At 47.4% G+C, this 72,089-nt stretch overlaps 1 protein-coding gene across 1 annotated transcript; it reads left to right on the forward strand.

Annotated features, from left to right (window-relative positions):
* The first annotated feature begins 23,111 nt into the window (after positions 1–23,111).
* On the forward strand, positions 23,112–27,946 carry LOC137345756 (probable G-protein coupled receptor 139). Its single transcript, XM_068009013.1, has 3 exons — positions 23,112–23,218; positions 26,293–26,309; positions 26,468–27,946. Exons 1-3 carry the CDS (start codon positions 23,112–23,114, stop codon positions 27,376–27,378), a joined length of 1,035 nt encoding a protein of 344 aa, XP_067865114.1. The 3' UTR covers positions 27,379–27,946.
* Positions 27,947–72,089: the final 44,143 nt, after the last annotated feature.

Consider the following 72,089-nt stretch of genomic DNA (forward strand, 5'->3'; position numbering starts at 1 on the left):
ATTGAAAGATTCTTGTAGTGAACAGTATCTCAGGAAGCTGGAGAGAGAAGTTGAATCATCATCACACTAACTGGGACTGGAGAAAGGTCTCTGGGTTCACAGAGCAGATCTGGTGGCTCCAAGACCCTCAGTATTGAGGATGGGATGAAACAGCAGCTTCAATGATTGTAAAGGTGAGGAACTTTACTGAGATTCCCATCAGTCCAGGATTTTGCCGAGGTGACCATCTAACCATGAGGCTGGGACCTTGATGTAACAAGTTGACTGTATCTTAACCCATATGTAAAGTGAGCCTATATCTCACCTGGGAGGACCTGACACTGGCATGTCGAGGGATTTTTAATCTGTCTGCTTACCGTGCTGTACCTGAGCTGGTGTCAAAGAGTTTGTACACTGTGTTTAACACAGGCTGTAACTGAGTTGGCTGTGCTTGGTGAACCAATTCAGAGAGAGTTTTCTCTGTACCTAACTTGGGCTGTACCTGCCCTGGGAGTGTTTTCTGTGACTGTGTAGAGGGAGATTTACTCTTTATCGAACTGAGACTGACTGACTGCCTTCATTGACCATTTCATTCAAATACCAGTGTAAGATCACTCCTGGACAGTGGGCTCCAAAGGGAGCTCCTCACTGTGCACGTCCATCCATGGCCATTTGCTGCCATCTGCTGCTCTTCTTCCCCCTAAATCCTCTCTTCTGCTGTTGAAGTTCCCCTGATTCTAACAATTGGTGCATTAAAACCCAAACTTCACCATTGGTCGCGATGCCTTCAGTTGCGGAGGCCCCAAGCTCTGGAATACCCTCCCTACACCTCTCCGCCTCTCCACCTCACTTTCCTCCATTAAGGCACTCATTAAAACTTACCTCTTTAACCAAGCTTTTGGTCATCTGACCTAATATTTCCTTTTGTGGCTCGGTGTCATGCTTTATTTTATAATGTTCCTATGAAGTGCCTTGAGATGTTTTATTGCATGAAAGGCACTAAATAAATATAGTTGTTGTACCCAGGACTGGCCTGAAATCAGACACATTCTGCACACTCACAGAGATCAGCTCAAGAGCACGAAACATTTCATTCACAGGAGCTGCCCCTGGGATGGTGCAGCACTCACTCTACAGGTACATTAGAAACCTCGAGAGATGAGCCCTTGTCCACTCCCATTCTACTTTATCCTTTTCTGCTGGTTACAGTGGGAATATTGTGTGTGTGTGTGACATCCAGCCGAAGGAATTTCCCAACTTCGATCTCTTCAATTCTTTGAGTTCAGCTCATCATTGAAGAGCAGGACTGTCCTTCAGATGTCCTACATTTCCTGACAGTGCATTTCCAGGACTGTCCAAGGGACAAGAGAGTGACGTCAAAGAGGTAGGACATGTGCAGTCAGGAGTGTGATGGAATACTCTCCACTTACCTGGATCAGTGCAGCTGCAACAACACTCAAGAAGCTCGACACCATACAGGGCAAAGCACCCTGCTTGATTGGCTCCTCATGCATAAACATTAACTCCCTCCACCACTGACGCACAGTGGCAGCATCTATAAGATGCTCTGCAGCAATGCACCAAGGCTCCTTAGACAGCACCTTCCAAACCCGTGACGTCTACCACCTGGGGCAGCAGATGCATGGGAACACCACCACCTGCAAATTTCCCTCCCAGCCACAAACCATCCTGACTTGGAACTATATCGCCATTCCTTCACTGCCACTGGGTCAAAATCCTGGAACTCCCTTCCCAACAGCACTGTGAGTTTCCCAATCCCACATGGACTGCAGCGGTTCAAGGTGGCAGCTCACCACCACCTTCTCAAGGGCAATTAAGGATGGGCAATAAATGCTGGCTTAGCCAGTGACGCCTACATCCCATGAATGAATAAAAAAAAATAGTGATTGCCTGGGACTTGTCTGGTTCGATTGTTACTTGCTAGTTATTAGCTCAAACCTGAATGTTGTCCAGGACTTGTTACATGTGGGCATGGACTGCTTCATTATCTGAAAAATTGTGAATGGAACTGAACACAGTGCAATCCTCAGTGAACATCCCCACTTTTCAGCTGGTGATGGAGGGAAGGACATCGAAGCAGCTGAAGATGATTGGGCTGAAGACATTGCCCTGAGGAACTGCTGCACTGACATTCTGGAGTTGAGATGATTGGCCTCCTCTAATAACCAGCTTCCTTTGTGCTCAGTATGACTCCAGCCAGTGGAGAGTTTCCCCGCCTCCCCACCAATTCCCATTGACTCCTTGATGCCACATTCAGTCAAATTCTGCATTGATGTCGAGAGCAGGCATTCTGAGCTCACCTCTAGGTGTTTTGTCCATCTTTGGTCCAGTCTGTAATGAGGTCTTGTGCTGAGGGAAGGCGCTGGCGTAGTGGTATTGTCACTGGACTAGTAACCCAGAGATGCAGAGTATTGCTCTGGGGACTTGAGTTCAAATCCCACCACAGCAGAAGGTGGAATTTGAATTCAATTAATAAATCTGCAATTAAAAAAATAGTCTAATGATCATCTAATGATGGCCATTGTCGATTGTTGTAAAAACCCATTTGTTTCACTAATGTCCTTGAGGGAAGTAAATCTGCTGTCCATACCTGGTCTGGCCTACATGTGACTCCAGACCCACAGCAATGTGGTTACCTCTTACATGCCTGCCCTCTGAGATGGCCTAGCAAGCCACTCAGTTGTATCTAACCGCGATGAAGTCCAAATGGACTGCAGTGCTTCAAGGGCAATTAGGGATGGGCAATAAATGCTGGCCTAGCCAGCGACGCCCAAATCCCATGAATGAATAAAAAATTTTTTTTAAATCTTCTCAGATTCCAATTTAACCCTCAGTGAGCAGATTATTGGTGAGTAAACGGAAAATGATAGCATTGTCGACAACACCATCCATCATTTTGCTAATGATTGAGAGCAGGCTGATGGGGCAGTAACTGACTGGATTGGATTTGTTCTGCTTTTTGTGGACAAGACATACCTGTCCAGTCGATGCCAGTTTTGTAGTTGTACTGGAACAGCTTGGCTAGAGATGGAGTTAGTTCTGAAGTACTGGCCTTCAGCTTTACTGCTGAGATGTTATAGGGACAATAGCCTTTGCTCTATCCAGTGCATTTCTTAATATCATGTAGATTGAACTGAATTGGCTGAAGACTGACATCTGTGATGGTGGGGACCTCAGAAGGAGGCTGAGATGGATCATCAACCCTACACTTCTGTTTGAAGATTGGGGTGAATGCTACAGTTTTGTCTTTTACACTCACTCGCTGGTCTCTGCTATCGTTGAGGATGAGGATGTTCATGGAGCCTCCACCTACTGTTAGTTGTTCAATTGTTCACCAGCAGTCATGACTGGATGTCACCAGACTACAGAGCTGTGTTCTGATCCATTGATTAGGGAATCGCTGACCTCTGTCTATAGTTTGCTGCTTCTGTCATTTAGCACACATACAGTCCTGTGTTGTAGCTTCAAAAGGTTGGTGCCTCATTTTCAGGTCTTCCTGGTGCTGCTCCTGGTCGGTTCTCCTTCACTCCTCCTTGAAATCAGTTGGTGACTTGGGTTGAGGATAATGGTGGACTGAGCGATCTGCTGGGAGATGAGGTAACAGATTGTGATGGATTATAATTCTGCTGCTGCTGTAATGTTTACACCAGGCTGTAGGGGGATTAAACAATGGTAATATTTTTAATTCTTTCATGGGATGTGGGCGCCACTGGCATTGCCAGAATTTCTTGCCCATCCTTGAGATGGTGGTGGTGAGTCAATGTCTTGAACTGCTGCAGTGCATCTGGTGTGGGTACACCCACAATGCTGTGAGGGAGGGAGTACCAGGATTTTGATCCAGTGACAGTGAAGGAACGCCGATATAGTTCCAAGTCAGGGTGGTGTGTGACTTCGAGGGCAATTTGCAGGTGGTCATATTCCCATGTGTCTGCTGCCCTTGTCCTTCTCAGTGGTAGAGGTTGCAGGTTTGGAATGTGCTGTCAAAGAAGCCTTGGTGAGTTGCTGCAGTGCATCTTGTATATGGTACGCACTGCTGCCACTGAGTGTCGGGTGTGGTGGGAGTGAATGTTGAAGGTGGTGGATGGGGTGCCAATCAAGTGGGCTGTTTTGTCCTTGTGGGTGTTGAGCTTCTTGAGTGTTGTTGGAGCTGCATCTATCCAGGCAAGTGGAGAGTATTCCTTCAAACTCCTGACTTGTGCCTTGTAGATGGTGGACAGGCTTTGGGAGTCAGGAGATGAGTCATTCGCCACAGAATTCTAAGCCTCTGACCTGCTATTGCAGTCACAGTATTTATGTGGCTGGTCCAGTTAAGTTTCTGGTCAATGGTAACCCCCATGATGTTGATAGTGGGGGATTCGGTGATTGTAATGCCATTGAATGTCAAGAGGAGATGATTAGATTCTCTCTTGTTGGAGATGGTTATTGCCTGGCACTTGTGTGACATAACAGTTATTTGTCACTTCTCAGCCCAAGCCTGAATGTTGCACAGGACCTACTGCTTGTGAACATGAACAGCTTCAGTATCTGAGGAGTCACGAATGGTTCTGAACATCGTACAATCATCAGCGAACATCCCAATTCTGACCTTTTGTTTGAAGGAAGGTCATTGATGAAGCAGTTGAAGATGGTTACGCCTAGTACACTACCCTGAGGAACACCTGCAGTGATGTCTTGGGACTGAGATGATTGGCCTCCAATAACCACAACCAGTTTTCTTTGTGCTGTGCACGACTCCAACCAGCGGAGAGTTTTCCCCCGATTCCCATTGACTCCAGTTTTACTTGGTCTCTTGATACCACTCAGTCAAATGCTGCCACAGTGTCAAGGGCAGTCACTGTCACCTCACATCCTGAGTTCTGATTATTTGTCCATGATTGGACCAAGGCTGTAATGAGGTCAGGAGCAGAGTGGCCATGGTGGAACCCAAACTGAGCATCAGTGAGAAAGTTATTGCTGATTGATAGCACTGTTGACAACACCTTCCATCACTTTACTGATGATTGAGAGTAGATGGATGGGATGGTAATTGGTTGGGTTGTATTTGTCCTGCTTTCTGTGTGCACGACATATCTGGTCAATTTTCCACATTGACGGGTAGATGCCAGTGTTGCCACTGCACTGGAACAGCTTGGCTCTGGGTATGGCTAGTTGTGGAGCACAAGTCTTCAGTACTCTAGCCGGAATGTTGTCAGGGCCCATAGCCTTTATGGGATCCAGTGCATTCAGTCGTTTTTTTGATATCACGTGGAGTGAATCGAATTGGCTGAAGACTGGTGTCTGTGATGCTGGGGATCACAAGACGAGGCCAAGATGGATCAGCCACTCGATACTTCTGGCTGAAGATGGTCGGAAATGCTTCATTCTTGTCTTTTGCATTGATGTGCTGGGCTCCCCCATCATTGAGGATGGGATATTTGTGGAGCTTTCCTGCTATTTTCCGGATTCAATTTAATCCAACAAGGGTGACTTGTCCGTGACTATAATAAATCACGAGGGGTACAGATATATTTTCATTATACATATCACAGATTTATTAAGTATTTTGCATCCAGTCCAAAGACAACAGTCACAGTCTGTCCCTCAGAACCTCAGCGCTAGCCCTCTGAGTGACTGTGGCGCGGTCTCTCTTTTTCTTGCTGTATTCTGTTGACTGGAGATTCTCTTCTTTCTTTCTCTGGGTTTTCGTGCTGCTTCTCATGTTCAATAGCTGTTCTTTCATATCCTTTTTCTCTTTTGAGCCTACGTGGTAACTAACAATCACCTGGGCTATCTCACTCATTCTGTTTCATCATAATTTTTAAAAACTTTTAACATTAAATTTTATGCTAATCTTCTGGTATCACTTTGTTCCATCTTCTTATTCTTTATGTATAAACTTCATACAAACAGTTGTTACATGAGTTACAGCAATATCTTTTACTCCAGTGATAACAGATCTTCAAAGCTTTAAACCTTGTTTTAATTGTAATTAATTAATGTTCTGTTTTTTATTATCTTTTAGTTTCAAACATCCCACGACATTCTTTTCATATTTAACTCAATCTTTGTTTTTCACTGCCAGCTTGTTTTTAAACATAACTTTGGCTGAACATCACAGAATCACTGAATCATTACAATGCAGAAGGTGGCCATTCAGCCCATCGTGTCCTCACCGGCTCTCTGAAAGAACAACTTCCTCAGTTTCATTCCCCTGCCTTCTCCCCATAACCCGGCACATTCTTCCTTTTCACATAACTGTCTAATTCCCTTTTGAATACTTCAGTTGAACCTGCCTCCACCATGTTCTCAGGCAGCACATTCCTGACCTTAACCACTCGCTGCGTGAAAAAGTTTTTCCTCATGTCACTTTTGTTTCTCTTACCAAATACTTTAAATCTGTGTCCTCTCGTTCTCCATCCTTTCACAAGGCATCCTTCATCAGGCTTTGCTTTTCAGCCTCAGACCATGTTTCACTGAGTTTACACATATCGTTACTTTAACAATATTTTAAAGCATTATTACTTAACATAATCACTTTTCATCAAGCTTATACATTTTAAAACATTACACTAAGCAGTGAACTATCTTACAATATCCCCACCTTGAGGGCAAGGCATTTATGCCAAACCCTCAAATTAAATTCTTGTGTATTTCGAACTTCCATATTTATTCATTTCCAAGAGATTTTGTGCTGTGATCATGTTTAATTGTGATCTTGTCTGGCACACCAGGTGCTTCAAGTAGCAAGTGCAGAACAGTAAGTATATTATCACCAATAACTGAGTTATAACCAATATGTGTGAAATTATTCTGATCCGGGGGGAATTTCCAAGTTTAATCCTATTTTATGTTGAATCCTCTACCCCTGGCATTTTCTTAGCTGTAGTTTTATTTCTTTGATCCAGTGTGTAATAATAATCTTTGGGAGGCATTAACTTGACTTATTAATGTTATAAGGTAGTTCAAGGATGTCATTCCCAAATTTTGTGACATAATCCTTTAGGTTTATGTTCAAGCCATCTTTTACGCGTACGACCTGTTGGTCAGGTGCAGCAATAGCGAGGAGGGTTTTTCCTCCTATCAGTGTGGTTTTGGTAGGTGTCGTACTGTAAGTCCCAGGTTTGATTGAACATTTCAGTGACCCGTGATGATAATAGTCTTCTCAGGTGGTAAAACAGTAATTCCCTGATTGTACATTGGTCATTCTCGTTCTCACATCTGATAGTCCTGTAACTTCCATTGTACAGTTCAGCCCCTTCTCATTCCAGTTAAATCCACATGTCACTTGAATGATCATATAGATCATATGGGCAATTAAGAACATCATTAATTGTTCTGCATCTCTGTAGGTTTTGTTCTATCCAAATTATTTCTTCCAGCCGGATCAACCATTAGGGTGCTTTCAGGAATTGACTAATGACACTTTCCCTCACAACCCCTATGTTTTCTACTCTAAACAGAGGATTAGGCATGGGTCAATTCGTAAGACTGGGGATCTGTACTACTAGTCTCAATAGCTTCTTGTTCCCCACATGGTGGCTTGACTGGGCGAATTTCAATCAAACTCCTAGTTTTACATAATTCTACATCGTCCTGATAACAGGATATTCCTGACAAATGTCTATTTGTTAGCCAAGTGGGAAGACACCTTCATTGATAACTTCTAGGTTGTCTCTGAACCAATTCCAGTACATGATGCGTACATTGTTATGAGCCTCCTGGTCAGAAGCCTTTCTGGCCTCTCAGATAAGGTCATTAATCTTTATCACCTGATTTTCTATCTCATGTACAATGTCTTGTCGGTGCACGGCCATTATCTGATCCTCTCCCAGCTCTTCATGTTCTATGCTATTCTCTTTACTGAGTATATTTTTCAATTTCTCCCCTATCATTCGTAACTATATCTGTGAAGCTACCAAATCCATCGAGTTAACCATTGAGTTGCTGTATTAACACCACTGAATCCATCAGTTATCAAGCCTAACTTTCACCTATTTCTTGTTTGACTCATTTCATTTCTAATATTGTTCTCATGGAGGAATGTATTCTGTACATCCTCTACACTATGGACAAGGCAGTCTTTTCCCAATACTGGTTGAAAACCTGCTGTATCATCCCTTGAGTTAACTGTATTGTTATGTTGGGACACCATTCGAGCAATACTGAATTGGTTAAGTTTAAAATGACAGGGACCACTTCTGGTATTACCTGGTGATATACTGCTTAGTGGGTAGGGATAATTACAAGGCCATTTCTGGGTTGTAGCCGGATGGCTAACCGCTAAGCATCTGCAAAGCATGAAGGGAAAAATCACCAACTTTACACAAGGACAAGGACTGTGAAACAGCTGCAGTTGCAGCTTAACAAACCCAACCTGCTGAATAGGCAGTGTGTGATAAGATGTATTTTGTTTTCCGAATGAGACTATGAGAATATGAGACTGCTGCAGTTACATAGTCTGCTAGACAAGGACAGATAGGGAGAACAAGGCCAGCAGATGTATTTTGTTTTGCTTTGCAACTAGCACTAAGCAAACGATGGCTCCAAGTCCTGGGTGTACATGACTAAGAACATTCTCGATGCTGGAAACAACTGGATAAAAAGGGGAGGCAAAGAACCTCCGAAGCGAAGACCTGCAGGAACAACCATCGCGGAAGGGAACCCTGAGTCCAGGATTCAGTGAAGAGAACCCACCACTGGAGGGAGACTGATCACCTCACCTCACAACGGGTGAGTCGTGTGATTCCAAGCTGTGAGTCTTGTGATTTATTGTTAACAAGTAGTTTAACAAGGGAAATAACGAGTAGCTTAATAAGTGATTTAAGTATCAATAAAGGTGTTTATATGAAGTATCTCGTGTAGGTGTCTTTTGTCCGCCACGTCAGTTGGCACACTAGTTTGAGGGTCAACAGGGTCCTGCCTTTAATTGAGGACATTACCCTGCTTGTCCCTGATCCCAAGCATCTGAGCTATCCTCCTTCTCATTGGTATGAGCATAACACTGTCGAGGTACCTGTCGGTATTTGTACATCCGGTTATTGCATCCTCAAATCTTATCAGAGTCATAGAGTTATACAGCATAGAAACAGGCCCTTCGGCCCATCATGTCTGTGCCGGCCATACAGCACCCAACTATTCTAATCCCATATTCCTGCACTTGGCCCATAGCCCTGTATGCTATGGCATTTCAAGTTCTCATCTAAATACTTCTTAAATGTTGTGAGGGTTCCTGCCTCCACCACCTCTTCAGGCAGTGCGTTCCAGATTCCAACCACCCTCTGGGTTAAAAAAAGTTTCCTCAAATCTCCCCTAAAACTCCTGCCCCTTACCCTAAATCTATGCCCCCTGGTTCTTGACCCCTCCGCTAAGGGAAAAAGTTTCCTCCTATCTAACCTATCAATGCCCCTCATAATCTTGTACACCTCAGTCATGTCCCCCTCAGCCTTCTCTGCTCCAAGGAAAACGACCCTAGCCTTTCAGTCTCGCTTCATAGCTGAAATGCTCCAGCCCAGGCAACATCCTGGTGAATCTCCTCTGCACCCTCTCCAGTGCAATCACATCTTTCCTATAGTGCGGTAACCAGAACTGTACACAGTACTTGACTCGGCCTATCACCCCCCCCAGCCCCCATCACCTAAAAGTTACTGAAAGACGTCTGTCATCCCAATTTCAATTATTAGACCTAAGACAAGCATATTGCCCTTCCTGTCACTTCCACCATTGAGGCCAACACAATTGGATTTCTCCTTCGCTCTCTGATTCCACTGGGCCTTGTTTTAATTCTTTTACTTGCTCCTAATTCCCATTATTCTTTAGCAGAAAGTTCCACATGTTCAGGCCTCCCCTGTCTTTTACCTTGCACATAATACACACTCTTCCCGGGAGAGCACCACCTAAAAGGGTGTATGCTGTCATTACACTATCTCTTTTATTATTTCTTATCCAAACTGGGAGATCCACCTCATATGTTTTGTCTGAGTCATTGTGGCTCATTGACCTTTTGTGTGCACCAAGAATCTGAAGCTCTGATCCATAAATTGTAAGTGGGCCACATTCACCTCCTTTGTCCAGAATAATGGTGTCCTGAATGTTATTGTTGTGTTTATTGTGTTCACCATCCTTCCAAGTATCAATTCAAGCATGCAGGTCCACATTCTCACCTGTAGTAGAGCAAATGTAACATCTTAATCCTTAACAGTTTCCATCTGATTAATATGGAATCACCATAACTTTGGTTCTTTTTTTGGACCGTGTGGCACATTCAATGGTATACAGCTGGGTTTAATTTGTCAGTTATGGTCTGGGGACCGACGCATTTCACATCAAAAGAGTGTTTTTTAGGGGAGAAATGTTGTAACTTTACTTGATCTGCAACGCCATATTCGAATGGTTTGACCTTCTTGTCAAAACATTGTTTAACTTGATTTTGTGACCTTCCCAGGTTTTCTGCCACCAGTCTGTTTGCTTATTCCACATGGTCTATCATCGTCTGCAACCACTGCTGACTACACAGCTGTAGTTTTAATGGTGTTCTATTCCCCAGAGTTACGTGTCCCGGTATCTTCATTTGTCTCCCAGTCACAGCCTCATATGGACTTATCCTTGTTGCCTTGTGAGGGCTGAAACGTATTGTCATCAAACATAGAGGCTTCATGTCAGCCCATTGAGTGGGGTGTTCTGTATACAATTTTCTTAACATGGTTTTCAAAGTACGATTACTCCTTTCCACAATCCCTGATGATTGCGGGTGGTGCGTAATGTGCAATTTCTGCTTTATTTGGAGCACGTCCTGCAGGGCAGTAAAAATGTCCCCTGCAAAGTGTGGATCCTGATCGCTATCCACCTGTCTTGGTATTCCCTACCTACAGAACACTTCACGCAAAAGGAATCGTGTGGCCGTATGTGCTTTATTTTTCCTGGTTGGGAAGGCATCTATCCATTTTGTAAATTGGTCCACCACCTCAAGAGCATACTCATAATTTTCCTGAGACTTTGTAAAGGGACCAATGAAATCAATCTGTAAGTGTATCCATGGGCCATTAGGAGGAGGTTGTGACTGGAGTAGGACACGATTAGAACAGGAAGGAGGATTAACTTGTAAACACGGTCGACATCTATTGACATATTGTTCTACATGCTGTTCCATTTCTGGCCACCGACAGGCCCAGGTTAGCTTTTGTGATGTAGTCTCGGCTGAGTAATGTCCAGTTGTGAGGTGAGAATGAAAGAGGTCTAACATTTCCTCTTTAAGTTGGGGAGGAATGTAAACTACCAAAGAATCATCCTTATTTGTTATTATTAACAGGGAGGGGCTTTTTTTATCATGGTGTTGAATCACTGTGAAGTTTGCCCACCAGGGGGGCTGTGGTACTGGATACCCCTGTTTGTGCCATTCTATAACCTGAGCAAATGGAGTGAACAAAGTTTGGAGTTCTGTCAAATTGATGGTTTTTGTTTTCATAACAACAGGTGCCTGGGATCTGGATTTATCCATCACCTACCCTGGGACTGGGAATCCATTCTCTGCGGATTCCTTAGCAAGTCAGTCGGCTGTATTGTTACCCTGGGTGTTTGGTGATGAATCTTTCATCTGTCTGATTATCATTTCCCATATTAATACCTTTCTCTCTTTCCTTGATTTACCACATCTTCCCAAATTTTATCCCTTGTCCCAACTATTTCCAATGGTCTGTTACCTTTCCTAATGACAGGGGACGACTCATTCCCGGAGCACTTCCCATAGCTTACAGAGGAGACCAGAATGTAATAAAGGTTTACCATCTGATTAACAACAATCATTTTTATGGTACAGGGGCAAGACCATAACTGCATTGCAGACGTAACTACAATCAGACCCAATATTAGTTGCTTCCGATGCTGTATAGTGGACGGTGAGGATGACAGCTATCAGCTCTGATTGCTGAGGTGAATGGACAGGAACATGGAATCCTATTGTCCAATCAGGAGTGTCCATGTCAACTATGACGCACCCAGTTTTGGGATGGCCATCAGTGTAGTAGGACAAGCTGTACAAGTACACATTTCGGGCCTCCGGAATGGCGCAGGCTTTTACCGGGTTTAATTCCATCTCCAACACAGGTAACAGACACTGGTGTGGACTTCACTCGTACACAAGCATAAGGGAAAAAGAGTTGTTCATGTTGGGGTGATGTCCAAGTCTCGCTGCAGCAACTCAAGTGTCTATTTGCAGATCTGTTGGCAAGACACCTTCGTATCACTTGGTTTTAATAGAAGATTAAGGAGCGTGTGCAGTGAATGTAAAATCACTTTCTCTGGTCCGGTGATGTAAGTAAAGTGATTGACTGCCCAGAAGGTCGCTAGTAGGTGACGTTCACAGGCTGAGTACGTATTCTCTGCCCCTCTCAAAATACAAGGGACGCATGCGATAGGACACAACGTGCATCTATCTGCTGTTCCTGACTTAAAACTGCTGTCAGACTGGAAGGGGTGGAACCAACTTCCAGATAGAAAGGCCTGCTGGAGTCTGGGGTGATAAGGGCAGTAGTCTGCATTGTTGTCTGTTTTCAGACATTCACTGATTCTGTGTGACTATCACCCCCATGCTGGCTGAATATCTTCCTCATCACCTTTCAATAATTCATACAGTGGCTCGGTCAAATCTGCAAAGTTCGGGATAAAACTTCTCTGATATCCTACCAACCCCAAAAAGGATGGCAATGCCATCTTCGATACAGACAATGGGAGTCTCTGAATAACTTTGACCTTATACTGATCCGGACTGAGTCCTGGAGCAGAGATTTTTACCCCCAAGGACGTGACTTCACTCTGCACCAACTAAGTCTTTTTCAGATTCACCTTCAATCCCACTTTCTGTAACAGATCGAAAAGTTCATTGAAAAACAACAAATGCTCTTTGACAGTTTCTGTAACAAGGAGGAGGTCGTCTACATATTGGAGAAGAACCGATGGTTTTGAAAATGCCTTCACAGCTTGTGCCATATGCTGGTGGATATTGACTGTGAGTTATGGAAGCCTTGTGGTAGGCATGTAAAAGAATACCCTTGGCCCTCGAATGTAAAAGTGAATTTATATTGGTCTGTCTGAGCAACTGGGATACTCCAAACATGTTTAGACTCAGCAAAAGCTGCAACATGATCAGTGATTAAAGCATTACCAGCAGCAGTGAGTGAGTTGGTAAAGCAATGGGTTCGGGCTGTTTAATGGCAAATACCGAGTGAGCGTCTGAAATTTGTACAACGTCCCCTGATCCTGAACTAACCCATAAACAGTTTTGATTGTAATCCACAATAACTGTCAGTGTGTGGAGAGTATCACTACCCAAAATTCCCTTTTCAATGGTCATACACATATACACGGGTTCAACAATCTGTACTGGGATCATGCCCAAAGTAAAACTGATTCTATCTCCTGGATAAACTGAAACTTTAGTGCCTGTAACACCAGTGATGGTGATGCACCTTTTCCCTGACACAAGATGGTGTGCAGGGTGTGGGGTGTGTACAATTGTGATGGGTAATCCAGTGTCTATAAACATGCTTTGCTGTTGGCCCACAGGCAGCAAAACAGAAACAACCGGTCGGCCGTGACCGTCCCGTCTGAACCCCACCTCAGACCAGGCCGGCGGGGCCACACCCCGTCAGTCAGGGTTTCCAGTTCCATTTGAAGTAGATGAAGGTGCACTGCTGGTTTACACCACGGGACGTCCTGATGCCTGGGTGGTTACCAAGGCCTGTATAATAGCAGAATTTATTCCAAATTAGAGGCCAACGTGTGTGTTTCAGTTTCTAAAGTGCCGGGTGGTCGTGAGGCATAAGGTGGTAGGTTTAGGAGTTGATAATTATTAAATCTCCCTGCCCCAGGTCCTGACCGTTTACTGCTCCAGCAGTCATTGGCATGATGCCCTGACTTGCCACAATAATCGCACACTCCTGACTGTTTAAGGGGTCTTTCAGCTATTTGCAAGGGTTTCCCTTTCTGGGAATCCTTGCTCTGGCTTATAGCAAACGTCCTCCTATGCGAAATGAAGACTGTGTGATCAGTCCAGGGTGAGTTGTGGCTGACAATATGGCCCAGAGCTGTTTGTAATGAAGGCCGTATATTTTTCAGATATACCTTTTGAAAAGCAGCTTCATCTTTTCCATTTGGAGCATTAACATTGGGGTTCCCTGCATCATTTTGTAAATAGTGTATCGTCGCTCACTGGGGCTTCATGAGGGTCCTGTTTAATTTGATATATCTTTTCCCTTTGTCAATGCTATCTATTCCCAAAGTAGTGATCAAACTATTCAGGACAGTATCCTGGTTAAAAACAATAAAAGAGAGACTATCTCACAAGTCTGAGCTAAGGGTGGACAAGATAACATTCTTTATATTGTACTGAGATTGGGGTGGTAATTCTGAAACACCTGCACATACTGTCTTCGGTCTATGGGACATGTTTGTGGGTTGATTGGTCCTAATTGTTAAATACATACCTGCTGTTCACAATCGTGTAAGGGTTGGGATCATTCACATGTACCTGTCAACAGGACTTCAAGCAGAATTGCTCCTTGCCCTTCATTCCCATTTCCTGGTGGTGGATTTTGTGGATTTGCCCCCAGTCCTGCAGCTGGGATATTAGAAACCACTTGAGTTCTAATTAGGACACTAACTGGGTTTTCTGTATTTGGGAAATCAAACGGAGTTTTATCTTCACAGGAGATTTTCAGAACTTCCTTTTTGTTACTATTAAAATCGAGTGGAGGACCTCACTTAGAAAGAGCGGGTAGGGGAGGATATACATTTTCACTAAATTATTCAAATTCTAGGACATTATCTGGGTAAGGGTCCCCATGTTTACTGCTGCTGTTGTATGATTGCCTCTAAGAATGATGCCCCTTTAAGATCTTAGTATGCGAATGAGCTAAGTGCCAAGATGTAGTCATGTGACTACATGCTAGTCTCACTGCTGCTGTAACAAGTAGAGGCAAGTTCTGTTAATAGTGAGTTCTGTACTGTACAATACGTTAGCAGTAATAAGCTGATGAAAGGTCACAGACCTGAAACGTTAACTCAGCACCTCTCTCCACAGATGCTGCCTGCTAAGTATTTCCAGCAATTTGTTTCTTATTTCAGATTTCCAGCATCTGCAGTATTTAGCTTCCATTATATAGCGTAATAAAGCGAGTGGAGATCTTCAACAACCTGGACTCCACGCATCTCATTAAATTTGCATCAGACAACATAAACATAACTCATTACAGGCAGCACTGAGGGAGTGTCAGTGGGTCACTACTGAGGGAGAGCAGCACTGTCAGCGGGTCACTACTGAGGGACCGCTGCCCTGTCGGAGGGTCAGTACTGAGGGAGTGCTGCACTGTTGGAGGATCAGTACTGAGGGAGCGCTGCACTGTCGGAGGGTCAGTAGCGAGGGAGCGCTGCACTGCCAGAGGGTCAGTTTTGAGGGAGCACTGCACTTTTGGAGGGTCAGTAGTGAGGGAGCACTGCACTGTTGGAGAGTCAGTACTGAGGGAGAGCTGAACTGTCGGAGGGTCAGTACTGAGGGAGCGCTGCACTGTCGGAGGGTCAGTACTGAGGGAGAGCTGCACTGTCGGAGGGTCAGTACTGAGGGAGAGCTGCACTGTCGTAGGGTCAGTTGTGAGGGAGAGCTGCACCATTGGAGGTGTCGCTCTTTCATGAGCTGTTATTCCGTGGTCCCATTTATCCTCTCTGGAGGTAAAAGATTCCACAGCCCCTCCTTCCCGCTGAGAGAATCTCTGTCACTTTAAAACTCTCATCTGTTCCCTAATGTCTTGCCCCCCCGCCCCCCCCCACCCCACTCAGCTTCCATCAAAAGATGGAACAGCTTTGAGGGCTGGATGTACTAACTTCTGTTCCTCCGATATGGGCTTGAGGGGCTGAATGGCCTTCTCCTTTTCATGTGTAAGAGGCTGAATGGGTAAACTCCTGTTCCTGTGTTTACTCTGGTCAAACATGGTGTGGGGCAGTTAATCTCTCTCTTTCTGGTTAACCCTGTCCTTGTCCTGTGTCTCCTCCTCACTCTCCCCTCCCCAGGAACAGCTGAAGACTCTTGCCAGTGAGATGGTGAAGGACTCCCCAGAGTTTCACTACCTGCAGTCCCAGTTCTCCGTGCTTGACAATGAGAGCCTGCAGCTCAAGGCCCAGATGGACAATCTGCTCTTCACCACCCGAACCACAGTCGAGTGAAGGACATCACTGAAACAACATGAGATCTAGAGATGGGACTGATGGTGTTTGAAAGAACAACCTCATTGCTGGGAGAATACAGCTTCAAATTTTCATTAGTTAATTAATGTGATCAGAATTGTCCAGTCTTTAGCGCTTTCCAATTCCATCTCAAAAATAAGTATCTTCTATCACAACACAGACTGAACTCAATGTCGTAATCTGTTTGTTCAATTAAAAAAAAAAATTAAACAATGTGGCAACCTCAATATCCCCGGGGAGATCCCACAGGGTATAAATTACAGGTTCTGGAAATGTGTCATCTCAGAGTTTAATACAGAGAGATTGCCTGCAGCACGAAGAGACACATCACTTCACACAGAAAATAATGGAAATATTTAATAGTATCAAGAAAATTTATTACACATTCCTCACTGTCATTGGTGTTCCTGGTAAGTGACTATAACCATTGAAGTTATGTAAATGTGTGTGTGAGCTGGTCTCTGGTTTTACTCTGTGACTGATAATGTTAAATGCTGATCTAGTGGTCACTGTTATACAGACACCCGATCAGTGATATCATTTCCTTATGTCAAATATCCTGAATTATCTCTGCAGTTTTATTCCATTGTCTCAGCTGATAATAAACCTCTGTTTGTAACTGACAGGCTCTCTGAATTATCAAGTTATTGTATTTGTGGAATATTGTGTAATGCTGAATTAGACCTCAGTGAAGGCAACTCTCTGAGTGAAGATATTAGTGGAAACATCAGTCAGTGTAAAATCAAACTGAGTGTGGGTCACTAACTGGAGTGAAACACCTGATCCCAATGACCATGTATTACTGGGAGTATCTGTCACTGTGGAATTGTACTGAGTGTGGGTCACTAACCGGAGTGGAATACCTGATCCCAGTGACCATGTATTACTGGGAGTATCTGTCACTGTGGAATTGTACTGAGTACATTTGTACAACCCTGTTCTATTTTGAAATCATTGTTTCAGGTATCTGATCTCTCCATTCCATGAAGCTGCCTCTGTGTTTTAACAATGTAATTGATTGCAAAGTGATTTTGCTGATGTTTGGTAATAAGTGTATAAAGTGAAATATATTGATATTGCTCTGTCTCCGCTTGAACTGCTCCAACAGAAACAGATGTTAACTACTTACTGACAGTTAAACAGTAGGACAGCACTGTTACAACATTCAAATCCACTGAGGAATGGAATTTCTTACTTTGAGTATCGTTACTGTAACCACTTAAATTATTAAAGTGATGATTAATCCCCTTCCCCCAACATTGTTCTGAGAATCTGTGGGTCATTAGCGTAAAAATTTATTTTCTGTCAATTCAGGATGATACTGCGCTGTGTTTAGTGGATCATTCACTTCTGTAACTGATTATGGTTTGACGGATCAATTCTTATCTATGATTCAAAGTATGAACACATGTAACCTGTACCAATCTCTGCCCTTAGCTCAGTGAGGTGTGTGCCTGTGAGGAGAGAAACCTATAACTGTGGAACAGACAGACTGAGGTTTCATAATACAGAGATCAGATTGAGGGCAGTAAATAATAACGTGTTATTAACTGTTAATGATGAAATAAATAATACACTTCTCATTTCTGGTATCACTCTCGTTAAAATAATTGCACCTTCTCTATTACATCTATATAATTTTCGTAAGATGGAGACCAAAACTGTACACAGAATGCTAAGTGTTGTATAACCAAAGTTCTATATTAGTTTAATATCAGCTCTTTGCTTTTCCAATCCTCCAGAAGTGAACTCCAGGGCTTTGTTTTTATTTTTATGTCCCCGTTTACCTGTGTTGATACTTTAAATGATTTGTGAATCTATCCCCCATGAACCCCTTTTCCCCTTGACCCCATTCAGATGCTTATTTTCCAAGGTATATTAGAGAACCTTATTCTTCTGACCAAAATTCAGCACCTCACAGTTAACTGTACTGAAATTAACTTTCCATTTAATGTCCATTGTGCAAGTTTACAAATTATTCTTAATGTCTTCAGGTATTTTGTTGCATTCTTCCTCTGTATTATATTGTCCATATTGTTTATGTAAATATTGAACGACAATGTTCCCAGTGCTGATCCGTGTGGAACACCACTTCCCACCTTCCACCAATCGGAGGAAATACCTTTAACCCCTACTCCCTGTTTTCTGTTTCTGTAGCCAGCTCACTGTCCATTCTGCTGCTTGTCCCCTAACTCCACTTGCTCTGAGATTAGTCATGAGTCTGCTGTGAGGTCCCTTATCGAAGACCTTTAGAAAATTAATGTATATTGCATCATCTGTATTAGTCGTATCCACTCTTTCTGATATTATTCAAAGTATTCACTGAGGTTGGTCAAGTAACTTTCCTTCTGGAATATGTGCTGACTTTATTATAATATTTGTTTCTGGATGTTTTTCTGTTACATCTTTGAATAAGGATTCCATTATCTTTCCTATCACTGACATTATGCTAACTTGTCTGTAGTTTTTTGGACTTGTTCTATATTCTGCTGATTATTAATGAACAGATAATCGTGCTTCTGCTATCTCTGCCTTTCTTTTCTTTTTTAGTCTGTGTGGATGCAATCCATCTGAACCAGAGAGTTGGCTATCTCTCTGATTCCTTTATCAAATATTTCCACACTTTCTACCTGCAGTGTCCTGAGATTTTTCATTGCATTTACTCACTATTATTTGACAGTTTAGTTGCTCCCCTCAGAGATCTAACTTCATTCTTCAGGTTCTGAATCCTCATCCACTGGGTCATTCTGGTCCCGACTGTCCTCCAACACATGAGACATCCTTTTTTTATTCATTTCATGAGATGCGGGCATTGCTGTCCAGGCCAGTCATAGAATTATACAGCACAGAAAAAGGCCCTTCGGCCCATCGTGTCTGGGCTGGCCATCAAGCACCTAGCTATTCTAATTCCAGTATTTATTGCCCATCCCTAATTGCCCATGAGAAGTTGTGGTGAGCTGCCTTTTTGAACTGCTGCAGTCTATGTGGGATAAGTACACCCACAGTCCTATTAGGAAGGACATTTGAGGAATTTGACCCAGCGACAGTAAAGGCACAGCAATATAGTTCCAGGTCAGGATGATGTGTGGCTTGGAGGGTAACAGGCAGGTGGTGGTGTTCCCACGCATCTGTTACCCTTGTCCTTCTAGGTGGTAGAGCTTGTGTGTATGGAAGGTGCTGTCTGAGTAACCTTGGTGCATTGCTGCAGTGAATCCTATAGATGGGAAACACTGCTGCCACTGTGCATTGTTGCAAATGCTCTAGCCTTATCTTTTGCACTGATGTACTAATGTCCCTGCATCAGTGAGGATGGGGAAATTTGTGGAGCCACCTCCTCTTGTTAGTTGTTTAATTGTCCAGCACCATTCACTACTGGATGTGGCAGCACTGCAGAGCCGTTGGTTGTGGGATTGCTTAGCTCTGTCTATCGCATGCTGCTTATGCTGTTTGGCATTTAAGTAGTCCTAGGTTGTAGCTTCACCAGGTTGACACCTCATTTGGAGGTATGCCTGGTGCTGCTCCTGGCTATGCCCTCCTGCACTCTTCATTGAACCAGGGTTGATCCCCTGGCTTGATGGTAATGGTAGAGTAGGGGATATGCAGGGCCATGAGGTTACAGATTGTAGCTGAGCAAAATTCTGCTGCTGCTGATGGTACACAGCACCTCATGGATGCCCAGTTTTGCATTGCTAGATTTGTTTGAAATCTATCCCATTTAGCACAGTAGTAGTGCCACGATGGAGGGTATCCTCAATGTGAAGACAGGATTTCGTCTCCACAAGGACTGTACGGTGGTCACTCCAACCAATACTGTCATGAACAAATTCATCTGTGGAAGGCAGATTGTTCAGGATGAGGTCAAGTGTGTTTTTCCCTCTTGCTGGCTCCCTCACCACCTGTCGCTGAACCAGTCTCTCAGCTATGTCCTTTAGGAATCAACCAGCTCGGTCAGTAGTGGTGCTACCGAGCCACTCTTGGTGATGGAAATTGAAGTCCCCCACCCAGAGTACATTCTGCACCCTGCCACCCTCAGTGCTTCATCCAAGTGGTGTTCAACATGGAGGAGTACTGATACATCAGCTGGGGGGGGCGGGGTTGGTGGTAATCAGCATGAGATTTCCTTCCCCATATTTGACCTGATGCCATGAGACTTCATGTTGTCTGGAGTCGATGTTGAGAACTCCCAGGACAACTCCCTCCCCACTGTACCACCACCTCTGCTGGGTCTGTCCTGCCGGTGGGAGAGAACATACCCAGGGATGGTAATGATGATGTCAGGAATATTGTCTGTAAGGTATGATTCATTGAGTATGACTATGTCAGGCTGTTGCTTGACTAGTCTGTGGGACAGCTCTCCCAACTTTGGCACAAGCCTCCAGATATTCACAAGGAGGGCTTTATAGGGTTGACAGGACTAAGTTTGCCATTGTTGGTGCCGAGGTTGATCAATCCGGTTTCATTCTGAACAGACCTTTTTGTGGTTATATACAACTGGGTGGCATGCTCGGCCATTCCATCGGACATTTTAAGAGTCAACCACATTACTGTGGGTCTGGAGTTACATGTAGGCCAGACCACCAGAGGACAGCAGATTTCCTTTTCTAAAGGATATTAGTGAACCATACAGGTTTTTACAACAATTGTTTCATGACCATCATGAAACTAGCTTTTTAGTAAATTCCAAATTTTTTTTCTTAATTGTATTTAAATTCTACCTTTCTGCCATGGTGAGATGTGAACCCATGTCCCCAGAGGAATACCCTTGGTGCCTGGATTACTAGTCTAGTGACAATACCACAACGCCACCACTTCCCCTGGGACTCAGTATTGTGCTGCAGAATTCCATTTACATTTCTGTCCATGTCAGTCTGCTCCAAAGTCCAATAAACCCGAGCTCTCTTTAAACTCACAGTGGATGGGATCTTAATATTAAAGCAAAATACTGCAGATGCTGGATATCTGAAATAAAAAGAAGAAATGCTGGAAATATTCAGTGGATCTGGCAGTATCTGTGGAGAGAGAAACAGAGTTAACATTTCAGGTCAGTGACCCTTCATCAGAACTGGCAAATATTAGAAATGTAGTAGGTGAGAAGCAAGTAAAGCAGGGGTGGGGTAACAAAAGAGAAAGTGTTGATAGGACAAGGTCACAGAGAATAAATGACCAGAAGGTCATGGAGCAAAGGCAAACGGTATGTTAATGGTGTGGTGAAAGACAAAGCGTTTGTACAGAGAGGGTGTTAATTGACAGAAAAATGAACAGCCCTGGCCCCAAGGACAAACATGAAAAAAAAAACAGTGGGAGGAGCAGTAGAAACAAATTAAACAAACTAAAATAAAACAAACAAATACAAAATAAAAAAAATAACTAAAAATAAAAAGGGTGACCCATCATATTCTGAAATTATTGAACTCAATGTTCAGTCCGGTAGCCAGTAGCGTGCCTAATCGGTAAAGGAGATGCTGTTCCTCGAGCTTGCGTTGATCTTCACTGGAACACTGCAGCAATCCCAGGATTGGGATGTGGGCATAAGAGCAGGTGGGTGTGTTGAAATGGCCAACAACTGGAGGCTGAGGGTCATGCTTTCAGACTGAGTGGAGGTGTTCCGCAAAGTGGTCACACAATCTGCATTTGGTCTCCCCTGTGTAGAGGAGACCACATTATGAGCAGTGAATACAGTATACTAAATTGAAAGAAGTACAAGTAAATTGCTGCTTCACCTGAAAGGAGTGTTTGGGGCCTTGGATAGTGAAGAGAGAGGAGTTAAATGGTCAGGTATTACACCACTTGCGTTTGCATGGAAAGGTGCCGTGGGAAGGGGACGAGGTGATGAACGTAATGGAGGAGTGGACCAGGGTCTCGCAGAGGGAATGATCCCTTCAGAATGCAGACAAGGGAGGGGAGGGGAAGATGCATTTCATAGTGACATAGCGCTGGAGGTGGCGGAAATGGTGGAGGATGATCCTTTGGCTGTGGAGGCTCGTGGGGTGGAAATTGAGGGCAAGGGGAACCCTGTCACAGTTCTGGGAAGGAAGGGAAGGAGTGAGGTTAGAGGTGCGGGAAATGGGCCGGACACGGTTGAGGGCCCTGTCAACCAGAGTGGGGGGAATCCTTGGCTGAGGAAAAACGAAGGCATATCAGAGGTGCTGTCATGGAAGGTAGCATCATCAGAGCAGATGTATCGGAGATGGAGAAACTGGGAGAATTGAATGGAGTCCTTACAGGAGGCAGGGTGTGAAGAAGTGTAATCGAGGTAGCTTTGGGAGTCGGTGGGCTTATAATGAATATTAGTAGACAGCCTATCTCTAGAGATGGAGACAGAGAGGTCGAGGAAGGGAAGGGAAGTTTCAGAGATGGACCATGTAAAGGTGAGAGAAGGGTGGAAATTAGAAGCAAAGTTGATAAAGTTTTCCAGTTCGGGGCTGGAGCAGGAAACGGCACCGTTGCAGTCATCAAAGTATCGGAAAAAGAGTTGGGGGAGGAGGCCTGAGTAGGACTGGAACAAGGAATGTTCGATATATCCCACAAAAAGACAGGCATAACTAGGACCCATGTGGGTACCCATAGCAACACCTTTTACTTGAAGGAAGTGAGTGGATTTGAAGGAGAAGTTGTTCAATGTGAGAACAAGTTCAACCTGGCAGAGGAAGGTGGTGGTGGATGGAGACTGGTTGGGCCTCTGTTCAAGGAAGAAGCAGAGAGCCCTCAAGCCGTCCTGGTGGGGGATGGAGGTGCAGAGAGATTGGATGTCCATTGTGAAGTGGAGGCAGTTAGGGCCAGGAAACTGGAAATTGGCAAAATGACGTAGGGCATCAGAAGAGTCATGGATGTAGGTGGGAAGAGACTGGACCGGGGAGAAAAGATAGAGTCAAGATAGGATGGGATCTTGCCTGACAGACACCATGAGGCTGTTTCCCGGCCAGTTTCCCTCCACCATCTCCTGTTGCTACATTCTGAGGGCCCCATTTGGAATTGATTCATTTTCAGAACAGGAGAACGAGGAGCAGGAGTAGGCAATTCTGCCCCTCGAGCCTGCTCCGCCATTCAATATGATCATGGCTGATCTCATCTCGGCCTCAACTTTCATTCACTCACCATTCCTGCTGGAACTCCTGTCTTCCTCACCGGCTCTGGTCTGGGAATGAAAACCCTCGCAGGTTCCTGATCCTGATCCCTGTGCAGGGACCCTGTAGTAAAGTATAGGTGTGTGGACCACGGCTGTAAACATTGGGATATTCCATACTCACATGTTGTCACTATGGGAGCTGTATGGGTCCTAGCTATGCTGCCTTTGTGTAGGATACATGGACCATTCTTTGTTCCAATCCTACTCAGCTCCCCTCCTTCACATATTTTTCTGATACTTTGATGACTGTGCTGATGTCATTTCCTTCTTTTGCCTTGAACTGAAAAATTACATCAACTTTGCTTCTAATTTCCACCCCTCCCTCGTCTTCACATGGTCCATCTCTGACACTTCCATTCCCTTTCTCGACTTCTCTACCTCCATTTCAGGGAATTGGCTGTCCACCAATATCTACTATAATCCCACCGACTCCCACAGCTACCTTGATTATACTTCCGCCCACCCGGCTTCCTGGAAAGACTCTGTTCCATTCTCCCTGTTTCTCCACATCTGTTCCATCTGTTCTGACGATGTTACCTTCCACACCAGTGTTTCTGAAATGTCTTCATTATTCCTCAGCCAAGGATTCCCCTCCATTGTGGTTAACAGGGCCCTCGACCGTGTCCATCCCATTTCTCATGTTTCTATCTTCACCACTTCCCTCCCTGTCAGAACCATGATAAGGTTCCCCTTGTCCTCACCTTCCACCCCACCAGCCTCCACATTCAACACATCAGTGGCGCAGTGGTTAGCACCGCAGCCTCACAGCTCCAGGGACCCGGGTTCGATTCCAGGTACTGCCTGTGTGGAGTTTGCAAGTTCTCCCTGTGTCTGCGTGGGTTTTCTCCGGGTGCTCCGGTTTCCTCCCACAAGCCAAAAGACTTGCAGGTTGATAGGTAAATTGGCCATTATAAATTGTCACTAGTGTAGGTAGGTGGTAGGGAAATATAGGGACAGGTGGGGATGTTTGGTAGCAATATGGGATTCATGTAGGATTAGTATAAATGGGTGGTTGATGTTCGGCACAGACTCGGTGGGCCGAAGGGCCTGTTTCAGTGCTGTATCTCTAATCTAATCTAATCTAATCTAATTTCTGCCACATCCAGCTAAGTCCAACACCAAACATATATTCTGCTCCCTCCCTTCCCCCCACTCATTGTGACACCCTGATCCACTCCTCAATCACCCCCAACATCAGCTCCTCTGACCCAGGCACCTTCCCGTGCAAGTACAGGAGATGTAACACCTGCTCTTTCACCTCCTCCCTTCCCACTATCCAAGGTCCCAAACACTCCTTCCAGGTGAAACAATCATTTACTAGGACTTCTTACAATTTATTCACAGTATTCGCTGTTCACAATGGAATCTCCTGGACATTGGGAGAGGAGCAAACACAGATTGAGTGATTGCTTTGCTGAACTCCTCCGTTCAGTCTGCAAGTGTGACCCTGAGCTTCTGGTCACTTGTCATTTTAATTTCACATCCCACTCTGACCTCTCTATCTTCGACCTCCTACACTCTTCCACTAAGGTTTAATGGGATACATCACTGACCTTTTCAATTAGCCATTTTATTGCCTCTCAGACTCTACACTGAGATTAAAAACTTCAGATTATAACCATTGCTCCCACTTTCGGGTACGGCCTGTGCTGGTAATGGAGGATGGCTACACCAGAGTCACTGGAAGTGGAGGGAGTGTGGGCTGGTGCTTGGGGTGAGGATCCCCTATTGGTGAGGAATCCCCCCATTGGTACACAGCTGGCAACTAGTCCACATCCCTGGGGTCTACCCACCATTCTCCATCACTTTTCCAGCCCACTAGAGTCTTCTCTTTGTCAGATTTTCCATGCTCCCCTCCCCCTCTGTTATTCTGCTGTAACCATTTACACCTCCTCTGGACCCATCCTCTGTTTCTTTAATTGTCCCATTCACCTTGCACCATCATCCCTTTTAACAATGAATCACTCCAGCCCTCCACCTGATCTGTTTCTCTCTCCACAGATGCTGTCTGACCTGCTGAGTGTTTTCAACATTCTCCTATCTTCATCAGATTTACAGCAGTTTCAGTATTTTGTTTTTCCTCCAATGTTTATTCCTGGATATTAACAGGGGTGAGTGACATAGGTGGGGAGTGGAGTTTCAGAGTTTTAACTCCACAGACTGCCTCTTTTATCCTTGACAGGTTCCCCACCCTGAAGTCAGACTGATTGACAGGCTTGGCTTCCAGTTGGGCAGGGCGGACTCTGGAGCAGGCCTCAGGACCAGGGCAGTCCAAATGCTGACCCCAGTGTTTTGGGGGAGATGCCTGATATCGGGGGGCGTCCAACCATCGTCTCCAGAGGAGGAGAGAGTGGTGACATCTCCGATCACTGGTCTGTCGATCCCCAACTCAGGGAGGGGTCTCCTATCCTGGAGATTGATCCCAATCCGGTTTTGGGGAGCGGACAGGGGGAGTTTCTGATCCAAGACACGATGAGGGAACCTGATTTTTGGGGGAGGGCAGTCTCATCCCAGGAGAGGAGGGACTGAGAGAATCGCGGGGATCCCATCTAAGGATACGAGGCCGATCCTATGGACGGTGAGGTCTGATCCCAAGGGAATGATGGTGTACAATCACAGGATGTAGTGGGGGTTTCTGATTCTGGGGGATACAAGCCGAAGCAGTCCGATCCTGGGGAATGTTGGCTCCTATCGTGAGGAGGTTGGGCTGAGGTCCTGGGGCAGTAGATAATTCTAAGGGAGCAGTCCGATCCCACAGTGGAGACTATTTCAATCACCAATCCCGGGTGTCTTTATATGTGGTATGGGGTATAACAGGGAAACCCGGCTGGACAGAGTTAAATCTGTAAAACAGATTAAATCAGAGACTTCCAGCCTCATTCAAATATTTAAATTACCAACCCGCCTCCTGGGAGCGGTTGTCTGTCCGTCCCCCTTCCCGACTCCGTTCATCTCAGAAGTGGGAGCGTCCGAGGTCAGTTGGGTTCCGGGTTGAGATTGTTCCATTTTAGCCTCTGACCTGCCCCCAACCCCGCTGTTTTCGGTGCTAAAATCCTGTCCTTACTGTCTGGGTCAGACACGGAAATGTTTGATCAGTAATTTCCAGTCTCTTTTCCCTTCTCTCTCTTACAGTTAATTTACTGGCGATTGTGATCCTGTCCCGGGGAAAGTGCGGCCTCTCCACCTGCACCACTCGCTACCTGGTGGCCATGGCAACGGCGGATCTACTGGGCATCATCACTGGGGTCATACTGTGGCGGATTAGTTATTATTATTCCTGGAGATCATTCCTGGATATCACCCCTGTGTGTAGTGTAACCGGTTTCCTTAGTTTTGCAGCCGGAGACTGTTCTGTCTGGTTCACCGTCACTTTCACCTTTGATCGATTTGTGGCCATTTGTTGCCAGAAGCTGAAAACAAAATATTGCAACAAGAAAACTGCAGCTGTGGTTCTAGCAACAACCTGCATTCTGCTCTGTTTACAAAACATCCCCTTCTACTTTATTTTTGAACCTGGAGAGATAATCGACAATGTACCGTGGTTCTGTGTTGTAAAGTCAAGTTATTTTTCTGAGCCCGGATGGGTGAGATATGCTTGGTTTGAATTGGTTTTAACCCCATTGATCCCATTCACTTTAATTCTGTTGCTCAACGCTCTGACAGTCAGACACATTTTAGTGGCCAGTCGAGTCCGTAAGGGACTGAGGGGTCAGAGCAAGGGAGAGAATCACAGTGACCCAGAGATGGAGAGCAGAAGGAAATCTATGGTTTTACTCTTCACCATATCCGGCAACTTCATACTTCTGTGGTTGGTGTATATTATAGAATTCTTATATTATAACATTACAGGAACAGAATACAGGGATTACACCGATTCTGAAAGTATATTTCAACAAGTCGGATGGATGCTGCTGACTTTAAGTTGCTGCACAAACACATTTATTTATGGGGTGACTCAGTCCAAGTTCAGAGAGCAGGTCAAGAGTGCGGTGAAATATCCAGTTACATCAATTATTCAATTAATGAATAAACTAAACAACTGAGAGCAGCCCAGAGGCGGGTCCCAGTGTTTCCAGTCCATGAATGGAATATTTATCCCCAGACTTCCATCAACTGAATGACAGCAGGAATCACTGGGAATGTGAAAATACCAACCCCCCCCACAGCGGTGGGAGTGAGGGCAGGGTGAGCTGGAAGAGACTAACACCACTTCCTGCAGGACAGGAGGGGAAACAGCAGCTACAGTCTCTCCTCCACCTCCACTGGTTCGATTCTTCGTTCCTCACATCTGCTCAGAAAACAAAAGTTCGATCAAAATAAAATGCTGCAGATGCTGAAAACCTTCTCATGTCAGCTGCTAGTTATTACTTGTTTTATTTTTGGAGATACGTTATTTAGTCCGTCTCCCTTCCATTCCCCCAACCTGGTCACTGCCGTTTCTCTTTCTCAGTCTCTCTGATCTCTCTGTTCTCATTCTCTAACCCTAAGTCAGTTAGTGGTGTTGGTGGGGGTTGTTGGCGATTCTGCAGATGCTAGAATTAGAGGAACACAGAGATCTTGAAGGATTGTAGGAGCTGGAGGAGTTTATAGAGATAGGGAGGCATGTAGAGGCTGGAGGAGGTTGTAGAGATAGGGAGGGGTGTAGGGGCTGGGGGAGGTTGTAGAGATAGGGAGGGGTGTAGGGGCTGGAGGAGGTTACAGAAATAGGGAGGGGTGTAGGGCTGGAGAAGGTTACAGAAATAGGGAGGGGTGTAGGGACTGGAGGAGGTCACAGAGTTAGGGAGGGGTGTAGGGGCTGGAGGAGGTTACAGAAATAGGGAGGGCTGTAGGGCTAGAGGAGGTCAGAGAGATAGGGAGGGGTGTAGGGACTGGAGGAGGTCACAGAGTTAGGGAGGGGTGCAGGGGCTGGAAGAGGTTACAGAAATAGGGAGAGGTGTAGGGACTGGAGGAGGTTAGAGAGATAGGGAGAGGTGTAGGGCTGGAGGAGGTTACAGAGATAGGGAGAGGTGTAGGGCTGGAGGAGGTTACAGAAATAGGGAGGGGTGTCAGGACTGGAAGAGGTTAGAGAGATAGGGAGGGGTTTTGGAACTCAAAATTTTACAGAGATAGGGAGGGATGTAGGGGCTGGAGCAGGTTACAGGGATACAAAGGGTTGTAGGGGCTGGAGGGGGTTACAGAAATAGGGATGAGTGTAGGGGCTTGAGTAGGTTACAGTGATGAGGATCGAGGCCCTGGAGGGATTTGCACATGAGGATGAGTATTTTGAAATTGAGATGTTGTTGGACCAGGAGTGAATGTGGGTCAGTGAACACGGGGGGAGATGGCTGAACGGGACCTGATGTGATTTAGGACACAGGGCAGCAGAGAGTTGGATGAGCTGAAGTTTACCGAGAGTGGAAAATGGGAGCCAATCAGGAGAATGTTGGATTTGTCACGTTTGAAGATAACAAAAGCTTGGATGAGGATTTCAGCAGCAGATGAGCTGAGGCAGGGGAGGAGATGGACATTATACTGCAGGATAATCCCCCCACTCACCTGGGTCTGTGAAAGACCCTGAATACAGACTGCAGGATAATCCCCTCACTCACCAGGGTCTGTGAAAGACCCTGAATACAGACTGCAGGATAATCCCCCCACTCACCTGGGTCTGTAAAAGACCCTGAATACATACTGCAGGATAATCCCCCCACTCACCAGGGTCTGTGAAAGACCCTGAATACATACTGCAGGATAATCCCCCCACTCACCTGGGTCTGTAAAAGACCCTGAATACATACTGCAGGATAATCCCCCCACTCACCTGGGTCTGTAAAAGACCCTGAATACATACTGCAGGATAATCCCCCCACTCACCTGGGTCTGTGAAAGACCCTGAATACATACTGTAGGATAATCCCCTCACTCACCAGGGTCTGTGAAAGACCCTGAACACATACTGCAGGATAATCCCCCCACTCACCTGGGTCTGTAAAAGACCCTGAATACATACTGTAGGATAATCCCCCCACTCACCCGGGGTCTGTAAAAGACCCTGAACACATACTGCAGGATAATCCCCCCACTCACCTGGGTCTGTAAAACACCCTGACTACATACTGCAGGTTAATCTCCCCACTCAGCCGGGGTCTGTGAAAGACCCTTGCTGCAAAAGTGCTTCTATATTTTTTGTAAATACATGTTTTGTGAATATATATTTAAATTATGGAGATGGATTCATTGCTGAGGATTTCATATAAGCTGGACTTTCTGGAAGACATGTGCTTTAAGCAATAAACAACAGAAATGTTGGTGACCTTGGGAAGAATTTTACAGAGAAGTGTCAGGTCAATATTTATAGGGGTCAGGAGGCTTCAATTTTGAGATATTATTTTTGGTTTTGCTTTGGACAGTGTGTTGAGATGTGAATTGTTTTGAAGACAGTTTGAAAAAACCAGCCAAGAGAGTAGTCACCATCAGCTCACCCTCTTCCCTCTCTTTGAGATCGTCATGATCGTGTGTGAAATAGAGAAAATGATGCCTCATTTCTCCTGAAAAGCCTGCCTAACTGTTCTTCAATGTCGCCTGTAAAGAACTGCTTTAGAAATATTCCAGTGACAGGCATCTACACGTATTTGGGACACCAGACAAAAAAGGGACAACTGACATCTTTCAATATCTTTTTATTCTTCAAGAATTAGCAAATATTTGGTCAAGATATTCTTTGTTTGTCTTTTTTTTTGTAACATGACCTCTGCAGAGAGAATTCCTGTATGTTTTTCACTGTGTGTGTTTGTGTGTGGGGAATTTAAAAAGGGAACTTTTATATTTCAATGTGCACGTTAATGCTTTGTTTAATTACTGGTTGAGTCTTGTTTTATAATAAACTAATAATTTTGTTGTTTATTAAAGAAACCTGGTTGGTATATTTTATTCTGGGATAAAGTGTAGAGTATATGATTGACTGCATTGGTAACTGGGTAAAGAAACATGTATGTTTTGACCTGTGGAGAAGGGGAACGAGAAAAGGCAGTGCACTCCTCCCACCTCAGTTATAACACCCTGAATAAATGTTGTCATCTGCTTCCATATTTGTTCACTGTATAGATTGATGCGCGTGATGTGGATGCTGCTGGCGAGGTCAGTATTAATTACCCATCCTTAATTGCTCATTGAGAAGGTGGTGCTGGGCCTTCTCTCTTAAAGGAGCTGCGATCACTTCTGGCGATGGAGTTCCCACAGTTGCTGTGATAAAAGGAGTTCACAGGATCTGACCCAGTTGTGCAGCCTTCCATGGCAGAATAGACTGTTAGCACTCCCTGTCTGTTTTCACATTGGAAGACTAAGCGACTTGAATAAGGGAAGCTGAGAAAGAAATTGCCAGAGTAGAAAAATAATCTATTTTGTTTCAGATCTATTTTAAACAAACAAAACTGACCCGAAACGTTAACTCTGCTTCTCTTTTCACAGATGCTGCCAGACCTGCTGAGTGGTTCCAGCATTTCTTGTTTTTATTTAAAACAATCTGCTTGCTGCAGCTGGATGGCCACAAGCTCCCACTGGTGCTATTGGAGAATACAGACACTTTTGGGTCACTCTTGTCTCCTCCCAGATCTTCCTCGTCAACAATGGCGGTCACGGCCGGTCTCGTTGCCCCTTAGTGGCCGCCATCTTTGTGGGGAACAAAGACACGAGAATTTTGACAAATAAACTTCCAAATGGGACAGGATTAAAATACTGAACATTCCCATTGAAGGAAAGACAATTGATCATTTAAAAACCATTAATCTTGTCAGAAATAATACTTCATGGCTGACAGATAGATTGACGGTGAAGACAGGGGCACCAGGAGTGAGACATATACTGGGGATTGTAGAAGTGTGAGATGTGGATTATGAGTCAAGGAATAATACTTCTCAGAGTAATATAGAATTCTTATAGAAACAGTAGACTTAGTATGAAACAGACCCACAGAAAGACTGTTTTCCTTTCTCTCTCAAGAGGGACAGAGAAGCAGTTCCTAACACCAAGGTCATCACTGCTGTGAATAAGATGGGGTGAAAAGAGCCTGACATTCCCAAGAGGGTCATATAGAAGTCACTAGACCACAGACGTTCCTAAGCTGATACGAGGGAGGCTTCTAGTGCCTTCTTTAACCTCTTGTAAGTACAAATGTCTGATGAAAGCTGACATTTGGCCTCCAGTATGAAGTAAACTGAAAGATGACCTCGAGCTGAAGTGTTGGACAAGGGGGAGGTGACGTCCCCTGACACCTCGGCTACCTGTCCTGTATTCATTGGTCAGAAGGGTTCAAACAGCTGCTTGACAGAGGGTGAACTACCAGCCCCCAATAATAAGGTTTATCAATGGATGCTGGGAGGAGCCCAGACAGCAGCTCCTGTCTGGCTGGAGATAGAAAGCTTCCTGATACCTCTACTAATTGGAGGAGGTGAAAAGACAGAGGGAGAGAAAGCGAGATGAAGAATTCTGCCCTTCCAGCTGCAGAGATCGGCTGTAAAAGATGATCAAAGAGATCAGCTCACTCATTTCTCCTGGATCGGTAAACCGTTCACATCTGTCACGGGTCGTATAACTTTTCTGTCAATGTAGCTTATGCATTATCGAAATTGTTGCTTCACAATACATTTAATAAACTACTGTAAAATTACTTATGAGTTTTGGGTAATGTGTGACTCCTGAACCTAAATCTTACAAATTGGTGTCAGGAGTGGTAATCACGATGGTCGGAATCATAGGCTTGAGTTGGAAGAAGCAACAGCTTAGTTAAATGTATGAGACGGGTAGAAAACATCAGGAGAGTTTTGGTTAAGTAAAGACAGAAGTACAATGGTGTTGGTATATCACAGGGAACGGCTGATAGATAGATTGACGGTGAAGACAGGGGCACCGGGAGTGAGAGATATACTGGGGATTGTAGAAGAGTGTGATGGGGATTACGAGTCCATTCACGGTCGGCTCTCTGAGGAGGTTCAGAAAAGCAAACTTTAGTTAAAAAAGGGACCAGGATAAATTGGCCTATGGGATCCAGTTATCTGCCTCACAGTTAAATAGACAAAAAAATAAGAACTAAGAGAGAAGGTGGATAAGTTACAAAAAGAAAGTGAAGGTTGACAGGACAGCATTGCCATCCTGTACAATCAGTTACACTGGGAACAGGAAGCACATGACAGAGCGTGTTATCCAAGGAAAAAACTAGAGCAGATACTGGAACAAAATATTAAATTACAGGCAGAAAATACCAGACTGAGTGAGGAGTTAGAAGATGCAAGAGGGGCTTTGAGGGAGTTAGTTCAGCAACAAACTGTCACCTCCCCTGAAGCAGACCATGTCCCATGTTTAACTAAAATCCATCAACTCCAGGTACAATCAGCCAACAGCGGGCAGTGGTGGCTGCTGTCTCCAAAACCAGAGCAGGGACCCCGGCCCTTGTTGGGACAATATAGTTGAGAACCTCACCCCCTCTGCTCCATCTCTCCCATACAAGGCAGACAGGAAAATGCCAGTGTGTGTGGTTACTCGACCCAGGGCCATGACAGAGGGGGGAGAGGGGACGGTGAAGAACCATCCCCATCCACCCTGCTCAGAGAAGAGGTCACAACTACACAGGCCCCTTTCCCCCAGCGAGGTCAGGGCCCTGGAGGGAAGCATTAGGGATAACAGTGGATATGAGTACTGACCCCCTCCTCCTCATTCCAAAATGGGAGATTTTTAAGACCTCACACCTAGAGTTAGAGAGTGATGACTTTAAACAGATCCTCCTAGCTGCATGCTCTCGAGAGTTAAAGCAGGAGATGTACTGGGATACTATGGCCAAAGATTCACTCAAGGAGATAGAAGCTGACCTACGAAGGGCCCTAGGGGAAGAGAACATTTATTGAAGTCCTTGTTAACATCAAACTGGCCCCCACCGAATGTCCGGGTGTATACGCACAGAAACTCTATGACTGTTACCATAAGACTCGAGAGGGGGAGGACCAGGAGGACTATGTTGATACCTATTATGATACCGAATATTTTAACAGTCTTTTCCTGAGCGGGCTCCAGCCAGCAGTCTGTAATGGGTTGGGTGTTTATAACATTAAAACAGTGACCTGGGATGATTTGATCCTCCACGTCGGTACGGCCTGGGGACAGGTCTGTGGTAACCTCCCTTGAACACCTGTGAAATCTAAGGTAGCAGTCATCGAAGGTCCCTTTCCCAGTCAGGAATCTGGACCTCCTAAAAACCCCGTGTGGAGAAGGAATGTCCCAGTGCGTTGTTTTAACTGTAACTGCTTGGACCATTACACTCACGACTGTTGTAATAGACGTAGGGGGGAACTGACAGAAATAGTGAGCCTTGTTCCTCTCCTCCTCCTCCAGCTTCGATGAGTCCTGATCCTGTCGAACCAGACAGAATGGAGGCAGCGATAGAGACAATGTGAATAGGAACTGAGACCCGGCCAGTAGCTGTCGCAGTGTCTCAGTCCTCCAGGCCAGTAAGCAGCCTCCCCAATGACTCCTACTGGTCTCCCTGGGAGAGGTGATTTCCCCTCTCCAATATGACGGTAGTGAGAGACCGCTAGTCTGCACTGTTGATACCAGAGGCCGTGTATTCACAACCCATAAACATGATTGTGGAAACATGACCAACTTCGAAGATATTAACAGACATGCTCCTATGAGGCAGTATCCTTACACAGTTGAAAGTTTACTGTATATTCGAGCCACTGTCGAGTCATTGTTAAAGCAGAGTGTTGTTCACAAACATCAGAAATTGAAAAATCAGTTTGAGGAAGACGCTAATAAATTTGGAAACAATTGGAGTTTAATCTAAAATACTGTCTTCCCTGATGCCAATGTTTTCCTTTGAAGTTACTACTGATTTTGTTGTTTTCAATTCCTAAGAATAACAAAAAACTTATGCAAGTTTAACAAGGGTTGTAAGACTTGGGAAAACAGTTTATAACAGTGCTTGGTTCATCTTTGATTGGAAATAAAGTTACGTAAATGGACTCATTTGAGAATGTTTTGCTCGGCCCGCTTGAAAACAAGTAGAGAAGTTAACCCTTTGTGCTGATAGCTGTTCTTTTTTAATTTACTTCACTGCACGACATTTGTATTGCTGAGTGTGAATTCATATATTGGACATAGTTGAATTTTTAAGTTTCTAAATTGACAGATATGATTGGATAAATTAACCACTGGGCTCTGCAGAGAAAACTAATCTGAAATTGAAGGGGATAATCAAATTTTCATTCAACAAAAAAATTGATGGAAAAGCAGTCTAGGTCATTCCAGAGTATCAAAAAAAACCAGAAAGATTCTTTTGGGGAGAAATTAATTGAACATTGACAAAACCTGTCAGCCCAATAACACTCTTATTTGAATATGGGATAATTGTGAAATGACAAAACATAAGATGCAAGACAAAAATAAAGTGTTGATGCCAAGCACCACGGGAATGTGTGGTTTTTGTTCTGAAGATATGATGAGAATATTACATTGGACTGTAACGTTTCTTCAGGATTCATGAATGTGATAGAATCGTAACTACTGGGATGTGTAAAACTGGACGATAGTAAGTGATTGAAGGTTAGTGATAGAGACAGAAAAAAAAATCCCATTACCAAATAGGAATTGGAAGAGTTAGGGAAGTGTGGTTAAGAATTGTACTTGATACTTACTCTTGGAGATGCCTGTGTCCTTGCCTATTAACTTTTTTAAGAGAACTGCATTTGATAGTCTGGCTACAACCCAAGTCTTTGGGACCATGTAGGAGGAGATAAGGAATGTTCTTCAGACAGACACTCCCCCAACGCCCCCTTGATCTTTTGATAAGATCACCGGAGAGTCAAGAATGTGTGAGTCAATTCTGGGACACCAGTATAAGTGTATAAATGTGATGTTACGTGCCATGTAACTAATAAGTAAAATGCATGGTGAACCTGCACTGAAAAATGGCTCTCTGAAATGCTCAGCTACTTGAGATGGCTAATATAGCCAGTAGCGTTTTAAAACATCAAAGTATTGATATATACTCTATAGAGAAACTGACTTTAGAATAATCAGGGCAGAATGGTACCTGTCAGAGGGAATAGAATTGCTCGGCACTTAACATAAAGAGGGTTATGGAATCTGGATTATGACAATTGAGGAATAGATCTAGTATTTAGTAAGAATTATCCGCACGATGGATACAACTAAAAGGAGAGCTTTCGAATCTTTTAAGTACATGCATGATCTTTTGTTTGAATCATATATACCAGTGACATGTCAATAATTTAGAATTGAGTGAGATGATCTGCATGTGGGGAACACGAACATAAGTTGATAGTGATCACATTTTACCAGAAAGGTTTTTAAACTTATTCTTGGTTGCAGCTTGGAAATATCTAGTTTAGCTAAAAATCAGTTGTGAGAAGTCAAGAAGGATATTCCCTTCTCGAGGATTGCGGGGGTGGGGGGGTTGCTGTGGCTGGTGGGAGGTGGATGGTGAAGGGGAGCTGTAAGAAAAAGCTGCCTGTGATGGGAATCACACCTGCCAAATTGAAACATATTAATTTCGTCACATGGGACACTACTTGAAACTTTTTTACTGGACATTGAAAATAAATTGTTTAAAAAAAAGAGCGGAACAGCTGAAATTATGGTTACACATTTGCATTCTGAGTAGACTGGGACTAGCTGAGAGACAGTTGAATGGAGAGACAATGGGAGTGCTCACTGATTCAATTAGCGAGATGGGTTTTGTCAACAGTGATGATCAAAAGACATTGATAACCTTTGACTTTGAAAGAGACAAAACTCCACCCCCCACCAAGTATGTCTGGAAGGCTCTGAAATTCAACAACCCTCCAAGAAGTTGCTGCTTCAAACAAAGGGATAGTCATATGACCTATCTGCTGGTAAGACTGGGGCTTTTGAATTGTGCCTCATAGAAAGGAAACAAACTGCAACTGGACTGTGGAAGAAAAGTCTTCCTCTCTCTGTCTCTCTCTCTTCAGCAAAGTCCCAGGCAACTCAAGCTGGCAGCTTAAACTTCAAGACTACAGACAAAGCCCCTCTTCAGCCTTCTGGTATCAGAGAAGCAAGGCTGAAATTGTGCATCGGGCCCCAATGAGGACTCCAAGACCTTCACTTCAATCAAGGACACTACTGCAAGGACACTGAGAACTGTATCAGCATTCCAATTTTAATTAACTCTACAAAAACCACTCCCCCAGTTCTTTCTCCCTCCTCTGTATCTATTTATGGGTGTATGCCTCTCGTATATATGCGTGCTTGGGAGTGTTGTGTATTTTAGTGATTTTAACATGTTAAATTGATAAGGTTAGTAAACTTACATCTTTTTTCTTTAAACTCATGAAAGCCTGTGTGATTGGTTCATTTGCAATTACAATTAAAGTGCAGTGAGCCAGGGCTCACTGAGGTGGTAAGCTAAAATCACTGTGTTTTAAAATATAAACCCTGTTACGGCAAAACCAGGAAAGAGAGAAGAGGGAGCCTGAGACCCCTTCCTCACCCAGTCGTAACAGACCTAGAATAAATGATATTTCACATAATAATGTAGAATTCATTTTGAGATAGTTCTCTCTCTCTCTTATTAAGAAAGATTCTATAGCAGGCAGCTCGGACAGCACAGGCCTGTTATCACTGCCAAGGACATGACTCCAGCACAGGCTCTGAAACAAGACATTCCTAAAGATGATAAGATGGAGCCTCGTACCCTCTCTAGATAAGTGTCTGGCAGAAGTTTACAAACAAAACCAAGCATGAGATAAAGTGAAAGGTGACTTTAGGGGCAGACTGATGGACAACAGGGAGGTGACCAACCCTGACACCTCAGGTACCTGTCATGTATTCATTGGTTAGAAGGGTTCAAACAAGTAATTGACAGAGGATGAACTACCAGCCCCCAATAATAAGATTTATCAATGGATCCTCTGAGGAGCAGAGACAACAGCTCCTGTCTTGCAGAAGATAGAAAGCTTCCTGCCTCCTCGGCTAACTGGAGGAGGTGAAAAGACAGAGACAGAGAGAGAGAGAGAGAGAGAGAAGACTGCCGTTTCAGCTGCAGAGATCGGCTGCAAAATCATCCGTCACAGGTCTTTTACTTCTTATTTCTATTCAGCTTATGCATCATATCTAAACTGTTGCTTTTTAACAGATTATATTATATATTAATATTATAATTTTAAAATTACTTCTGAGTTCTCGACTGCCTATTTTGGGTAATCTGTGACTCCTGAACCTAAATCATACACTGTGTAACCGGCTTGAGAGGCTGAATGGCCTCCTCCTGTTCCTGTCTAACAGGCACGAGGAGGGATGAATGGCCTCCGCCTGTTCCTGTCTAACAGGCACGAGGGGGGATGAATGGACTCCTCCTGTTCCTGTCTAACAGGCACGAGGGGGGATGAATGGCCTCCTCCTGTTCCTGTCTAACAGGCACGAGGGGGGATGAATGGCCTCCTCCTGTTCTGGTGTGTTAGAATTTGCCTTAGTCCCAAAGTTAATCTCATTATCAGAATTTGGAATTGGATTAACAGAAATTAGTCAGAACAATGTAAGTAGCAACTATAGCAGACATGTTGGCTACATCCCATGTCAAATTGCGAGTATCGGATATTATCCAGAACAATGGAAGCACCCACGCAGTTTCACTTAACTATTTGAGATTGTCTAGGTCAACAGTTAAGCCATCCAGACAGCCATTATGCAAGTCTGAAGGTTGGGTGAGTCGGAACTCACTTCAATATACATTCTGAGCATCATGTGATAGAACTCACAAAGAAAGGGTACAGAAATATCAGGAAACAGGCCTTTCTTTGGGGGAGAACACACAGGGCAGGTGGAGGGACAACATCGGGAGAACACACAGGACAGCTGGAGGGATAACATCGGGAGAACACACAGGACAGCTGGAGGGACAACATCAGGAGAATACACAGGACAGCTGGAGGGACAACATCAGGAGAACACACAGGACAGCTGGAGGGATTACATCAGGAGAACACACAGGACAGCTGGAGGGACAACATCGGGAGAACACACAGGACAGCTGGAGGGATTACATCAGGAGAACACACAGGACAGCTGGAGGGATTACATCAGGAGAATACACAGGACAGCTGGAGGGATTACATCAGGAGAACACACAGGACAGCTGGAGGGATTACATCAGGAGAATACACAGGACAGCTGGAGGGATTACATCAGGAGAACACACAGGACAGCTGGAGGGATTACATCAGGAGAATACACAGGACAGCTGGAGGGATTACATCAGGAGAACACACAGGACAGCTGGAGGGATAACATTGGGAGGACACACAGGAGAACTGGAGGGACGACATCAGGAGAATACACAGGACAGCTGGAGGGACAACATTGGGAGAACACACAGGACAGCTGGAGGGACAACATTGGGACAACACACAGGAGAACTGGAGGGACGACATCAGGAGAACACACAGGACAGCTGGAGGGACAACATCAGGAGAACACACAGGACAGCTGGAGGGACAACATCGGGAGAACACATAGGACAGCTGGAGGGACAACATCGGGAGAACACACAGGACAGCTGGAGGGACAACATCAGGAGAACATAGGACGGCTGGAGGGACAACATCGGGAGAACACATAGGACAGCTGGAGGGAGAACATCGGGAGAACACACAGGACAGCTGGAGGGACAACATCAGGAGAACACACAGGACAGCTGGAGGGACAACATCAGGAGAATACACAGGACAGCTGGAGGGACAACATCAGGAGAACACACAGGAGAACTTGAGGGACGACATCAGGAGAATACACAGGACAGCTGGAGGGACAACATCAGGAGAATACACAGGAGAACTTGAGGGACGACATCAGGAGAATACACAGGACAGCTGGAGGGACAACATTCACAAGTTTTATCACCTTGCGTTTGCAAGAAACAGGTTGTATGAATCTACTGTATAACAGGGATAATTATTAGTACTGATAGTGTCATTAGTATTAGTATCTGTGCAATAAACTTCTATTTGCACAACGCATCAATCCTGAATCTTAAGAAATCATTTAATTGTGTTTGAAAAGGTTTCTGAATATATTGGTGTCCCTGGGTGGGCCTCGGGTGTAAGTGTTGAACGAAACACACAGTGTATTTTTAGGGATGGTTCTGACAGGAGGGGAATGGTTTGTGAATAAGTGAAATAAATGAGTGGACGGTCTCTCAGTCTCAGTTACCAGTTAAGTACAGGAATCTAGCTGAGGAGGGATGGGAACATGGCCGTGGAATCTACAGTCACCCAGGAGGAGATTAAGAAAGACCCAGAAAAGCCGGTGGATCGAGAAAAGTATAAGTCACCGCGTCCTCCAGGAGGTGGGAGACAGCTTCGAGCGCCAGTACCAGCAGGAATTCACCGACATTGTGCTGCAGATGTGCTTCGAGCTGCATCAGAATACCTGAATAAAGTCAGGCACAACAAAGGCAAGGTCTCCTTCCATGCTGTACACTGGGGGACGCTGATATCGAGGAGGCCCTGCAGACTGTGGGATAGCCTGGTCACCAGGGTCATGATCCGCTTGTTGATGAAGACGATGCAGATGGAAGCGAATAGTTTCACCGAGAGCCCGATTACCCTGATTACTACTAACCAATTAATGAAGGTACCCCACCAGCATTCAGATCACTCGAGGTCAATAGTGGGAGCTGATGAAATGTTTTATTACCTGCACCCCCTTCCTCTACCCCCTCCCAGATCACCTCCTTGCACCCCTTTCCCTTCACCCCCTCACACCCCCTCCCAGCTCACCCCCTCGCACCCCTTCCCCCCACCCACTCACACCCTCTTCCCAGCTCCCCCCTCGCACCATTTTCCCCTTGCACCCCCTTCCCCTGCACCCCCTCCCCAACCCACCTGCAGCCCCCCTCCCAGCTCCCCTTCGCATCTCCTTCCCTCCACCCTTCCCACTGCACCCCCTCCCCCCCATACCACCATCCCCCCACCTCCTCCCACTGTCATCCACCTATCCCTGAGCAGGGGCACCAACAACCCCACTGTGGGCGTCTCGGGAGAGACCAAGGCTAAGGGAGTAAACCCTAACAGAAAATCCGGAGTGGAACCCCATCGGCAGTCATGTGTCACCTTTGGCATGTTTCCGGCAGTTCCTGCAGCCATACCGGTGCCAAACATTGTGCTCTGCACTCCTTTGGACACCACCAGAAAGGCCGAGAGGGGGGTTTTGACGCTTGGGCAACTCACAACCTCCATACATCCGCCCAAGCATGTGCCATGGTGATGTCACTCCATAGTCGCCTCACAGCGACCAAAACAACATGGAAGGCAGCAGTTACGGGTTATAAGTCCAGCTCAATTGGCGTAGAGGTTGGGCATCACGGGTTGACTTTGTCGGTGGGAGAGGTCATCGCATCTCATTGGACAGCTACCGTCCGCCTCAAACCGGACAGCCCCCGGTCAGTAAGGTTCTGTCCCGCCACAGTCCACCTGCTTCAATGGGTGCTTGGAGCTCGGGGTCATTGCCCGAAAGGCGGACTGCAACACCGCACCAAACAGCACGACAAAAAAAGGAAAGAAGGTACCAGCCCTTCGTTTTGCAAGCTGGAACGTCAGAACTATGTGTCCTGGCCTGTCGGAAGACCTTACACAAATCAACGATTCTCAGAAGACTGCCATAATTAACAAAGAGCCCAGCAGACTCAATGTGGACATTGCAGCACTTCAGGAGACACGCCTCCCCGCGAGTGGATCTCTGAGGGCAAGACTACACCTTATTCTGGCAGGGTAGGGATCCTGAAGAACCAAGATAGCATGGAGCGGGCTTCGCCATCAGAAACTCTTTGCTCAGCATGATAGAGCCACCCTCAAATGGCTCGGAACGCATATTGTCCATCCGACTGCTCACCACCTCTGGTCCAGTATGCCTGCTCAGCATCTATGCTCAAACACTCTGCTCCCCACCTGAAGCTAAAGACCAGTTCTACGAGGAACTCCATAATATCATTAGTAGCATCCCCAACGCCGAACACCTATTCCTGCTGGGGGACTTTAATGCCAGGGTTGGGGACGACCATGACTCATGGCCCTCCTGCCTTGGGCACTATGGCATTGGAAGGATGAATGAGAATGGACAGAGACTGCTGGAGTTGTGTACCTATCATAACCTCTGCATCACCAACTCGTTCTTTCATACTAAACCCTGTCACCAGGTTTCATGGAGTCACCCAAGATCACGTTGTTGGCACCAGCTGGACCTCATTGTCACAAGGCGAGCCTCTTTAAACAGTGTTCAAATCACACGCAGCTTCCACAGTGCGGACTGCGACACTGACCACTCCCTGGTGTGCAGCAAGGTCAGACTCAGACCAAAGAAGCTGCATCACTCCAAGCAGAGGGGCCGCCCGTGCATCAACACCAGCAGAATTTCTCATCCACAGCTGTTACATAAGTTTCTAAAATCACTTCAAAAAGCCCTTCAAAAACCTCCGACAGGGGATGCAGAGACCAAGTGGGCCCACATCAGAGATGCCATCTATGACTCAGCAATGACCATCTATGGCAAACCTGTGAAGCGGAATGCAGACTGGTTTCAATCTCACTTTGAAGAGCTGGAACCTGTCATAGCCGCTAAGCACATCGCACCGCTGAACTACAAGAAAGCCCCCAGCGAGTTAACATCCTTAGCACTTAAAGCAGCCAGAAGTGCTGTACAAAGAACAGCCAGGCTCTGCGCAACTGACGACTGGCAACACCTATGCAGTCATATTCAGCTGGCCTCTGACACCGGAAACAACAGAGGAATGTATGATGGCATTAAGAGAGCTTTTGGGCCAACAATCAAGAAGACCGCCCCCCTCAAATCTAAAAGAGGGGACACAATCACTGACCAACGCAAGCAAATGGACTGCTGGGTGGAACACTACCTAGAACTGGACACCAGGGAAAATGTTGCCACTGAGACCCCACTCAATGCAGCCCAGTCTCTGCCAGTCATGGATGAGCTGGACGTGCAGCCAACAAAATCGGAACTTAGTGATGCTATTGATTCTCTAGCCAGTGGAAAAGCCCCTGGGAAGGACGGCATTACCCCTGAAATCATCAAGAGTGCCAAGCCTGCTATACTTTCAGCACTCTACGAACTGCTTTGCCTGTGCTAGGACGAGGGAGCAGTACCACAGGACATGCACGATGCCAATATCATCACCCTCTATAAGAACAAGGGTGACCGCGGTGACTGCAACAACTAAGGTGGAATCTCCCTGCTCAGAATAGCGGGGAAAGTCTTTGCTCGAATCGCTTTAAACAGGCTCCAGAACACGGCTGAGCATGTCTACCCTGAGGCACAGTCTGGCTTTCAAGCAGAGAGATCCACCATTGACATGCTGTTCTCCCTTCGCCAGCTACAGGAGAAATGCTGTGAACAACAGATGCCCCTCTCCGTGGCTTTCATTGATCTCACCTAAGCCTTTGACCTTGTCAGCAGACGTCGTCTCTTCAGATGACTAGAAAAGATCAGATGTCCACCAGAGCTACTCAGAATCATCAGCTCATTCCATGACAATATGAAAGGCACAATTCAGCATAGCGGTGCCTCATCAGAACCCTTTCCCATCATGAATAGCGTGAAACAGGGCTGTGTTCTCACACCTACACTGTTTGGGATCTTCTTCTCCCTGCTGCTCTCACATGCATTCAAGTCTTCAGAAGAAGGAATTTTCCTCCACACAAGATCAGGTGGCAGGTTGTTCAATCTTGCCCGTCTAAAAGCGAAGACCAAAGTATGGAAAGTCCTCATCAGGGAACTCCTCTTTACTGACGATGCTGCATTAACATCTCACACTGAAGAGTGTCTGCAGAGACTCATCGACAGGATTGCAGCTGCCTGCAACGAATTTGGCCTAACCAGCAGCCTCAAGAAAATGAACATCATGGGACAGGACGTCAGAAATGCTCCATCCATCAATATTGGCGACCACACTCTGGAAGTGGTTCAAGAGTTCACCTACCTCGGCTCAACTATCACCAGTAACCTGTCTCTCGATGTAGAATTAAACAAGCGCATGGGAGAGGCTTCCACTGCTATGTCCAGACTGGCCAAGGGAGTGTGGGAAAATGGCGCACTGACACGGAACACAAAAGTCTGAGTGTATCAAGCCTATGTCCTCAGTACCTTGCTCTACGGCAGTGAGGCCTGGACAGCGTATGTCAGCCAAGAGCGATGTATCAACTCATTCCATCTTCGCTGCCTGTGCAGAATCCTTGGCATCAGGTGGAAAAACCGTATTGCCAACATCCCCAGCATATACACCCTACTGAGCCAGCGGCGCTTGAGATGGCTTGGCCATGTGAGCCACATGGAAGATGGCAGGATCCCCAAGGACACATTGTACAGCGAGCTCGTCACTGGTATCAGACCCACCGGCCATCCATGTCTCCGCTTTAAAGACGTCTGCAAGCGTGATATGAAGTCCTGTGACATTGATCACAAGTTGTGGGAGTCAGTTGCCAGCGATCGCCAGAGCTGGCGGGCAGCCGTAAAGGTGGGGCTAAAATGTGGCGAATCGAAGAGACCTTCGCTGATGGCAGGAAAAATACAGAAGCGCAAGGGGAGAGCCAACTGTGTAACAGCCCCGGCAACCAATTCTATCTGCAGCACCTGTGGAAGAGTCTGTCACTCGAGAATTTGCTTTTATAGCCACTCCAGACGCTGCTTCACAAACCACTGATCACCTCCAGGCGCTTACCAATTGTCTCTCGAGTCAAAGCGGCCAAAGAAGAAGACAGGAGGTAGGTGTCATTGCAGAAGAATCAGTACTATTCAGAAATATGTGGACAAGAAGCTAGGAGCAGGTAAATCATCAGTGCCTGAGGTAAACAGTTTGTGACAGGGGTCAGAACTACATCAAAGGTTACAGAAGGAAAAGAAAATGAAACAGCATGAATGGAACACCATGATTATTCTGTGGCAAATGCAGAAAATAACCAAATTAAAAATGAAATAGAGGACTAAAGGGAGTGGTGGAGATGAACCAGACTCGGTTGAGTGAGGTTAAGAAGCAGTTAAAAGACAAATAGCAGCGTTGTGAGTCTCTGTCCGGATCACTTTCTTATTTAAAGATTGAGATTGGTGATAAGATCAGAAAATTGATGCAGTGTGAGGCAGAGCTGGGAGAAAAGAGAGGGCTGGTAGAACAATACCAAAGGAAAACCCATGAGCTTAGTGCTGTCCTAAGGGGTGTTCTTAGGCAATGTGTGGAGGAGCAGAGAATTGCTGGAAAGGGAGACAATCATGTTGTTTGTCAAAAACAGATTCAGGAGTTGAAGGATAAGTTGGAGCAACAGCGGGGTCTAATGTTCACTGTATCAGGGAGACAGGTTGGGGAACAGGAAGGTTCCATGGGAGAAATAGAGTGCAATGATCTCACATGGTCTACATGGGAATATGAATGCAGAAGGGAAGAATAGAGTGATCTGAATGTGAGTTATGATAACAATGGCTTAGAGGGAAAAGGGGTGATGATGTCCCTTGAGGTAACAAAGAGGGGAGGATGTGGGAACCACCACAGTACTGTTTGATGCTCTGCAGTTAAAAGAGAGAGCTCAGAATATCCCACAGATTAGACATAGGGAGGATCTGAGTCCCAGTATAACAGCAATAGAGCAAGTAGCTGACTTACATAATTGTGATGAGGGAGAGAGGGTGAAATTGGTACTGCATGTGTGCCATCCAGATGTGTAGAAGTCTCTTCCTACCTCCATTAAGAAAGGCACTGGGACCTGGAGAGGGGTGAAAGAGACAGTGTGGAAAGTCACAGGTCATGGGTCAGCATCTGATCACAGCTCCCTAAAGGACCTGCTGGAATGCAAGCAGGAGGCTAGCGAGTCCCCGAATGTGTTTACAGACTGATTATGGAATCACTATCAGGCAGCCTTTCCCGGGCACGATCGTGATAGTGATGACCCGTTCAAAGTAAAGCAGTGGATTCAATACCTGATTGGGGCTGTGCATGAAAGATATAATGTGATTAATGATGGTTATGATCCCTCCAATAAAAACCACAATGAGGAGTGGGTAAGGGAGTGGATAAACCAGAAGTGGGAACAAGTAAAATCCCAAAAGGCAAAGATCCATGTGATCCAGCCCCCGGGTGTAAGACCCACATTGCCCCCATGGAGGAACGAGGGAAGCCCACAGTATGGGCCCCCTGCCCAGCACTTCCCTAAAACCCAGACTCGGTCAGCTTCAGGGTGTTGGAACTGTGGCCAAAGAGGCCATTTTTCCAGACAAAGTCCAACTGGAGGATCTAGCAGGCCTCATGGGAAGAGCCGGATAGGAAGAGGGACCAATGAGGTCGAATGTTTATGGAAAGAGATTGAGGAATTAAAAGGATATATGAGAGAATCCAGGAAGATGGGAGACCAAGTGATGTCCCGGGTCAATCGGCAAGAGGGGAAATGGAACCCAAAGTTCCAGCGTCCTTACCCGATCATTGACAAATAAATTTCACTTTTCTTCTTTAAATCTAAAGAATACCTGGTGTGCTCATTTCTTTGCCTTATAATTGGAAAGCTGTGAACAAGGATTCACAATGGGAGAGCTCCAAACACAGTGATTTTAAATTAAACCCTGTTACAATAATACCAGGTGAAGACAGTAAAAGACCCGTAGACACCTTTCTCACCTGATCGTAACACCTGGTGCTAATGCAAACATTAAACTGGTCCCAGTTCTGGAATAGACACAGTGGTAACGTCCGTTGTGAACCGGGTGATGACAGTGTCTATGTCAGCTCTCAGGTGAGGTTAGAGACCATTGGGAAACCAGGTCAAATCACTGCTGGAAGTCCGGCTCCCTCTTGTCCCATGTTACTCCCTAATCCACAAACAAATGGATTAGAAGTGATGGAATCAGGTGATTTGCTCTATAATGATGTGTGCTTTGAAATTGTTCTGGTTGTTTTTAATTTAACCTGTTTGCATATGTCTGACGGATTGTGTCAGAGTAACTACCTGAACTTGTTTCACCTCATGTTAAATGAAGTGTTCGGGGAGGTGCAGGTGAGGAACCACAGGACAGATTGGAGGAGCTCTGACTCAGACATGGGTGAAGGGCTGAAGGCCCAACACAAACGAGGTTTAGCCGAATGGGTAGGGATAGGAGTCACCGCCAGTGTGGCCGGCCTGAATTATATAGATGTCGAGTCTATGTGGTAACATGATGAAGTCATGTGGAGGCAACTGAAGGGGCTTTTAACCAAATTAAATGACCAAAGTGGGATATAATCCATGAACAAGGTAAAACCCTGTTATTCATCCGAGAGATAGTAGCGGCCATGCAGTCCCTCTCGGATAAGGGCGATGAGATTATTGGGTAAAACAATGAAGAGTACACACAGCAGAACATCACCAAAGCAGTCACCTGTAATATGGATGGAAACTTTGTGCTTACCTTTACTACAAAAAGGATTGTCTGAGCTCGAATCTAATCAGATTTCTGCCCTTGTCAAGAATCACCACTTGGCCACCTGGCTTGGAACCAATAAAATGGAAGAATAATATAAACACATCAGACGGCATGGCCTGGCCTTCTTCAGCCCTCGAGCTCACTCTCAGTGTAGTAACGGCCTGATTCCTGTGATATTGGCAGTCCTGATCATTGTAAACTCTACAGTACATCCTGTGCAGTTGGATAAGGTAGAATCCATAGGAATCGTTAAACATTCCCTTGATGATATTATCTTGAAGGAATTTCAGGACCATTCTCGACGGTTGATTATCAAAATAAACACGTGGTGAGTCTCAGACTTGGAGTGTTGCTGACAAGTTGGAAACGAGAGGGTGTGTAGGTGTGACATGTACCAGCATACTACACCCACGTGTGGGTTCACATTGGATGAGCATTCTCCAAACTGCACAGTCATTGTAATCTGATGGAGTTCCGGTAAGGCAGGAACTGCCTACATGGACAGGGGAAGGTACTGTGTTACAACCAGAGCCTCATAACTATGCCACAGGGAAACCCTCTGCCCCCTTAATAACTCCATGTTTTGTCTCTCCCCAGCTGAACTGGTCAAGGTCAGAGGAAAACTGTTATTTCCAGTTCATCTGCACAATGTTACAGAAATGCAGTTGGAGTTGCCCCTTCAGGAGGAAGCCCGAAGGTCAGTGTCCACTTTGGTCACCCGATTCCCCACTTTTACTTAGTTTGAAGTCAATACCTCACAAGAATATTTGGTTCGTATGCAGAAGGATAATAAAGATATCAAGAAATAAATCAAAACCTTAGGCGACCACAAATGATGGGAAATAGTATATAATGTGGGCCAATCCATCTGGGCTGGTATGCTTTAGAGTCATCGAACCATAGAAGAATTATGTTGTAGAAGGAGGCCATTGAGCCCATTGTGTCTGCACCAGCCAAAAAAAGCTAGCCACTCAATCTAATCCCACCTTCCAGCACCTGGTCCACAGCCTTGCAGGTTACAACATTTCAGGTGCATGTCCAGGTACCTTTTCAAGTAATTGAGGGTTTCTGCCTCCACCACTGTTCCTGGAAGTTAATTCCAGACACCCACCACCCTCTGGGTGAAAAGGTTTTTCCTCATGTCCCCTCTCATTCTTCTACCAATCACCTTAAATCTGTGCCCCCGGTAATTGACCTCTCCACTGAGGGAAACAGGTCCTTCCTCTCCATCTGGGCTCCTCGCAATTTTGTTCACCTCAATTAAGTCACCCCCCAACCTCCTCTGTTCGAAGGAAAACAACCCTAGCCTATCCAATCTTTCTTCATATCTGAAATTTTCAAGTCCTGGCAACATTCTTTTAAATTTCCTCTGTACTCTCTCTCCACAGTATTTATGTGCTTCCTGTAAAGTGGTGACCAGAATTGTATGCAATACTCCATCTCTGGCCGAACCAGCGTTTTATATAGTTCCAGCATTACATCCTGGCTTTTGTATTCTATACCTCGGCTAAGAAAAGAAAGCATTCCATATTCCTTCTTCACCACTCTATCTATCTGTCCTGCCACCTTCAGTTACATGTGAACATACACTCCAAGTTCTCTCATTTTTTCTACCCTTCTCAATATCCTCCCGTTTATTCCCTCACTTCTTCCCTAAATTTTTTACCTCACACTTCTCTGAATTGAATTCCATTTGCCACTTTTCCGCTCACTCAACCGAATCATTGATATCTTTCTGGAGTCTACAGCTATCCACTTCACTATCAACTACACGACCAAATTTTGTGTCATCAGCAAATTTCTGAATCATGCCTCCCACATATAAATCCAAATCTTAATATATACCACAAACAGCAAGAGACCCACACTGAGCCCTGTGGAACACTACTAGAAACCACCTTCCATTCGTAAAAACATCCATCGACTACTACCCTTTGTTCCCTGTCACTGAGCCAATTTTGGATCCAACCTGCCACATGTCCCTATATCCCATGGGCTTTTATTTTTTTGACCACTTTGCCATGTGGGACCGTGTCAAATGCCTTGCGTAAATCAATGTAAACCACATCCTCTGCCCTACCTTCATCAATCCTCTTTGTTACTTCCTCAAAAAAGTCAATCCAGTCAGGAAGATTAATTAATCTTATATTTTCTCAGTTATTCCAGTTGTGTTGACCATCACTGTCATTATTGCTTGGACACATATATATATATAGTGTGCGTCAGCGGTTGGAATATCAGCTGCAGGTCCAGCAAGATCTTCCTTCTTATGGGGTCCATTTGGAGGGTCACCATGAGTAGACAAAGCTCAGACACAATTAGTGGAGTCTGTAAAATTGTTAGTGGATAAGTTGGTGCTGTGTAATTTGTAACTTTGTAGAGTCAAGCTGATCAGGCTGAGAGCTGTATGCAAAATAAATGAAACAGAATTTAAAAACTAAATTTCATGAGGGGGAATGTTAAAATTTGCCTGAGTCCCAAAGTTAATCTGATTATCAGAATTTGGATTTGTGTTAACAGAGATTAGTCAGAACAATGCAAGTAGAAACTATAGCAGACATGTTGGCTACATCCCATGTCAAGGTGAGAGTATCAGATATTAGCCAGAACAATGGAAGCACCCAAGCAGTTTCACTTAACTATTTGGGATTGTCCAGGTCAATGTAGTCCTTTTGTAAAATTAACAGATCAAAAGTTAAACCATCAAGAGAGCTATTAATCAAGTCTGAAGGTTGGGTGAGTGGGAACTCACTTCAATACACATTCTGAGCATCATGTGATAGAATTCACAAAGGAAAGATACAGAAATATCAGGAAACAGCACTTTCTTGGAAGGAGAACACACAGGACAGCTGGAGGGACAACATCGGGAGAATACACAGGACAATTGGAGGGACAACATTAGGAGAGCACACAGGACAGCTGGAGGGACAACATCAGGAGAACACACAGGATAGCTGGAGGGACAACATCAGGAGAACACACAGGACAGTTGGAGGGACAACATTAGGAGAGCACACAGGATAGCTGGAGGGACAACATCAGGAGAACACATAGGACAGCTGGAGGGACAACATCAGGCGAACACACAGGACAGCTGGAGGGACAACTTCAGGAGAACACAGAACAGCTGGAGGGACAACATCGGGAGTACACACAGGAAAGCTGGAGGGGCAACATCAGGAGAACACACAGGACAGCTGGAGGGACAACATCGGGAGAACACACAGGACAGCTGGATGGACAACAGCGGGAGAACACACAGGACAGCTGGAGGGACAACATCGGGAGAACACACAGGACAGATGGAGGGACAATATCAGCAGAACACAGAACAGCTGGAGGGACAACATCGGGAGTACACACAGGACAGTTGGAGGGGCAACATCGGGATAACACACAGGAAAGCTGGAGGGGCAACATCGGGTGAACACACAGGACAGCTGGAGGGACAACATCGGGAGAACACACAGGACAGCTGGAGGGACAACAGCGGGAGAACACACAGGAGAGCTGGAGGGACAACATCGGGAGAACACACAGGTTAGCTGGAGGGACAACATCAGGAGAACACATAGGACAGCTGGAGGGACAACATCAGGAGAACACACAGGATAGCTGGAGGGACAACATCAGGAGAACACACAGGATAGCTGGAGGGACAACATCAGGAGAACACATAGGACAGCTGGAGGGACAACATCAGGAGAACACACAGGATAGCTGGAGGGACAACATCAGGAGAACACACAGGATAGCTGGAGGGACAACATCAGGAGAACACATAGGACATCTGGAGGGACAACATCAGGAGAACACATAGGACAGCTGGAGGGACAACATCAGGAGAACACACAGGACAGTTGGAGGGACAATATCAGGAGAATACACAGGACAGCTGGAGGGACAACATCAGGAGAACACATAGCACAGCTGGAAGGACAACATGGGGAGAACACACAGGACAGCTGGAGGGACAACATTAGGAGAACACACAGGATAGCTGGAGGGACAACATCAGGAGAACACATAGGACAGCTGGAGGGCCAATATCAGGAGAACACACAGGACAGCAGGAGGGACAACATTAGGAGAACACACAGGATAGCTGGACGGACAACATCGGGAGAACACACAGGACAGCTGGATGGATCAACATCGGGAGAACACACAGAACAGCTGGATGGACAACACTGGGAGAACACACAGGACTGTTGGAGAGACATCATCAGGAGAACACACAGGACAGCTGGAGGGACAACATCAGGAGAACACACAGGATAGCTGCAGGGACAACATCAGGAGAACACATAGGAGAGCTGGAGGGACAACATCAGGAGAACACACAGGATAGCTGGAGGGACAACATCAGGAGAACACGTAGGACATCTGGAGGGACAACATCAGGAGAATACGCAGGACAGCTGGAGGGACAACATCAGGAGAACACATAGGACAGCTGGAGGGACAACATCAGGAGAACACATAGGAGAGCTGGAGGGACAACATCAGGAGAACATATAGGACAGCTGGAGGGACAACATCAGGAGAACACACAGGTCAGTTGGAGGGACAATATCAGGAGAATAAACAGGACAGCTGGAGGGACAACATCAGGAGAACACATAGGACAGCTGGAGGGACAACATGGGGAGAACACACAGGACAGCTGGAGGGACAACATTAGGAGAACACATAGGACAGCTGGAGGGACAACATGGGGAGAACACACAGGATAGCTGGAGGGACAACATCAGGAGAACACATAGGACAGCTGGAGGGCCAACATCAGGAGAACACACAGGACAGCTGGAGGGACAACATCAGGAGAACACATAGGACAGCTGGAGGGACAACATGGGGAGAACACACAGGATAGCTGGAGGGACAACATCAGGAGAACACATAGGACAGCTGGAGGGCCAACATCAGGAGAACACACAGGACAGTTGGAGGGACAACATCAGGAGAACACATAGGACAGCTGGAGGGACAACATCAGGAGAACACATAGGAAAGCTGGAGGGACAACATCAGGAGAACACACAGGACAGTTGGAGGGACAGTATCAGGAGAATACACAGGACAGCTGGAGGGACAACATCAGGAGAACACATAGGAAAGCTGGAGGGACAACATGGGGAGAACACACAGGACAGCTGGAGGGACAACATTAGGAGAACACACAGGATAGCTGGAGGGACAACATCAGGAGAACACATAGGACAGCTGGAGGGCCAACATCAGGAGAACACACAGGACAGCTGGAGGGACAACATTAGGAGAACACACAGGATAGCTGGAGGGACAACATCAGGAGAACACATAGGAGAGCTGGAGGGACAACATCAGGAGAACACATCGGACAGCTGGAGGGACAACATCGGGAGAACACACAGGACAGCTGGAGAGACAACACTGGGAGAACACACAGGACACTTGGAGGGACAACATCAGGAGAACACACAGGATAGCTGGAGGGACAACATCAGAAGAACACACTGGATAGCTGGAGGGACAACATCAGGAGAACACATAGGACAGCTGGAGGGACAACACTGGGAGAACACACAGGATAGCTGGAGGGACAACATCATGAGAACACACAGGATAGCTGGAGGGAAAACATCAGGAGAACACACAGGAGAGCTGGAGGGAAAACATCAGGAGAACACATCGGACAGCTGGAGGGACAACATCGGGAGAACACACAGGACAGCTGGAGAGACAACACTGGGAGAACACACAGGACACTTGGAGGGACAACATCAGGAGAACACACAGGTTAGCTGGAGGGACAACATCAGGAGAACACACAGGACAGTTGGAGGGACAACATCAGGAGAACACATAGGACAGCTGGAGGGACAACATCAGGAGAACACACAGGACAGTTGGAGGGACTGTATCAGGAGAATACACAGGACAGCTGGAGGGACAACATCAGGAGAACACATAGGAAAGCTGGAGGGACAACATGGGGAGAACACACAGGACAGCTGGAGGGACAACATTAGGAGAACACACAGGATAGCTGGAGGGACAACATCAGGAGAACACATAGGACAGCTGGAGGGCCAACATCAGGAGAACACACAGGACAGCTGGAGGGACAACATTAGGAGAACACACAGGACAGCTGGAGGGACAACATTAGGAGAACACACAGGACAGTTGGAGGGACAACATCAGAAGAACACACTGGATAGCTGGAGGGACAACATCAGGAGAACACATAGGACAGCTGGAGGGACAACATTGGGAGAACACACAGGACAGTTGGAGTGACAACATCAGGAGAACACACAGGATAGCTGGAGGGACAACATCAGGAAAACACATAGGAGAGCTGGAGGGACAACATCAGGAGAACACATCGGACAGCTGGAGGGACAACATCGGGAGAACACACAGGACAGCTGGAGAGACAACACTGGGAGAACACACAGGACACTTGGAGGGACAACATCAGGAGAACACACAGGATAGCTGGAGGGACAACATCAGGAGAACACACTGGATAGCTGGAGGGACAACATCAGGAGAACACATAGGACAGCTGGAGGGACAACACTGGGAGAACACACAGGACAGTTGGAGGGACAACATCATGAGAACACACAGGATAGCTGGAGGGACAACATCAGGAGAACACATAGGAGAGCTGGAGGGAAAACATCAGGAGAACACATCGGACAGTTGGAGGGACAACATCGGGAGAACACACAGGACCGCTGGAGAGACAACACTGGGAGAACACACAGGACACTTGGAGGGACAACATCAGGAGAACACACAGGATAGCTGGAGGGTCAACATCAGGAGAACACATAGGAGAGCTGGAGGGACAACATCAGGAGAACACATCGGACAGCTGGAGGTACAACATCAGGAGAATACACAGGACAGCTGGCTGGATCAACATTGGGTGAACACACAGGACAGCTGGATGGACAACATCCAGAGAACACATAGGACAGCTGGATGGATCAACATTGGGAGAACACACAGGACAGCTGGATGGACAACATCCGGAGAACACACAGGACAGCTGGAGGGACAACAGCGGGAGAACACACAGGAAAGATGGAAGGACAACATCAGGAGAACACACAGGATACTTGGAGGGACAACATCAGGAGAACACCCAGGACAGCTGGAGTGACAACATCAGGAGAACACACAGGATAGCTGGAGAGTCAACTTCGGGAGAACACACAGGACAGCTGGAGGGACAACATCAGGAGAACACACAGGAGAGCTGGAGGGACAACATCAGGAAAATACACAGGACAGTTGGAGGGACAATATCAGGAGAACACACAGGACAGTTGGAGGGACAATATCAGGAGAATACACAGGACAGCTGGAGGGACAACATCAGGAGAACACATAGGACAGTTGGAGGGACAATATCAGAAGAACACACTGGATAGCTGGAGGGACAACATCAGGAGAACACATAGGACAGCTGGAGGGACAACACTGGGAGAACACACAGGACAGTTGGAGTGACAACATCAGGAGAACACACAGGATAGCTGGAGGGACAACATCAGGAAAACACATAGGAGAGCTGGAGGGACAACATCAGGAGAACACATCGGACAGCTGGAGGGACAACATCGGGAGAACACACAGGACAGCTGGAGAGACAACACTGGGAGAACACACAGGACACTTGGAGGGACAACATCAGGAGAACACACAGGATAGCTGGAGGGACAACATCAGGAGAACACACTGGATAGCTGGAGGGACAACATCAGGAGAACACATAGGACAGCTGGAGGGACAACACTGGGAGAACACACAGGACAGTTGGAGGGACAACATCATGAGAACACACAGGATAGCTGGAGGGACAACATCAGGAGAACACATAGGAGAGCTGGAGGGAAAACATCAGGAGAACACATCGGACAGCTGGAGGGACAACATCGGGAGAACACACAGGACCGCTGGAGGGACAACACTGGGAGAACACACAGGACACTTGGAGGGACAACATCAGGAGAACACACAGGATAGCTGGAGGGTCAACATCAGGAGAACACATAGGAGAGCTGGAGGGACAACATCAGGAGAACACATCGGACAGCTGGAGGTACAACATCAGGAGAATACACAGGACGGCTGGCTGGATCAACATTGGGTGAACACACAGGACAGCTGGATGGACAACATCCAGAGAACACATAGGACAGCTGGATGGATCAACATTGGGAGAACACACAGGACAGCTGGATGGACAACATCCGGAGAACACACAGGACAGCTGGAGGGACAACAGCGGGAGAACACACAGGAAAGATGGAAGGACAACATCAGGAGAACACACAGGATACTTGGAGGGACAACATCAGGAGAACACCCAGGACAGCTGGAGTGACAACATCAGGAGAACACACAGGATAGCTGGAGAGTCAACTTCGGGAGAACACACAGTACAGCTGGAGGGACAACATCAGGAGAACACACAGGAGAGCTGGAGGGACAACATCAGGAAAATACACAGGACAGTTGGAGGGACAATATCAGGAGAATACACAGGACAGCTGGAGGGACAACATCAGGAGAACACACAGGACAGTTGGAGGGACAATATCAGGAGAATACACAGGACAGCTGGAGGGACAACATCAGGAGAACACATAGGACAGTTGGAGGGACAATATCAGGAGAATACACAGGACAGCTGGAGGGACAACATCAGGAGAACACATAGGACAGCTGGAGGGACAACATCAGGAGAACACATAGGACAGCTGGAGGGACAACATCAGGCGAACACACAGAACAGCTGGAGCGACAACATCGGGAGTACACACAGGAAAGCTGGAGGGGCAACATCAGGAGAACACACAGGACAGCTGGAGGGACAACATCGGGAGAACACACAGGACAGCTGGATGGACAACAGCGGGAGAACACACAGGACAGCTGGAGGGACAACATCGGGAGAGCACACAGGTTAGCTGGAGGGACATGATCAGGAGAACACATAGGACAGCTGGAGTGACAACATCTTAGAACACACAGGACAGCTGGAGGGACAATATCAGGAGAACACAGAACAGCTGGAGGGACAACATCGGGAGAACACACAGGACAGTTGGAGGGGCAACATCGGGATAACACACAGGACAGCTGGAGGGGCAACATCGGGTGAACACACAGGACAGCTGGAGGGACAACATCGGGAGAACACACAGGACAGCTGGAGGGACAACAGCGGGAGAACACACAGGACAGCTGGAGGGACAACATCGGGAAAACACACAGGTTAGCTGGAGGGACAACATCAGGAGAACACATAGGACAGCTGGAGGGACAACATCAAAAGAACACACAGGATAGCTGGAGGGACAACATCAGGAGAACAGCTGGAGGGACAACATCGGGAGTACACACAGGAAAGGTGGAGGGGCAACATCAGGAGAACACACAGGACAGCTGGAGGGACAACATCGGGAGAACACACAGGACAGCTGGATGGACAACAGCGGGAGAACACACAGGACAGCTGGAGGGACAATATCGGGTGAACAGACAGGTTAGCTGGAGGGACATGATCAGGAGAACACATAGGACAGATGGAGTGACAACATCTTAGAACACACAGGACAGCTGGAGGGACAATATCAGGAGAACACAGAACAGCTGGAGGGACAACATCGGGATAACACACAGGAAAGCTGGAGGGGCAACATCGGGTGAACACACAGGACAGCTGGAGGGACAACATCGGGAGAACACACAGGACAGCTGGAGGGACAACAGCGGGAGAACACACAGGACAGCTGGAGGGACAACATCGGGAGAACACACAGGTTAGCTGGAGGGACAACATCAGGAGAACACATAGGACAGCTGGAGGGACAACATCAGGAGAACACACAGGATAGCTGGAGGGACAACATATGGAGAACACACAGGATAGCTGGAGGGACAACATCAGGAGAACACATAGGACTGCTGGAGGGACAACATCAGGAGAACACATAAGACAGCTGGAGGGTCTACATCAGGAGAACACATAGCACAGCTGGAGGGACAACATGGGGAGAACACACAGGACAGCTGGAGGGACAACATTAGGAGAACACACAGGATAGCTGGAGGGACAACATCAGGAGAACACAGAGGACAGCTGGAGGGCCAACATCAGGAGAACACACAGGACAGCTGGAGGGACAACATCGGGAGAACACAGAGGATAGCTGGACGGACAACACTGGAAGAACACACAGGACAGTTGGAGGGACATCATCAGGAGAACACACAGGACAGCTGGAGGGACAACATCAGGAGAACACACTGGATAGCTGGAGGGACAACATCAGGAGAACACATAGGGCAGCTGGAGGGACAACACTGGGTGAACACACAGGACAGTTGGAGGGACAACATCAGGAGAACACACAGGATCGCTGCAGGGACAACATCAGGAGAACACATAGGAGAGCTGGAGGGACAACATCAGGAGAACACACAGGACAGCTGGAGGGACAACATCAGGAGAACACACAGGATAGCTGGAGGGGCAACATCGGGAGAACACACAGGACAGCTGGAGGGACAACATCAGGAGAACACACAGGATAGCTGGAGGGACAACATCAGGAGAACACACAGGATAGCTGGAGGGACAACATCGGGAGAACACACAGGACAGCTGGATGGACAACAGCGGGAGAACACACAGGACAGCTGGAGGGACAATATCGGGTGAACAGACAGGTTAGCTGGAGGGACATGATCAGGAGAACACATAGGACAGATGGAGTGACAACATCTTAGAACACACAGGACAGCTGGAGGGACAATATCAGGAGAACACAGAACAGCTGGAGGGACAACATCGGGATAACACACAGGAAAGCTGGAGGGGCAACATCGGGTGAACACACAGGACAGCTGGAGGGACAACATCGGGAGAACACACAGGACAGCTGGAGGGACAACAGCGGGAGAACACACAGGACAGCTGGAGGGACAACATCTGGAGAACACACAGGTTAGCTGGAGGGACAACATCAGGAGAACACATAGGACAGCTGGAGGGACAACATCAGGAGAACACACAGGATAGCTGGAGGGACAACATATGGAGAACACACAGGATAGCTGGAGGGACAACATCAGGAGAACACATAGGACTGCTGGAGGGACAACATCAGGAGAACACATAGGACAGCTGGAGGGTCTACATCAGGAGAACACATAGCACAGCTGGAGGGACAACATGGGGAGAACACACAGGACAGCTGGAGGGACAACATTAGGAGAACACACAGGATAGCTGGAGGGACAACATCAGGAGAACACAGAGGACAGCTGGAGGGCCAACATCAGGAGAACACACAGGACAGCTGGAGGGACAACATCGGGAGAACACATAGGACAGCTGGAGGGACAACACTGGGTGAACACACAGGACAGTTGGAGGGACAACATCAGGAGAACACACAGGATAGCTGCAGGGACAACATCAGGAGAACACATAGGAGAGCTGGAGGGACAACATCAGGAGAACACACAGGACAGCTGGAGGGACAACATCGGGAGAACACAGAGGATAGCTGGACGGACAACACTGGGAGAACACACAGGATAGCTGGAGGGGCAACATCGGGAGAACACACAGGACAGCTGGAGGGACAACATCAGGAGAACACACAGGATAGCTGGAGGGACAACATCAGGAGAACACATAGGACATCTGGAGGGACAACATCAGGAGAATACGCAGGACAGCTGGAGGGACAACATCAGGAGAACACACGACAGTTGGAGGGACAATATCAGGAGAATACACAGGACAGCTGGAGGGACAGCATCAGGAGAACACATAGGACAGCTGGAGGGACAACATGGGGAGAACACACAGGACAGCTGGAGGGACAACATTAGGAGAACACACAGGATAGCTGGAGGGACAACATCAGGAGAACACAGAGGACAGCTGGAGGGCCAACATCAGGAGAACACATAGGACAGCTGGAGGGACAACATCAGGAGAACACATAGGACAGCTGGAGGGACAACATCAGGAGAAGACACAGGACAGCTGGAGGGACAATATCAGGAGAATACACAGGACAGCTGGAGGGACAACATCAGGAGAACACATAGGACAGCTGGAGGGTCTACATCAGGAGAACACATAGCACAGCTGGAGGGACAACATGGGGAGAACACACAGGACAGCTGGAGGGACAACATTAGGAGAACACACAGGATAGCTGGAGGGACAACATCAGGAGAACACAGAGGACAGCTGGAGGGCCAACATCAGGAGAACACACAGGACAGCTGGAGGGACAACATCGGGAGAACACAGAGGATAGCTGGACGGACAACACTGGAAGAACACACAGGACAGTTGGAGGGACATCATCAGGAGAACACACAGGACAGCTGGAGGGACAACATCAGGAGAACACACTGGATAGCTGGAGGGACAACATCAGGAGAACACATAGGACAGCTGGAGGGACAACACTGGGTGAACACACAGGACAGTTGGAGGGACAACATCAGGAGAACACACAGGATAGCTGCAGGGACAACATCAGGAGAACACATAGGAGAGCTGGAGGGACAACATCAGGAGAACACACAGGACAGCTGGAGGGACAACATCAGGAGAACACACAGGATAGCTGGAGGGGCAACATCGGGAGAACACACAGGACAGCTGGAGGGACAACATCAGGAGAACACACAGGATAGCTGGAGGGACAACATCAGGAGAACACACAGGATAGCTGGAGGGACAACATCAGGAGAACACATAGGACATCTGGAGGGACAACATCAGGAGAATACGCAGGACAGCTGGAGGGACAACATCAGGAGAACACACGACAGTTGGAGGGACAATATCAGGAGAATACACAGGACAGCTGGAGGGACAGCATCAGGAGAACACATAGGACAGCTGGAGGGACAACATGGGGAGAACACACAGGACAGCTGGAGGGACAACATTAGGAGAACACACAGGATAGCTGGAGGGACAACATCAGGAGAACACAGAGGACAGCTGGAGGGCCAACATCAGGAGAACACATAGGACAGCTGGAGGGACAACATCAGGAGAACACATAGGACAGCTGGAGGGACAACATCAGGAGAAGACACAGGACAGCTGGAGGGACAATATCAGGAGAATACACAGGACAGCTGGAGGGACAACATCAGGAGAACACATAGGACAGCTGGAGGGTCTACATCAGGAGAACACATAGCACAGCTGGAGGGACAACATGGGGAGAACACACAGGACAGCTGGAGGGACAACATTAGGAGAACACACAGGATAGCTGGAGGGACAACATCAGGAGAACACAGAGGACAGCTGGAGGGCCAACATCAGGAGAACACACAGGACAGCTGGAGGGACAACATCGGGAGAACACAGAGGATAGCTGGACGGACAACACTGGAAGAACACACAGGACAGTTGGAGGGACATCATCAGGAGAACACACAGGACAGCTGGAGGGACAACATCAGGAGAACACACTGGATAGCTGGAGGGACAACATCAGGAGAACACATAGGACAGCTGGAGGGACAACACTGGGTGAACACACAGGACAGTTGGAGGGACAACATCAGGAGAACACACAGGATAGCTGCAGGGACAACATCAGGAGAACACATAGGAGAGCTGGAGGGACAACATCAGGAGAACACACAGGACAGCTGGAGGGACAACATCAGGAGAACACACAGGATAGCTGGAGGGGCAACATCGGGAGAACACACAGGACAGCTGGAGGGACAACATCAGGAGAACACACAGGATAGCTGGAGGGACAACATCAGGAGAACACACAGGATAGCTGGAGGGACAACATCAGGAGAACACATAGGACATCTGGAGGGACAACATCAGGAGAATACGCAGGACAGCTGGAGGGACAACATCAGGAGAACACATAGGACAGCTGGAGGGACAACATCAGGAGAACACATAGGACAGCTGGAGGGACAACATCAGGAGAACACATAGGACAGCTGGAGGGACAACATCAGGAGAACATATAGGACAGCTGGAGGGACAACATCAGGAGAACACACAGGTCAGTTGGAGGGACAATATCAGGAGAATACACAGGACAGCTGGAGGGACAACATCAGGAGAACACATAGGACAGCTGGAGGGACAACATGGGGAGAACACACAGGACAGCTGGAGGGACAACATTAGGAGAACACACAGGACAGCTGGAGGGACAACATCAGGAGAACACATAGGACAGCTGGAGGGCCAACATCAGGAGAACACACAGGACAGCTGGAGGGACAACATTAGGAGAACACACAGGACAGCTGGAGGGACAACATTAGGAGAACACACAGGACAGTTGGAGGGACAACATCAGAAGAACACACTGGATAGCTGGAGGGACAACATCAGGAGAACACATAGGACAGCTGGAGGGACAACACTGGGAGAACACACAGGACAGTTGGAGTGACAACATCAGGAGAACACACAGGATAGCTGGAGGGACAACATCAGGAGAACACATAGGAGAGCTGGAGGGACAACATCAGGAGAACACATCGGACAGCTGGAGGGACAACATCGGGAGAACACACAGGACAGCTGGAGAGACAACACTGGGAGAACACACAGGACACTTGGAGGGACAACATCAGGAGAACACACAGGATAGCTGGAGGGACAACATCAGAAGAACACACTGGATAGCTGGAGGGACAACATCAGGAGAACACATAGGACAGCTGGAGGGACAACACTGGGAGAACACACAGGACAGTTGGAGGGACAACATCATGAGAACACACAGGATAGCTGGAGGGACAACATCAGGAGAACACATAGGAGAGCTGGAGGGAAAACATCAGGAGAACACATCGGACAGCTGGAGGGACAACATCGGGAGAACACACAGGACAGCTGGAGAGACAACACTGGGAGAACACACAGGACACTTGGAGGGACAACATCAGGAGAACACACAGGTTAGCTGGAGGGACAACATCAGGAGAACACACAGGACAGTTGGAGGGACAACATCAGGAGAACACATAGGACAGCTGGAGGGACAACATCAGGAGAACACACAGGACAGTTGGAGGGACAGTATCAGGAGAATACACAGGACAGCTGGAGGGACAACATCAGGAGAACACATAGGAAAGCTGGAGGGACAACATGGGGAGAACACACAGGACAGCTGGAGGGACAACATTAGGAGAACACACAGGATAGCTGGAGGGACAACATCAGGAGAACACATAGGACAGCTGGAGGGCCAACATCAGGAGAACACACAGGACAGCTGGAGGGACAACATTAGGAGAACACACAGGACAGCTGGAGGGACAACATTAGGAGAACACACAGGACAGTTGGAGGGACAACATCAGAAGAACACACTGGATAGCTGGAGGGACAACATCAGGAGAACACATAGGACAGCTGGAGGGACAACACTGGGAGAACACACAGGACAGTTGGAGTGACAACATCAGGAGAACACACAGGATAGCTGGAGGGACAACATCAGGAAAACACATAGGAGAGCTGGAGGGACAACATCAGGAGAACACATCGGACAGCTGGAGGGACAACATCGGGAGAACACACAGGACAGCTGGAGAGACAACACTGGGAGAACACACAGGACACTTGGAGGGACAACATCAGGAGAACACACAGGATAGCTGGAGGGACAACATCAGGAGAACACACTGGATAGCTGGAGGGACAACATCAGGAGAACACATAGGACAGCTGGAGGGACAACACTGGGAGAACACACAGGACAGTTGGAGGGACAACATCATGAGAACACACAGGATAGCTGGAGGGACAACATCAGGAGAACACATAGGAGAGCTGGAGGGAAAACATCAGGAGAACACATCGGACAGCTGGAGGGACAACATCGGGGGAACACACAGGACCGCTGGAGAGACAACACTGGGAGAACACACAGGACACTTGGAGGGACAACATCAGGAGAACACACAGGATAGCTGGAGGGTCAACATCAGGAGAACACATAGGAGAGCTGGAGGGACAACATCAGGAGAACACATCGGACAGCTGGAGGTACAACATCAGGAGAATACACAGGACAGCTGGCTGGATCAACATTGGGTGAACACACAGGACAGCTGGATGGACAACATCCAGAGAACACATAGGACAGCTGGATGGATCAACATTGGGAGAACACACAGGACAGCTGGATGGACAACATCCGGAGAACACACAGGACAGCTGGAGGGACAACAGCGGGAGAACACACAGGAAAGATGGAAGGACAACATCAGGAGAACACACAGGATACTTGGAGGGACAACATCAGGAGAACACCCAGGACAGCTGGAGTGACAACATCAGGAGAACACACAGGATAGCTGGAGAGTCAACTTCGGGAGAACACACAGGACAGCTGGAGGGACAACATCAGGAGAACACACAGGAGAGCTGGAGGGACAACATCAGGAAAATACACAGGACAGTTGGAGGGACAATATCAGGAGAATCCACAGGACAGCTGGAGGGACAACATCAGGAGAACACACAGGACAGTTGGAGGGACAATATCAGGAGAATACACAGGACAGCTGGAGGGACAACATCAGGAGAACACATAGGACAGTTGGAGGGACAATATCAGGAGAATACACAGGACAGCTGGAGGGACAACATCAGGAGAACACATAGGACAGCTGGAGGGACAACATCAGGAGAACACATAGGACAGCTGGAGGGACAACATCAGGCGAACACACAGGACAGCTGGAGGGACAACATCAGGAGAACACAGAACAGCTGGAGCGACAACATCGGGAGTACACACAGGAAAGCTGGAGGGGCAACATCAGGAGAACACACAGGACAGCTGGAGGGACAACATCGGGAGAACACACAGGACAGCTGGATGGACAACAGCGGGAGAACACACAGGACAGCTGGAGGGACAACATCGGGAGAGCACACAGGTTAGCTGGAGGGACATGATCAGGAGAACACATAGGACAGCTGGAGTGACAACATCTTAGAACACACAGGACAGCTGGAGGGACAATATCAGGAGAACACAGAACAGCTGGAGGGACAACATCGGGAGAACACATAGGACAGTTGGAGGGGCAACATCGGGATAACACACAGGACAGCTGGAGGGGCAACATCGGGTGAACACACAGGACAGCTGGAGGGACAACATCGGGAGAACACACAGGACAGCTGGAGGGACAACAGCGGGAGAACACACAGGACAGCTGGAGGGACAACATCGGGAAAACACACAGGTTAGCTGGAGGGACAACATCAGGAGAACACATAGGACAGCTGGAGGGACAACATCAAAAGAACACACAGGATAGCTGGAGGGACAACATCAGGAGAACAGCTGGAGGGACAACATCGGGAGTACACACAGGAAAGGTGGAGGGGCAACATCAGGAGAACACACAGGACAGCTGGAGGGACAACATCGGGAGAACACACAGGACAGCTGGATGGACAACAGCGGGAGAACACACAGGACAGCTGGAGGGACAACATCGGGTGAACAGACAGGTTAGCTGGAGGGACATGATCAGGAGAACACATAGGACAGATGGAGTGACAACATCTTAGAACACACAGGACAGCTGGAGGGACAATATCAGGAGAACACAGAACAGCTGGAGGGACAACATCAGGAGAACACACAGGAAAGCTGGAGGGGCAACATCGGGTGAACACACAGGACAGCTGGAGGGACAACATCGGGAGAACACACAGGACAGCTGGAGGGACAACAGCGGGAGAACACACAGGACAGCTGGAGGGACAACATCGGGAGAACACACAGGTTAGCTGGAGGGACAACATCAGGAGAACACATAGGGCAGCTGGAGGGACAACATCAGGAGAACACACAGGATAGCTGGAGGGACAACATATGGAGAACACACAGGATAGCTGGAGGGACAACATCAGGAGAACACATAGGACTGCTGGAGGGACAACATCAGGAGAACACATAGGACAGCTGGAGGGTCTACATCAGGAGAACACATAGCACAGCTGGAGGGACAACATGGGGAGAACACACAGGACAGCTGGAGGGACAACATTAGGAGAACACAAAGGATAGCTGGAGGGACAACATCAGGAGAACACAGAGGACAGCTGGAGGGCCAACATCAGGAGAACACACAGGACAGCTGGAGGGACAACATCGGGAGAACACAGAGGATAGCTGGACGGACAACACTGGAAGAACACACAGGACAGTTGGAGGGACATCACCAGGAGAACACACAGGACAGCTGGAGGGACAACATCAGGAGAACACACTGGATAGCTGGAGGGACAACATCAGGAGAACACATAGGACAGCTGGAGGGACAACACTGGGTGAACACACAGGACAGTTGGAGGGACAACATCAGGAGAACACACAGGATAGCTGCAGGGACAACATCAGGAGAACACATAGGAGAGCTGGAGGGACAACATCAGGAGAACACACAGGACAGCTGGAGGGACAACATCAGGAGAACACACAGGATAGCTGGAGGGGCAACATCGGGAGAACACACAGGACAGCTGGAGGGACAACATCAGGAGAACACACAGGATAGCTGGAGGGACAACATCAGGAGAACACACAGGAGAGCTGGAGGGACAACATCAGGAGAACACATAGGACATCTGGAGGGACAACATCAGGAGAATACGCAGGACAGCTGGAGGGACAACATCAGGAGAACACATAGGACAGCTGGAGGGACAACATCAGGAGAACACATAGGACAGCTGGAGGGACAACATCAGGAGAACACATAGGACAGCTGGAGGGACAACATCAGGAGAACACACGACAGTTGGAGGGACAATATCAGGAGAATACACAGGACAGCTGGAGGGACAACATCAGGAGAACACATAGGACAGCTGGAGGGACAACATGGGGAGAACACACAGGACAGCTGGAGGGACAACATTAGGAGAACACACAGGATAGCTGGAGGGACAACATCAGGAGAACACAGAGGACAGCTGGAGGGCCAACATCAGGAGAACACATAGGACAGCTGGAGGGACAACATCAGGAGAACACATAGGACAGCTGGAGGGACAACATCAGGAGAAGACACAGGACAGCTGGAGGGACAATATCAGGAGAATACACAGGACAGCTGGAGGGACAACATCAGGAGAACACATAGGACAGCTGGAGGGTCTACATCAGGAGAACACATAGCACAGCTGGAGGGACAACATGGGGAGAACACACAGGACAGCTGGAGGGACAACATTAGGAGAACACACAGGATAGCTGGAGGGACAACATCAGGAGAACACAGAGGACAGCTGGAGGGCCAACATCAGGAGAACACACAGGACAGCTGGAGGGACAACATCGGGAGAACACAGAGGATAGCTGGACGGACAACACTGGAAGAACACACAGGACAGTTGGAGGGACATCATCAGGAGAACACACAGGACAGCTGGAGGGACAACATCAGGAGAACACACTGGATAGCTGGAGGGACAACATCAGGAGAACACATAGGACAGCTGGAGGGACAACACTGGGTGAACACACAGGACAGTTGGAGGGACAACATCAGGAGAACACACAGGATAGCTGCAGGGACAACATCAGGAGAACACATAGGAGAGCTGGAGGGACAACATCAGGAGAACACACAGGACAGCTGGAGGGACAACATCAGGAGAACACACAGGATAGCTGGAGGGGCAACATCGGGAGAACACACAGGACAGCTGGAGGGACAACATCAGGAGAACACACAGGATAGCTGGAGGGACAACATCAGGAGAACACACAGGATAGCTGGAGGGACAACATCAGGAGAACACATAGGACATCTGGAGGGACAACATCAGGAGAATACGCAGGACAGCTGGAGGGACAACATCAGGAGAACACATAGGACAGCTGGAGGGACAACATCAGGAGAACACAGAGGACAGCTGGAGGGACAACATCAGGAGAACACATAGGACAGCTGGAGGGACAACATCAGGAGAACACACGACAGTTGGAGGGACAATATCAGGAGAATACACAGGACAGCTGGAGGGACAACATCAGGAGAACACATAGGACAGCTGGAGGGACAACATTATGAGAACACACAGGATAGCTGGAGGGACAACATCAGGAGAACACAGAGGACAGCTGGAGGGCCAACATCAGGAGAACACATATGACAGCTGGAGGGACAACATCAGGAGAACACATAGGACAGCTGGAGGGACAACATCAGGAGAAGACACAGGACAGCTGGAGGGACAATATCAGGAGAATACACAGGACAGCTGGAGGGACAACATCAGGAGAACACATAGGAAAGCTGGAAGGACAACATCGGGAGAACACACAGAACAGCTGGATGGACAACACTGGGAGAACACACAGGACAGTTGGAGGGACATCATCAGGAGAACACACAGGACAGCTGGAGGGACAACATCAGGAGAACACATAGGACATCTGGAGGGACAACATCAGGAGAACACATAGGACAGCTGGAGGGACAACATCAGGAGAACACACAGGACAGTTGGAGGGACAATATCAGGAGAATACACAGGACAGCTGGAGGGACAACATCAGCCGAACACACAGGACAGTTGGAGGGACAATATCAGGAGAATACACAGGACAGCTGGAAGGACAACATGGGGAGAACACACAGGACAGCTGGAGGGACAACATTAGGAGAACACACAGGATAGCTGGAGGGACAACATCAGGAGAACACATAGGACAGCTGGAGGGCCAATATCAGGAGAACACACAGGACAGCTGGAGGGACAACATTAGGAGAACACACAGGATAGCTGGACGGACAACATCGGGAGAACACACAGGACAGCTGGATGGATCAACATCGGGAGAACACACAGAACAGCTGGATGGACAACACTGGGAGAACACACAGGACTGTTGGAGAGACATCATCAGGAGAACACACAGGACAGCTGGAGGGACAACATCAGGAGAACACACTGGATAGCTGGAGGGACAACATCAGGAGACCACATAGGACAGCTGGAGGGACAACACTGGGTGAACACACAGGACAGTTGGAGGGACAACATCAGGAGAACACACAGGATAGCTGCAGGGACAACATCAGGAGAACACATAGGAGAGCTGGAGGGACAACATCAGGAGAACACACAGGATAGCTGGAGGGACAACATCAGGAGAACACGTAGGACATCTGGAGGGACAACATCAGGAGAATACGCAGGACAGCTGGAGGGACAACATCAGGAGAACACATAGGACAGCTGGAGGGACAACATCAGGAGAACAGATAGGAGAGCTGGAGGGACAACATCAGGAGAACATATAGGACAGCTGGAGGGACAACATCAGGAGAACACACAGGTCAGTTGGAGGGACAATATCAGGAGAATACACAGGACAGCTGGAGGGACAACATCAGGAGAACACATAGGACAGCTGGAGGGACAACATGGGGAGAACACACAGGACAGCTGGAGGGACAACATTAGGAGAACACATAGGACAGCTGGAGGGACAACATGGGGAGAACACACAGGATAGCTGGAGGGACAACATCAGGAGAACACATAGGACAGCTGGAGGGACAACATCAGGAGAACACATAGGACAGCTGGAGGGACAACATGGGGAGAACACACAGGATAGCTGGAGGGACAACATCAGGAGAACACATAGGACAGCTGGAGGGCCAACATCAGGAGAACACACAGGACAGTTGGAGGGACAACATCAGGAGAACACATAGGACAGCTGGAGGGACAACATCAGGAGAACACATAGGAAAGCTGGAGGGACAACATCAGGAGAACACACAGGACAGCTGGAGGGACAACATCAGGAGAACACATAGGACAGCTGGAGGGACAACATGGGGAGAACACACAGGATAGCTGGAGGGACAACATCAGGAGAACACATAGGACAGCTGGAGGGCCAACATCAGGAGAACACACAGGACAGTTGGAGGGACAACATCAGGAGAACACATAGGACAGCTGGAGGGACAACATCAGGAGAACACATAGGAAAGCTGGAGGGACAACATCAGGAGAACACATAGGACAGCTGGAGGGACAACATCAGGAGAACACACAGGACAGTTGGAGGGACAGTATCAGGAGAATACACAGGACAGCTGGTGGGACAACATCAGGAGAACACATAGGAAAGCTGGAGGGACAACATGGGGAGAACACACAGGACAGCTGGAGGGACAACATTAGGAGAACACACAGGATAGCTGGAGGGACAACATCAGGAGAACACATAGGACAGCTGGAGGGCCAACATCAGGAGAACACACAGGACAGCTGGAGGGACAACATTAGGAGAACACACAGGACAGCTGGAGGGACAACATTAGGAGAACACACAGGACAGTTGGAGGGACAACATCAGAAGAACACACTGGATAGCTGGAGGGACAACATCAGGAGAACACATAGGACAGCTGGAGGGACAACACTGGGAGAACACACAGGACAGCTGGAGTGACAACATCAGGAGAACACACAGGATAGCTGGAGGGACAACATCAGGAGAACACATAGGAGAGCTGGAGGGACAACATCAGGAGAACACATCGGACAGCTGGAGGGACAACATCGGGAGAGCACACAGGACAGCTGGAGAGACAACACTGGGAGAACACACAGGACACTTGGAGGGACAACATCAGGAGAACACACAGGATAGCTGGAGGGACAACATCAGGAGAACACACTGGATAGCTGGAGGGACAACATCAGGAGAACACATAGGACAGCTGGAGGGACAACACTGGGAGAACACACAGGACAGTTGGAGGGACAACATCATGAGAACACACAGGATAGCTGGAGGGACAACATCAGGAGAACACATAGGAGAGCTGGAGGGAAAACATCAGGAGAACACATCGGACAGCTGGAGGGACAACATCGGGAGAACACACAGGACAGCTGGAGAGACAACACTGGGAGAACACACAGGACACTTGGAGGGACAACATCAGGAGAACACACAGGATAGCTGGAGGGTCAACATCAGGAGAACACATAGGAGAGCTGGAGGGACAACATCAGGAGAACACATAGGAGAGCTGGAGGGACAACATCAGGAGAACACACAGGATAGCTGGAGGGACAACATCAGGAGAACACGTAGGACATCTGGAGGGACAACATCAGGAGAATACGCAGGACAGCTGGAGGGACAACATCAGGAGAACACATAGGACAGCTGGAGGGACAACATCAGGAGAACACATAGGAGAGCTGGAGGGACAACATCAGGAGAACATATAGGACAGCTGGAGGGACAACATCAGGAGAACACACAGGTCAGTTGGAGGGACAATATCAGGAGAATACACAGGACAGCTGGAGGGACAACATCAGGAGAACACATAGGACAGCTGGAGGGACAACATGGGGAGAACACACAGGACAGCTGGATGGACAACATTAGGAGAACACATAGGACAGCTGGAGGGACAACATGGGGAGAACACACAGGATAGCTGGATGGACAACATCAGGAGAACACATAGGACAGCTGGAGGGCCAACATCAGGAGAACACACAGGACAGCTGGAGGGACAACATCAGGAGAACACGTAGGACAGCTGGAGGGACAACATGGGGAGAACACACAGGATAGCTGGAGGGACAACATCAGGAGAACACATAGGACAGCTGGAGGGCCAACATCAGGAGAACACACAGGACAGTTGGAGGGACAACATCAGGAGAACACATAGGACAGCTGGAGGGACAACATCAGGAGAACACATAGGAAAGCTGGAGGGACAACATCAGGAGAACACATAGGACAGCTGGAGGGACAACATCAGGAGAACACACATCACAGTTGGAGGGACAGTATCAGGAGAATACACAGGACAGCTGGAGGGACAACATCAGGAGAACACATAGGAAAGATGGAGGGACAACATGGGGAGAACACACAGGACAGCTGGAGGGACAACATTAGGAGAACACACAGGATAGCTGGAGGGACAACATCAGGAGAACACATAGGACAGCTGGAGGGCCAACATCAGGAGAACACACAGGACAGCTGGAGGGACAACATTAGGAGAACACACAGGACAGCTGGAGGGACAACATTAGGAGAACACACAGGACAGTTGGAGTGACAACATCAGGAGAACACACAGGATAGCTGGAGGGACAACATCAGGAGAACACATAGGAGAGCTGGAGGGACAACATCAGGAGAACACATCGGACAGCTGGAGGGACAACATCGGGAGAACACACAGGACAGCTGGAGAGACAACACTGGGAGAACACACAGGACACTTGGAGGGACAACATCAGGAGAACACACAGGACAGCTGGAGGGCCAACATCAGGAGAACACACAGGACAGTTGGAGGGACAACATCAGGAGAACACATAGGACAGCTGGAGGGACAACATCAGGAGAACACATAGGAAAGCTGGAGGGACAACATCAGGAGAACACATAGGACAGCTGGAGGGACAACATCAGGAGAACACACAGGACAGTTGGAGGGACAGTATCAGGAGAATACACAGGACAGCTGGTGGGACAACATCAGGAGAACACATAGGAAAGCTGGAGGGACAACATGGGGAGAACACACAGGACAGCTGGAGGGACAACATTAGGAGAACACACAGGATAGCTGGAGGGACAACATCAGGAGAACACATAGGACAGCTGGAGGGCCAACATCAGGAGAACACACAGGACAGCTGGAGGGACAACATTAGGAGAACACACAGGACAGCTGGAGGGACAACATTAGGAGAACACACAGGACAGTTGGAGGGACAACATCAGAAGAACACACTGGATAGCTGGAGGGACAACATCAGGAGAACACATAGGACAGCTGGAGGGACAACACTGGGAGAACACACAGGACAGTTGGAGTGACAACATCAGGAGAACACACAGGATAGCTGGAGGGACAACATCAGGAGAACACATAGGAGAGCTGGAGGGACAACATCAGGAGAACACATCGGACAGCTGGAGGGACAACATCGGGAGAGCACACAGGACAGCTGGAGAGACAACACTGGGAGAACACACAGGACACTTGGAGGGACAACATCAGGAGAACACACAGGATAGCTGGAGGGACAACATCAGGAGAACACACTGGATAGCTGGAGGGACAACATCAGGAGAACACATAGGACAGCTGGAGGGACAACACTGGGAGAACACACAGGACAGTTGGAGGGACAACA

Source organism: Heterodontus francisci, chromosome 29 (assembly GCF_036365525.1).
Source record: "Heterodontus francisci isolate sHetFra1 chromosome 29, sHetFra1.hap1, whole genome shotgun sequence".
Classification (NCBI taxonomy): domain Eukaryota; kingdom Metazoa; phylum Chordata; class Chondrichthyes; order Heterodontiformes; family Heterodontidae; genus Heterodontus; species Heterodontus francisci.

Bases quoted from the DNA above. Each gene is read 5' to 3' on its own strand.
- LOC137345756 (XM_068009013.1), top strand. From the start codon at position 23,112: ATGAGGCTGTTTCCCGGCCAGTTTCCCTCCACCATCTCCTGTTGCTAC.